Source organism: Apium graveolens, chromosome 2 (genome assembly GCF_009905375.1).
Source record: "Apium graveolens cultivar Ventura chromosome 2, ASM990537v1, whole genome shotgun sequence".
Classification (NCBI taxonomy): domain Eukaryota; kingdom Viridiplantae; phylum Streptophyta; class Magnoliopsida; order Apiales; family Apiaceae; genus Apium; species Apium graveolens.
Window position 1 is genome coordinate 152,797,188 of NC_133648.1, and position 72,089 is coordinate 152,869,276.

The 72,089-nt window shown below is 36.4% G+C and overlaps 2 protein-coding genes across 2 annotated transcripts; one reads left to right on the forward strand and one right to left on the reverse strand.

Annotated features, from left to right (window-relative positions):
• The first annotated feature begins 23,787 nt into the window (after nt 1–23,787).
• LOC141707927 (protein LIGHT-DEPENDENT SHORT HYPOCOTYLS 10-like) lies at nt 23,788–26,223 on the forward strand. Its single transcript, XM_074511375.1, has 2 exons — nt 23,788–24,441; nt 25,819–26,223. The coding sequence occupies exon 1, from the start codon at nt 23,878–23,880 to the stop codon at nt 24,400–24,402; it is 525 nt and encodes a 174-aa protein (XP_074367476.1). The 5' UTR covers nt 23,788–23,877; the 3' UTR covers nt 24,403–24,441; nt 25,819–26,223.
• Nucleotides 26,224–26,944: 721 nt separating this feature from the next.
• LOC141707926 (trihelix transcription factor ENAP1-like) lies at nt 26,945–29,717 on the reverse strand. Its single transcript, XM_074511374.1, has 2 exons — nt 28,702–29,717; nt 26,945–27,264 (listed from the first exon to the last, which is right to left on the reverse strand). Exons 1-2 carry the CDS (start codon nt 29,582–29,584, stop codon nt 27,251–27,253), a joined length of 897 nt encoding a protein of 298 aa, XP_074367475.1. The 5' UTR covers nt 29,585–29,717; the 3' UTR covers nt 26,945–27,250.
• Between the last annotated feature and the right edge of the window lie 42,372 nt (nt 29,718–72,089).

The following is a 72,089-nucleotide window of genomic DNA, read 5'->3' on the forward strand; positions in this document are numbered from 1 at the left end:
TTTCAGAGTCATGGATTTCATCTGAACTAGGAGTTGCGTAAGTGGTCGAGTGGCACCGGCCCAACATTATTATATTGGCCCATAATGGCCTGGAAGTTCCGCTAAGACGGTCCATTCCCTAGGAGTCCAGTGTTCGGTTGACAAGTAAATCCGATAGGTTCTCCTCTACATGTAGAAAATGGTGGGGTTGTACTACTACGACTAATCATCGTAAGTGGTCTTCCTGGCGCGGCAAACTCCCGTAATGAGTTCATCATCCAATTGGATATTTCTGCAACACTACCCAGAGCACTTCGATAGAAAGGCTACGGTTGGGCGATTGTTGAGTGTTGGCAGGGTCAAGTTTTCAAAATGATGTTTGCATCAAATGAAGTATCTTATAACTTCATTTTATTTTGATGATATTTTAAACATTGAATTTATTCAAGTATTATCTTGTAGTCTCATCTATGTGATGAACTTTTGAACTAATTATAACTTGAACGGTGGTAGTTCAAGTAGTATTTGGAAAAAGATATAAGTATATTGGAGTATCTTGTAACTTCATCTTTTAAACTTATATCTAGTAAATGATTATCTTATGCATGTCAAAGATTTTCAGAAAAATGTTGAGACAAGGTTAGATATATGAGATCACCTTGCAACGATAGTTTTATACAGTTATAAACTGGAACTCTGTGTATATTATGCATGGAAGAGGACTTCCAAGATTTTGAAAAGTATATATGTATATATACTGAATATTTTGCGACTTCATCGCATTAAGATATCAAACTTGGTTCATTTCTTTTGACCAAGACTTTCATGAGTACTATGAGAAGGCTCATATATTGTAAATAATTATAAATATTATTTTGGTGGGCTTGTTGCTCACCCTTGCCTTCTTCTTTCATCACACAACAACAGATAGAAAAGATGAACAAGACCAAGCTCCCGATTCGCAAGCGATCAGGAAACGTTCCGCAGTTTCCTATAGGCATTGATGTCGCTGTAGCTGAGGTAGGAACTACCAATAGGCTAGGCTTCAACTTTTGATGTACCAGATTTATGTATATTTATGAATTGTAATAATGGCAAAGAAATGTAAATTTACTCAGAAACCCTTTTAAGGTGTATTGGCATATAATTATGGAATAAAATGACTTGTGATTATTTTTGGATATTCATCTCTGAGACTATAACTTGTGGTGTGTGTGTTTATTGTGGGGTCACAGTACAGAGTAGTTGATTATTTATTAAGCTTGGGTGTTATTAAGGGAAATGGAACTCGTGACAGCCCGGATCCCCGACCCCGGATTTGGGGGTGTTACAGAAGTGGTATCAGAGCTAATCGTTATAAACCTCAGAGATGATGTGACGTTAAGATAATAAGTTCACTAAGATGATAAGAACTCTTGCCAAGTTCATAGTCGGGCTACCTAACGTAGTACTGACAGTTAAAACCCTTATGGGAACCCTTATAAATATTGTGATAGAAGCGTAGTTCGTTATCGTATATGGTAGCGGGACTCCGAACCCTCAGGTTGAGGAGCAACAACGCGATGATGTTTTATTACTTATTGGAGATCAGATTATGGATCTGATAGAGCGTCCTAACGCGGGATCGGATGATGTTCATATTGAGGATATAGCGGTTGAGGATGTTGTCCTAGAAGGGATTGTTGCTAAGAAGGATCCCGTGGGGGATCCTGAAAAGAATGAATAAAGGACCACTGATGAATTAATGACCATGGTTAGATCGACTACCAGAGGTAGGATTGGTCGGTCACTACCGGAGGTTCGTTCAAGTTTGTAAAGATAGTAGCCCCCCTTTAACGCGGCTTACTCGTAAGACTGAGAAGTTCGAATGGACAGAGAAATGTGAGAACAGCTTTCAAGAACTGAAGCAAAGGTTGGTGACGGCACCTATGTTGGCGTTGCCGGATGGAAAAAGGAGATTTTGTGATGTGTAGTGACGCTTCTCATAAGGAATTAGGGTGCTTCTTATACAGCACAACAAGGTAATCATGTACGCGTCAAGACAATTAAGGGAATTTAAAATTCGATATCCCCACCCATGAGCTTGGGCTCATGGCAATAGTTTTGCCCTAAAGATTTGAGGCACTACTTGTATGGAGAGAAGTGCGAGATTCATAAACCATAGGAGCTCTAGTCCATTTTTACGTAGAAAGAGCTCGACATACGCCAGAGGAGGCGGTTAGAGCTAATCAAGAATTATGATTGGGAGATTCTTTATCATTCGGGGAAAGCCAATATGGTGGCTAATGCCCTTAGTAAAAAGGAGAGACTCAAGATGATAATGTCTTTTGGAGAGTTTATAAGAGATTTTGAGAAAATGGAAATAGAAGTGAAGGTAACCGGAGCCGGTATCGAAAAGCTGTTTGAGATTGCAATACAGACCGAATTTTTGGAAAAGAACATATTGTGCCAGAAAAAGTGATGAATGAAGGCAGAGAGTCAATGACTGGAGAAGAGATCCATACCGAGAAAGATGATAAGGGGATAGTGAGGTGTTCCTACAGAAATTGGGTTCCAAAAGTTCAAGAGCTTAAGGATGAGAACTTAGATGAGAGCCATAGTTTGAGGAATAAGATTTAGGGCAAACCCTGAATGTGATAGTCAGGGAGGTTGCCATCAAGAAAGAAAGAACCCATAACATAATAGAGTGGAAAACAAGGTTTTTAATGTATAAGATAACCCCGATTATGGGAGAAGGTTGAAACATTTCATACTAAGGAAACAGAAAGTCGAGTAAGGAAAGGAGACCCGAGACGGTACTCCTATACGGCAATTTATGGACCTGTCTAGACAGAACTTAGACTATTATCCCCAACCACCACCTTGAGGAAACAATGCGGTAGGAAATTCTTTCAGGACCTTTAAGTCTCTAAGCTCTCAGAGTTCCAAGGAACAGGTTGACCTAGTTGAGGCAAGAGCCTGGCTAAAGGAAATAGAGGAATCATTTGAGATTCTGAATGATTGACGAATCACAAAAGACTGTTTTTGTCACTTACCCTCCTAAGAGAGAGACCACCCACTGGTGAAAGGCCAAGGAAGACACAAAGCAAGAGATTATAATAAACTGATTTAAGTTCAGTCAATTGTTTTCGGGAAAGTAATTCCCAAAGATAAGGAGATAGTGTAAAAGCTTTGGAGCTAGAACAAAAGCGGATGAGTATGATGAATTATGAATCTAAGTTGTAAAAGTTGTCAAGATTCGTTCTCAAGACACGAATCCAGATTGACGGGATGTTTGAAATCAATACTTATGTTGTGTTGGTTCATGATATAAGGATAAGAGAAAGGAAAATAAAAAGAAACTGAAGTGGAAAGGAATATAAAGGCAATAGAGTTTGAGGTATGATAAGGGAGTTGGGTATGAGGAAACCCTAAAGACTCGTAGCAATAGAAATAGAAAAGTATGCATTCGTCAGGATGAGGGTGATTCACCATGAGTTAAAATTGATGGTTGAGGGCATAAGAGATATATATATTTTATCCCCTGTAAGTTGGGAGGATTCGAGGAAACCTTGAGATAATTCGAAGGATAAATAATGAGACGCGGATAGACTGAGGAGACAAGAAAGTAAGAAATTAAGAAAATTGGATGAAGGAAGTGACCTTCAAGAAGGTGAAGTGTAAGACCGGTGGCATGATACCCAGAAAGGGAGACGCCAGATATGAAAGATATCCCAACATTGAGGTGACTGTTGAGATAAACAACAAAAGTAAATAAGGAATTATTAAGAAGAGGTTCACGTTGAACACGACCAATATCTTCCAGAACATCCTTGTTATCATTACCAAATTAGGCAAGAAAAGCGGATAACCATTTTTATCTTTTGGAGGCCATGTGGATTGACCTTAACTTGAATAAGGATGCTATTGTGAAATTCGGTATAGACTATCGAGGTGAAAATGATTGAATAAGATACCCTTATCAGGGATATATGACTTGATTTATCCATGGAAGGATGCATGTACCTTTTTAAAGGTGGAATTAAGGATAGAACATCGGTAACTTAAAAACGAATCCTAGGGGAATGCATAAAGGTTGGCATTTCACCCTTAATAGGGACATCATGAGTTTTGACAGTATGAATTGGAAAGGATTATGGTAATAACAACCTTTAAGGATCAGTGGAGAAATTTTTCAGAAGTATGTAGACAATGATTCTGGTATTAATAAATGGTATCTTGATATGCCCTGTATCTAGGGAATTCATGAGGAACAATTCAAGGATAACCTTAGAGGTTTTACAAGGAGAAAGGTAATATTCAAAATTCTCAAGAATAGAAATTATGATAAAGGAAATATGACGTAATTATAATGATGCCAAGTGGGGCACGTGTTAAACCACGAGAAGGTATGGATCGAACCAGTAATGGTCGAAATTGTTCAGGGCAATTAAGACTTAAGATAAAAGATGTTCTAATTATGATTGAGAGTCAGTCATGGCAGTGATTAACCTCTAAAGACTGAGGCAATAACTTATGGAAAAAAGGTGATTTTTTTTTTACTCATCAAATTTTAAGGAAAACATCTTCACATAAGCTGTGATTGAAATAAGGTAGAAAATTTATTTGGAGGTGGTTAAAATGACATTGACTGTAAGGAAATTTTACTATCAGGAAAGGCCAAAGAGGTGGCCGACACTTTAAAGGTAAGAGGATAATTATAGGCGCTTGTGCCAAAGGAATACAGTGATGATGGTTAAAGCTATGCAGATTGTATTATGGTTTGGAAGATTGACATTCCTTCTGATGACTGTGCAATACCCAACCGTAATAGTAGTTGGTAAAGGTTTAATTCGTGTAATCACCATGAACGGGCTATCTATCTCAGAAGATACTATCTTGAGATAAGCCAGGACCATGTTTCAAAAAGGACTAGACGGACCCTTGAGTTAAGTCTTCTATTTAAGGCATACGATTAAGAATGGTATTAACCTGCTATCGTTGCTTTGATTGAAACTCTTCTGCAATTTTATCTGCTTCATGTCATGTATGTATGTCAGGATCAGGAGTGTTCTTCATGAATCATGAAGGGTGATTACGTTACCTCCTTAGAAGGATTTGATACGCCATGTATGGACTCCGTATGGTTAGATATTAAGATTTCATGGAACGTGAATGACGACAGTAGGTCAGTGGTGGACCATAGTAATGCAGCAACGATTCTTTGAATAATGAGCCGATTACAACCGCGAGAGTTGTAGTGTAATGGATGTTGAGATTGGGTACCCCTAATCGGGTTGTGGTGATGTATAAGTTGTCGTTGAATAGACTGGTTAAGTAGATTATCTACCTATTGAATATTTATTCCTTCTTATCAATAGAGAGTCGTATTACTATACGAGGAAGGTTGCGATGCAAGCATAGAATTCTAGTAACGATGATGTCTAGAATGAGATCCCAGATTCGATTTTCAATGTCGAGGGAGTTTCAAAGGTGATTGTGTATAAGCTCGAGGAAGAGCATGGGTCCATAGAATGATGGATGGAATAGAAAAAATATTTAGGCATGTGAAATACGATGCTATAATACTTGATGTTGATATAAATACATATATGTTTTGTTCTCCTATGACAAACCTCTATAGTTCAGAGGTAGATTCCAAGCCAGATATTTTATGGCAATATTTTTTTACATATATACAATTCTCTTCAGTTCGTTCTTTTCTCTTCTTTTCATTTCATGTAAGCTGAGAAGAACAACCCTTCCAGAAGGGGAGGTATTGTCGAATGACTATCTATCTTTGTGATAGAAGCCTAGTAGGATACCATCTATTGTTTAGTTGCTTGTCAAGTACTAAAGGTTGGCCACCTTCTGTACTAACTATGCGATATAACAAGTGTTCATGATCATAGTGATCTCTCAACGAATTCCTTTACTTCTATATGATTGATCAAACTTTGGGAAATAGAAACAGCTGAAAAAGGAGTAATAAAGTTGTGGTGGTATTCGGAATGGAAACACATTCGTGATACTAAGGTTGACGTGGTTATTAAAAGGTTATAGAACGCTAACGAGCAAAAGTATAACCAGTATAATATTAGGAACAGAAGGTAGTAGAGATTACGAACTCAAAAGAATGGGTATTGAGAAGCAAAAGCTCTAATGCTAAAAGCTATAATGAGAGTCTGTGCAATAGACTTGAAAGAAATTGGAATGATCACTTAGCACGGATTGAGTTTTCTTACGACAATAGGTCATATGTCAGTATTGAGGTATCGCCTTATGAGATCCTTGAGGGAAGACAATGTCGATCTCCCTTATGTTAGGATGAAGTTGTAGAGCGCAAGATGCTCGGACCCGCAGTAGTCCAAAGGACCAAGGATATAATAGATCTAATCAGAGGACGGCTGGTAGTAACCCAAGATGGACATAAGAGGTATGCTGATTTGACTCAAAAGGACAAAGAGTATGAAATAGGGGACCTAGTAATGTTATAGGTATCCCTTGGAAAGGATTGATGAGGTTCGAAAAGAAAGGAAAGCTAAGTCTACAATTTGTTGGACCCTTGGATATATTAAGATGTTTTGGAAAGTTAGCATATGAGCTAGCCCTACCCCCGAACATGTAGCAAGTCATAACGTATTCCACGTATCAATGTTAAGGAAGTATAATTCGGATGCCAGATAAATAGGGGCATATGAGCGCATAGACACGCAACCCGACGTAACCTATATGGAGCAACCAGGAAGGGTTATAGAGTAAAAAGGAACAAGTGCTTAGGAGAAGGGTTATCAAACTATTCAGAGTTTGATGTAAGAACCACAATGTGGGAAAATTTACTCGAGAGTTAGAAAGTGCAATGTTAAGAAAGTATCCATATTCATTTTCTATCTGATTCCGGGACGGAATCCTTTTAAGGAGGGGAGACTGTAATAACCCCAATTTTTGGAAATTTTTGAAACCCTTATGAATAGTGATTTTGTAGATTATGCTGAATGAGAAAACTTTTCATGCCACACTATGTAGGGGTTCTGTTATTGATCTTCTGGGATATTATTAGTACTCTATGTGGTATATAAGTGTATGTAAAGATCGTCAGAATCCAATTCCGAACAATTTGATTTTTCCCGGAAATCCACTAGATACGGAAAGAATTGAGTATAAGGTAACAGGATAAAAAGAATTTAAATTAAAGGATTATAAGAGAGGATCATAAAAGGAATATAATGTAGTGAGAAAGGATAAGGAAACCCAAGTAATAAGATCCCGGGTATGATCCCTCAAACGAGAAACGAGAACGAAAGTTAAGTGAACCGTATAACAGATCAGCGGTCATTAGGCAAACAATTAGAAGCTAATCAAAGGGATTAGTGGGGATGATGTCATCAAACCATTAGGAAGAGGACAAAAGAGGGAGGGTGACATCACTTGATGATGTAAGCATGACATGGGGGGGAGGAAGTGTGGTTGAATGATAACCACACAAAATCAAGGTTAATTAGGTAATTAACCTAAAACAAATCAAAATTCAACCAACCAAGCCAAACATTTCATTTTTCACCAAAACAACACAAAACCCTCCATTTATTCAAGGAAGCTCTCGGCTTCTTTTATCAAAAATGAAGATCCAAGCTCCACCACTTACTATTTGGCAAGGTATTTATCTAAGCTTCCCCATGGATAGTTACATACTTCCTATAAGTTTAAGCTTCTAATTCCAAGCCAATCTTTTTTTATAAATCAAGGAAGAAGATGGTGAATAGTACTTTCTTGAAATTAATTTTTGTGTTTGATTTCTTTGAAAGAATAAGCTTGTAGGAGGTTAGATTAAGGCTTCCATGGGCATTCCAAGGATCTTTCATGGATTAAAAGCTTCAAGGAAGGTATAACTCTTCATGATCTTAGTTTTAAGTTTTGTTGTTTAGATGATGGGTTAGTATAATGGGTGTGTAATCATGTTTAAAGCTTGTTATGAGTAGTTTAGTTGGTGAGAGGCATGATTATGGTGTGTTTAGAGATTGGTTGATTTTGTGATATTTTTGGAGTTGGAAATCTTGGTTATTAGTCAATGAACTTAAGTAAACTCTTAGTTCATAATTGAGAAATAAGTATGAATTGGTAATATTGATTTGTTGGGGCTGTTGTAGTATGGTATGGATGGAGTTTTGATTGGGTTGTGAATTGGGATTGATTGGTGGTTGAATTGGAATGGTATAAAATTGGGAAATCGCGTAAACATAGTCGTCGTAATGTCCGATTTACTTTAGACTGCTTTTGTTCATAACATTAGGACCCGAGAACTCCCTGCTAGGTTTTGACCATTGCCATGTTTAGATAGTTCATGTTACGAGCTTCGTTTTGATATGTGGATCGTTTGATTCCGATGTACGGTTTAGGAGAAACGGCCGTTTTAAGTAACGACGTTTCGCGAATGAATCATTACCCCTTGCCTTACTTTGAAACATAGGTTAAAGACGTTAAAGGACTAATTGAAGTATGAAACAATTATGTAAGGTGTAATAGGCAGTTGGTAAGACACTTGCAAAAGAATCGCCTTAAAACTCGTAATGGTTAATTTATTAAAAATGGGGGAGCCGAGGGTACTCGAGCGACTTAAGTAAATCGTTAAGCGCGAAAGCGAACGTTAGGACTCTAAATGGTTAAAGTCTAGTTTCTTAAGCGACCGGGGTTTAATTCCAACTTATGTTGTTGTTCATAGGTTATCGGACCCACTCTAAGCTTAAGCCTATCCGGGAGCACTCAGGCAAGTTTTCTATCCGTTATACTGTTGTTGTGATGTATACACTTGTATATGCATTATCTTATGATAGATGCATGATGGTTAAATTAGCAAATTCTTGCGATATATTGTAGCATGTGATATGGTACATATGCATGCCTGTTTCGTATTCTTGCCATATATATTTGTTGGTTCAGGTGATAATACATATGCTTGAGAATAGCGGTAATTCGCATATACCCTTAGTATAGGGACCCAAACGTGAAAACATTTTCTAAAACCGGGAGTCGAGGATCCCGAGTAGATTTTTTTTATATATATATATATATATATATATATATATATATATGGTTATAGTTTTCAAAACTATTAATCGAATAAGGTTTATTCGATAACTTTATATTATTTAATGAATATAATTTCGAATATTCCTTCGAGGGCTTATGACTCGGCTTATTTAATTTATTGAATATTATTTCGAATATTCATTCGAGGGCTTATGACTCAGCTTATTTTATTTATTGAATATTATTTGAATATTCATTTGAGGATCTATGACTCCGATTATTTGCTGAGATATATTCTTTATTTTATTAAAGAATAAGGTGTCGATAATCAAACTTATCTTTGATGATTCAAATAAAGATAGTACTTTCGTATAAGTATATCTTTGGTTATTTAATACTCATTTCAAGTATAAGTTTTAAAACTTCTACTTCAATTATTTTTATAAAGATTATTCTTTATGGGAATATTATTTAAATAATAATATTCAGATATTTTTTAATATATTGGGACTGATTTATTTTGTTAAATCAGCATCACTCCGAACATTCTTAAAAATGTTTTGCGAGTCTTCAAAATGATTTTTAAAAGTTAGAGCGGATCTCGAAACTCATTTTTATATTTAAGATCCTCCTTTCGAAGGGGATTTAAATACTCGCTCAAAACCTGAGGGATCCGGCTCTGTGGTGTGTTTTATATTCGCAACAAGGTTGCTGTCTTGATAAAAGAATTTTGATTACTTACCCAACACTCGGGAAGTAAAATTCTTGGAACAAGTTAATCCATTAACAGGCATCGCCTGGAAAATATCGGTGAGTTTTCCTTTCCAACTAGATACGACTTCTTGGTGGAGCCGTATCAACAAGTTTCTACTTGGGGAAAGGGGGGACGAGCTTTACATTTCAGAGTCATGGATTTCATCTGAACTAGGAGTGGCGTAAGTGGTCGAGTGGCGCCGGCCCAGCCTTATTATATTGGCCCATAATGGCCTGGAAGTTCCGCTAAGACGGTCCATTTCTTAGGAGTCCAGTGTTCGGTTGACAAGTAAATCTGACAGGTTCTCCTCTACATGTAGAAAATGGTGGGGTTGTACTACTACGAATGATCATCGTAAGTGGTCTTCCTGGCGCGGCAAACTCCCGTAATGAGTTCATCATCCAATTGGATATTTCTGCAACACTACCCAGAGCACTTCGATAGAAAGGCTACGGTTGGGCGATTGTTGAGTGTTGGCAGGGTCAAGTTTTCAAAATGATGTTTGCATCAAATGAAGTATCTTATAACTTCATTTTATTTTGATGATATTTTAAACATTGAATCTATTCAAGTATTATCTTGTAGTCTCATCTATGTGATGAACTTTTGAACTAATTATAACTTGAACGGTGGTAGTTCAAGTAGTATTTGGAAAAAGATATAAGTATATTGGAGTATCTTGTAACTTCATCTTTTAAACTTATATCTAGTAAATGATTATCTTATGCATGTCAAAGATTTTCAGAAAAACGTTGAGACAAGGTTAGATATATGAGATCACCTTGCCACGATAGTTTTATACAGTTATAAACTGGAACTCTGTGTATATTATGCATGGAAGAGGACTTCCAAGATTTTGAAAAGTATATATATATATATACTGAATATTTTGCGACTTCATCGTATTAAGATATCAAACTTGGTTCATTTCTTTTGACCAAGACTTTCATGAGTACTATGAGAAGGCTCATATACTGTAAATCATTATACATATTATTTTGGTGGGCTTGTTGCTCACCCTTGCCTTCTTCTTTCATCACACAACAACAGATAGAAAAGATGAACAGGACCAAGCTCCCGATTCGCAAGCGATCAGGAAACGTTCCGCAGTTTCCTATAGGCATTGATGTCGCTGTAGCTGAGGTAGGAACTACCAAAAGGATAGGCTTCAACTTTTGATGTACCAGATTTATGTATATTTATGAATTGTAATAATGGCAAAGAAATGTAAATTTACTCAGAAACCCTTTTAAGGTGTATTGGCATATAATTGTGGAATAAAATGACTTGTGATTATTTTTGGATATTCATCTCTGAGACTATAACTTGTGGTGTGTGTGTTTATTGTGGGGTCACAGTACAGAGTAGTTGATTATTTATTAAGATTGGGTATTATTAAGGGAAATGGAACTCGTGACAGCCCGGATCCCCGACCCCGGATTTGGGGGTGTTACAATGACCTTGAGACCGTTGCTCTAACGGAAGAATGCAGCGCTATTCTGCAGTAAAAGTTACCTTCAAAGCTTAAAGATCCAGGTAGCTTCACCATTCCTTGCACCATTGGCAAATTATCGTTTGACAAGTGCCTTTGTGATTTGGGAGCAAGCATCAATCTGATGCCGTTGTCGATCTTTAAAAAGTTGGATTTGCCTGATCCAAAACCCACCTACATGTCTCTACAATTGGCTGATCGTTCTATTACTTACCCAAGGGGCATAGTGGAGGATGTGCTAGTCAAGGTGGATAAGCTCTTCTTTCCTGCAGACTTTGTTATTCTGGATTTCGAGGAAGATAAGAAGATTCCCATAATCTTGGGAAGACCTTTCTTGGCTACTGGCCGTACCTTGATAGATGTGCAGAAAGGTGAACTTACTATGCGGGTGCAGGATCATGATTTGACCTTCAATGTATTCAAGGCAATGAAATTCCCTACAGAAGATGAGGAGTGCTTAAAAGTGGATGTGATTGATTCTGCGATTACTTCAGAACTCGATCATATGCTAATGTCTGATGCATTAGAAAAGGCCTTAGTGGGGGATTTTGACAATGATGATGAAATGGCAACGAGCAATTACAATATCTGAATCCTTTTCCCTGGAGTCGAAAGCTGGATATGCCGTTTGAATCTCTTGGTACTTCTGACCTCAAGAATGTTGAAGGAAAGCTCAAACCATCAATTGAGGAAGCACCTACCTTGGAGCTCAAGCCATTACCTGAACACTTGAGGTATGTCTTTTTAGGTGATGCATCTACTTTACCTGTTATTATTGCATCTGACCTTTCAGGTAGTGAGGAAGACAAGCTCTTAAGGATTTTAAGAGAATTCAAATCGGCTATTGGATGGACCATAGCAGACATCAAAGGGATTAGCCCTTCATCTTGTATGCATAAGATTCTGCTAGAGGAGGGTAGTAAGTCAACTGTTGAGCAGCAGCGCAGACTTAATCCTATCATGAAGGAGGTGGTGAAGAAAGAAATTCTGAAATGGCTGGATGCAGGCATCATTTATCCTATTTCTGATAATTCTTGGGTGAGCCCCGTACAATGTGTGCCTAAGAAAGGAGGTATCACTGTGGTAGCAAATGAAAAGAATGAGCTCATCCCCACTCGAACAGTTACAGGATGGAGAGTATGCATGGATTACCGAAAGTTGAACAAAGCCACGAGGAAAGATCACTTCCCTCTTCCATTTATTGATCAGATGCTCGACCGGTTGGCTGGTCATGATTATTATTGTCTTCTGGATGGCTACTCGGGGTATAGTCAGATTTGTATTGCACCAGAGGATCAAGAAAAGACTACCTTCACTTGTCCATTTGGCACGTTTGCTTTTCGCAGAGTTTCATTTGGTTTATGTGGCGCACCGGCCACTTTTCAGAGATGTATGATGGCTATATTCTCTGACATGATTGGAAATAATGTCGAGGTATTCATGGACGACTTCTCCGTCTTTGGACATTCGTATGATGAATGTTTGAATAATCTTCGTGTCGTGCTCAAAAGGTGTGTGGAAACTAATCTGGTGCTCAATTGGGAGAAATGTCATTTTATGGTGCGTGAAGGCATTATTCTTGGGCATAAGGTCTCTAGCAAGGGTCTTGAGGTGGATAAGGCCAAGGTGGGAGTCATTGAAAATCTTCCACCACCTATTTCTGTAAAAGGAATCCGTAGTTTTCTTGGTCATGCGGGTTTTTATCGGCGATTCATCAAGGACTTTTCAAAGATATCTAAGCCGTTGTGCAACTTGCTTGAGAAAGATGTGCCTTTCAAATTTGATGATGAATGTTTGTCGGCATTCGAGACTCTCAAGAAGAGTTTAATCACGGCACCAGTTATTACAGCACCGGATTGGACAGAGCCGTTTGAGATGATGTGTGATGCGAGTGATTATGCGGTAGGTGCAGTTCTTAGGCAGTGCAAGAATAATCTCTTTCATGTGGTCTACTATGCTAGTAAGACCTTAAATGGGGCCCAAATGAACTACACCACTACTGAGAAGGAGCTCTTGGCTATAGTCTTTGGTTTCGAGAAATTTCGATTTTATCTGCTTGGGACAAAAGTGACAGTATTCACTGATCATGCGGCCATTCGCTATTTGGTTTCCAAGAAGGATTCGAAGCCGAGACTCATTCGTTGGGTGCTCTTACTTCAGGAATTTGAGTTAGAGATCAAGGATCGAAAAGGTACTGAGAATCAAGTAGCTGCCCATCTCTCTAGATTGGAGAATCCCGAGTCTACTTCACAGGATAAGACATTGATCGACGAATCATTTCCGGATGAGCAGTTGTTCGCAGTTTAGGAGGAAGAGCCATGGTTTGCAGATATTGTAAACTATCTTGTTAGCAATATAATGCCTCCTAATTTGACCTCAGCTCAAAAGAAGAAGTTCCTGCATGAGGTGAAGTGGTATATGTGGGATGAACCATATTTGTTTAGACAGGGAGCTGACCAGATCATCAGGAGATGTATCCCGTTCTGTGAGGCGGAGGGGATATTACGAGACTGCCACTCCACAGTTTATGGTGGACACTATGGTGGTGAGAACGACAGCTCGTATTCTGCAAGTAGGTTTTTTCTGGCCTACTTTGTTTAAGGATGCGCATCAGTTTGTTTTAAGGTGTGATCGTTGCCAAAGAGTGGGAAATTTGACGAGAAAGGATGAGATGCCGTTAAATGTGATGCTTGAAGTCGAGGTCTTTGATGTTTGGGGAATCGATTTCATGGGGCCTTTTGTCTCGTCCTGCAATAATCAGTACATCTTGTTGGCAGTCGATTATGTCTCAAAATGGGTAGAAGTCAAAGCTTTACCGATAAATGATGCAAAGGAAGTGTTGAATTTTCTTCATAAGCATATTTTTATAAGGTTTGGAATGCCTCGGGTAATCATAAGTGATGAAGGGTCGCATTTCTGCAACCGTAAGTTCATTTCTATGATGCAGCATTATAATGTGAATCATCGAGTTGCTACTTCCTATCATCCGTAAACAAATGGTCAAGCGGAAGTGTCTAACAGAGAGATCAAGCGCATTCTAGAGAAGGTTGTTTGTCCGTCAAGGAAGGATTGGTCTTTAAAGCTCGATGAAGCTGTTTGGGCCTACAGAACAGCATACAAAACTCCACTTGGTATGTCCCCGTTTCAACTGGTGTATGGTAAGGGATATCATTTACCTACGGAGCTTGAGCATAAGGCCTATTGGGCGTTGAAAAAGTTGAACCTGGATTTAGATGTAGCTGGTAAAAAGAGAATGCTTCAGCTTAATAAACTTGATGAATTTCGACTTCAAGCGTACGAGAATAACAAAATGTACAAGGAAAAGGTGAAGAGGTGGCACGATAGGAAGCTACATCCTAAGTTATTCGTGCCGAGGAAACAAGTTCTCTTATTCAACTCTCGTCTCCGACTTTTCCCTGGGAAGTTTAAATCAAGGTGGTCTGGACCTTTTATTGTCAAAACTGTGTTTCCACATGGAGCGGTGGAGATTTTTGAGAATGATCCGGACCAGGCATTCAAGATTAATGGTCAGCGTTTGAAGCACTACTATGGGGACACGGCAACCCGAGAAGTAGTTAGTGCCATTTTATTGTCAACTTAAGGAAGGTACGCAACGTCAAACTAATGACGAAAAAGAAGCGATGCGTGGGAGGCAACCCATGATTTGTTGTTACAAGAACCCTTAGAAGTTAATAACCTATCCAAAACCACAAAAAAAATCAGAAAAGCCGGGCTCGAAAAAAAAATTCCAGAGACTCCCTGAGCGCCCGCGATTTCTTTCCCACGATTACCCACGATTACCCACGATTTCTTTCCCCATTACCCCATGATTTTATCCCTCAAACCCACTCCTAATCTAATTTTAACCTAATCCATACCCTATATATACATACACTTATCCTATACATCTTCCACACATATTCTACACTTAAACTCTCTCCCAAACACAAAAACACTATTCTCAAGCACTTTTATTCAGATTCAATGGCATCCAAGAGAGCAAGGACTATTGATAGCATCGGCACAGTCCCTACTGCTGATTCATCGAGGGGTACTGCTGCGAGGCCTCGGTTGAATGACAGAGCTGCGGAGGAGGAGTACACTAGGCTTTTGGGGAAGCCGATTCTGAAAGAGAGGGGGTTTTTACCATCGGGGAGGGATGGTGAGTTGCTACCTATGATTGCAGAGAAGGGGTGGATAGCTTTCTGTGAGTCACCTGAAGTAGTACCGGTGAGCGTGGTTCGCGAGTTCTATGCGAACGCGAAGACTGAGAAGAATGGGTTTTCTGTGGTCCGAGGGCTGACGGTTGATTATCACCCAGCGGCGATTCGCCGTGTGATTGGGCAACGAGAGAGGAAGCCCGAGGAGGAGAACTGGAATGAGAAGACTGCTGAGGATTTCGACTTGGATTTGATTTGTGCTACTCTCTGTAGGCCGGGCACAGTTTGGACCTTCAAGACAGGAACTAATGAGTATCGTCACTTTCCGGCGATCGCTATGAACAGGTATGCCCGTGCATGGAATGCGTTTATTTATGCTAATATTCTACCTTCTTCGCATGTACATGAGGTCACAGTTGAGAGAGCACAGTTGTTGTGGGGAATTTTGAATGAAGAGTACTATGTGGACCTTGGTGAGTTCATCTACCAAGGAATTCTGAAGTTTTTAAGGGGAGCTAAGCACATGAACGTCCCTTATGCATCCACGGTCACGAAGCTTTTCCGAGCAGTGGGAGTGAACTGGCCGTCTCATGAGCAGTTGCAATTGCCGGCCGCTCCGATTGATTCTGGGACTCTGAATGGGATGCAGGAGTGGACCGGTGGTGAGCCCGAGGAGTATGGGCTGGGTTATCATCTTCCAGGAGGGCGTCCAGCACGAGGTGCTACTATGGCTATGCCTAGGCATGATGAGGCTGGTTCTTCGAGTGCTCAGAAGGGTGCTGGGATGGCTGCTGCCCAGTATAGGAGGCTGTCACGGCGGATGGATGCCATGTACGAGACACAGAGCAGGTTTGCTCAGGAGCTCACCCCTGCGTTAGGGACTGCTTTTCGGGGCCTTGGAGCTGACATTCAGTGGCCAGTTTTTGGTGAGGACTCTGCATACCCGCCGCCTGATACTCCACCCACTGAAGGTGATGATGATGATGACTCCGAGTAGGTATACCCTGTGTTCCTTTCTACTACCTTCACTGGGGACAGTGAAGATTTTAAGTTTGGGGGTGGTAGTTAAGGAATTTTTTGTGTGTGTGTCATATAGCTGCATATTCATGATAGTTTAGTTCATATAGTTGCATAATTTTTGCCATATAGTTTTTTTTATTTATAGCTTTATTTGTTTATCATGTTATGTAGCTCATGCATATGCCATGATCCCTTTTGCGATGATTTGCCAACTGATTTGTGATGTTGATGCGAGTGTAGTGATAACATTAAAGTGATGTTGAGTCATGTAGGTTGATATGCATGCTAGAAACACTTATTTACACTAAGTCTTAGAGAATGCTTAAGGACTAGATTGTTGTTATGATCTGATTGTTTCGAGGTTAATCTATTTATTATGCTTAGAATTTGATAATAGGTTCTTAGTGATAAAGGCATGAAAAAGAAAAAAAATGGAGTAAAAATGGAATTTGTTGCTAGTTGTGGCTAGGCGTCAACTGGCTAGTAGCCGGCTCGCATGTTATGCGAGTAGTCTAGGGTTGAGCAAGATGGAGCGAAACGCATTTGCTCAGAAATTTTGAAAAAAAAAGAGAAAAAATAAATTAGAAAAAAAAAGAAGTATGTGTTTATGCATAATTGATCACGAGTGGGCTCTTTGGTATTCGAGTTATTAAGTTCTTAGGGGACTTTGTTCCTAGTGACCTAAGGCTTTTAGAGTCTGGGATCCACTAACCTAACACTCGCTACATGGATACCATTGTATAAGTCTTTTATGGACCTCACTCATTGCACGGTCAAATAAACATTATTGTTGTGAATAAAAAGCATGATTCCGTAATGAGCTCCATGATTCTTGTAGTGTTATTAGTTACTTTATGCCTAGATTTTTTATTCTTTGTATAATCATGTGATTGCCTTGATGATGGTTGAGTCATAATAATTGGTCTAGTTCCGAAGCATATCTGTTAAGCATCTGCACACACCACGTTTCTGGCTGTATGTTCGTTGGCATGATTTGATTGATCTTTAGTCGCCTAACTGCGTTTGTTGAGATGTTGTAAATTGGTTGGTTTGTTCGTAGTAAGGGGGATCGTTGCATTTCATATAGATTACATTCATGCATGTTTTTATTTGTTTTGAGTCTGTGACGCTTGAGGACAAGCATCGATTTAAGTTTGGGGGTGTGATAAGTGGTATTTTATACCACTTAGAACGTCTTAAAATAGCTTAAATTGGTGTCTTAAAATCAAGTATTTAGTGTATTTGATGCGTTTTTCTAGTGTTTGTGTATTTTAGGGTATTAGTTGCATTTCAGATGAGTAATCATCAAGAATAAGCCTGGGCATGTGTTCAGCATTGCGAGAGGAAAGAAAGGGGCAGATTGCAGCGAAGAAACGGAGCAAACTCAGGAATTTTCCAGTAGGGTCCTGAGCGCCCGCTCAGCTATGCTGAGCGGCCGTGCAGAAAGCTGAGCGCCCGCTCAGCTATGCTGAGCGGCCGCGCAGGGTCGGGAAGTTTGATAAATTATTTTAGACTTCTACTTCTGTTTGGCTTCCAACTTTTATGTAATCTGAGTTTTATGGGACTATTATATAAGTAGATTTAGAGACGTTTTCACAAGGTTGGATCGTTGTATTAAGTAAGGAGCGAAGGAGAAAAGGAAGAAGACCGTTTTAGCACACCGCAACGAAGAGGAAGCATATTTTCTTGTGATTCTTTATTTCGTTGTAACGTGGATGCTAGTTTTCTTTGTTTTGAACCTAATTACTCTTGTGACGTACTCTGGTTTAATATAATTAGTTTAGTTATTATTCTCTTGTGTTTGTTTATCATGTTTTCATATGAACCCATGATGACGATAAGTGCTATCATGGGCTAATCGTGATCATGGGGTCGTAACGGATTTACTATGGAATTCTTTAGTTAATTATTTGATACCTTAGTGTGTGATGATTGTATGATATCTAGTATTGGTTGTGCGTATTCGTCTTATGTGCGTCGCGAACATATAAGATAGGGTGTTAATCTTTTGTGAAGCGACAGTGGATCTCGAGGTTTAGAACTTGCCATGCTAGCATAGGATCATGTATGATGCGCATGATTTGTAGGTAACTCTAACCGTTTTATTCGCCCTGTGTAATCAAAAGGAATAACTTGTGCTTAAATCGTTATGTTGTCAATTTCTATAGACATATAGGGACTCAACATAATTGATGCCTATTCAACTTCTATCTCAATTGTGGATGCTTGGTAGAATGGTATTAGTACAATGAAAATTGGCTTTTATCAGTTTCGTGTTATTCGATTAATATCATCACTGTTGCATGCTAAGGGTAATAACAATAACTATTGAAGGAATTAGTAATGAAGTTGTGATCTCATGAGTGTTTTAATATTGTTAATTCGAAGTGTTAATTAAGTGATTAATTAAGTAGTTAATTGTAGTTAATATTTAGTTAACAATTCTAAGTGTTAGTGTCTTAACATTGAGAAGTAATCATACATTGGTGAGTGAGTTTAATTGAACAATAATTAGTCTGAGTCTCTGTGAGAACGAAGTAGAAAGTATTCTATATTACTTGCGAACGCGTATACTTGCGTGAATATTAGCGCGTGTTTTCGCCCTAACAATAGGTTATTAAGTAGAGTGAGAAACCTATCATAGATGTCGGTGAGACTTTCATCAGACTTCGCCTTAAAATGTTCATATTCTTGAATTAGAACAGCCCTTCAGTTCTTCTTGATGGCCATGGTTCCTTGACATTGAGTCTCAAGGGCATCCCAGATCTCTTTGGCAGTCTTGTAGGCTATAACCCTATTTGACATCACAGAGTCAAGACTGTTATGCAAAATGTTTCTTACCTTTGCATCCTTCAGCACAACAGCTTTCTCTTCCGGTGTCCACTCACTGTTCTCCTTCAACTGATGGTGTTCAACAACAATAGGAGTTGCAGGTACCAATTTTGTTGGCTTGTAAGGTCCATCATTGATTACGTCGAGGTAGTCTGGATATGTAGCTTCCAAGTGAATGAGCATCTTCACCTTCCATGTAGGATATTCAGTCTTTTTCAGAATGGGGATTTTGATACTTTCATACTTTTTCAGAGACATGTTTAGATAGTTTCTGATAGTAAATTATGAGTCCGCTCTGATACCAATTATTGCCCAGTAACACTACAATTGTTTAAGGGGCGTTGGATACAATTGTATAAATATTTCGAACAAGTATAAAAATATAATAGTTTTTTATATTTCTGATAAAAACTGTTACAAACTCTCTCAATAAATACTGATGTTCTTGAGAGCTGCTAGGTCGTACAATACTCGAGTTAATCACTATGTGATGACCTAAATTGTGTTAATATAATACACAGCTGCTACAAATCAATCTAAGATATGCATTATCAATTACTAACTGAAAATGATACATATCATTAACTGAAAACATAAAGTCCTATCACTCGGAACGTAAAAAATATTCATCCCTCAAAATAAGGAACATAATCAATCTTCATAACTGACCGCCTTCAGATGCTGATGACATGCAAATACTGATGATACATCAAATCCTGACGATACACCAAATGCTGATGACATCTAAACGCAGTCATATCCTGAGCTTTTACTGATCATTGAGAATCAGTATGTAAGAGTTCTTGAAGAGATTATTGCCCCACTTATGTTGTGTTCGGTTGCAGTAATATCACTTTCAGGATACAACAGCACAGAGCAATTCATCCACAGATACGTAAAACTCAACAGCAACGTGACCTCAGTTCGCACAGAAAATCTATGATATAATCTATATATTATGGAGGAGAGAAAAATAGAGAGATAGCAACTAGGGTTTCACACTTATATGATTGACGTATTAGTATTTATATTCCAAACATTTTTTTTCATTATATAATACAACACAAAATGTAACTGAATATATGCATTAATTAAAATAAATATTATGACTTAATATGCATTTAATAGAATATTTACAGAATTAGAAACGTAACAGTCATTACCAAGATTTGTCAAATCCTGATACAGCCAGCCCATCAAGATTAACCACAACAAATTCTGATCTAGCATCATCAGGATTTATCAGGTTAAGCAAATCCTGATCCAAGGGTGTCAGGATCAGTCTATTAACGGATAATGCACCGAGTTCATCAACGGATACAAAGTTTTGTTTTGTGCATCAACGGTAACAAACCCTTACTGTTATACAAATTTAATATTCATTATATAACATTATAATAAATTAGTAAATATTTTAATTAAACATTAAGTAAAATTCCTCGCCCGGGTAGCCTCGCGTACGCGAGACGCCGAAACATTCGCCCAAATCACCCTTCGACCCAACCCGAGTCGTGGCGGCGGCGCGCGCGCGAGGCACACCATAACACCACGCACACTCACATGCCTTGGTAGTTGGTGTACTACTCTTGCACATGGTACTATATAAAGCGCTACACCACTCTTTACTTAATCAATGTGAGACAAAACCCACAAACTTATTTCAAACTACTAATTTCACCTCAATTTCTATATGAATTACACTAAAAAAATGACTTAGATCCAAACATGAAAATTTAAGCCCTCATCATTATAAGGAACAACCTACAACAATTAGTTTTAAAAAAATTACATCAAGAACATGTCTAAAACATGCCTCAAACTTTTTATTTTCTAGAAAAATTGTTTTTCAGTTATTTTTTAAAAAAACAATCATGAATCTTAAGTTCACGAAGATATAAAGATGATAGTGAAGCCATTTGGAGTCATAATCCAATAGTGCATAGTGTATTGCGGTGAATAAGCAAGGATGGGGCAATGAATATCTAATGAAACTTATGCAGAAACTTGTGCTTACCTATATTTTTGAGGGACAAAGTTTCCACACTGATTGAGCCTTATTAGTATTCCAAAAAATATCCTTGTTAAGTGGGGATGAACAGAGAATGAAGGGCGATGAATGTCTACCGGATATGGCACAAGTTCAACTTGTGTTTATACCTCAATTGCGGGGTTAGAAGTCCCAGAGTTAGCCAAATGAATAGTTTTAGTAAACATTATGGAGACAAGTATGGTCTTACGAGGGACTTGAAATATTATATATTAACAATTATAAACAAGTTGTCATATTTCTTGAAAGGGTGCAAAATTATAGTATTATATAAATAATGTAAGTTCATTTGATGCTCGAGTATATAGAATAAACAGAGTTACTAATTTTCGTCTCATGTGCAAATCATTTTTGTAATAATCTTTTATTTTTCCTGTTTTTTTATAGATTCCAATAAGCATTTTCAAATTATTTTTTCCCTTGTTTGAGCATGTTACTTTCGTGTTTATTCACTAATATATTCATTTCGTAAAAGGTTAATGTTGTAGCTGGTCTTTATTCCAAACAGGAAATTCCTTTTGTTCATTACTCTAATTGTGCTCAAGAATAGACCTCATCATTCTTACTGGTTTCTTAAACTCTTATAACATGTTTTAGCTGAATGTTGGTTCTTGTGTGTCAATGTGACCTATATTTTATATGTTATAACCATTCCTAAGTTGCTAAATGAAGCGTTCTGCCGTAATATTCAGTTTTTGTGACCTCCCGTTATTACTATTTCTGATTCGTTAAGTACACAGCGACCAAGTTGGACAACCTCGAACGAGGGTGTTTTAGAGTCACCAGATGATGTGGCTATGGTACCACAAGGGAACTTGTGCGGAAAGTTTTTTGCAATATATGATGCATGAGGATCATTGAGCACTAGAGGGCTTATCACCCTTGTGGTGACATAACAAAATATGAGATGGCCGGATCGATTTGATCAGTTGGTATTCAAAATTTGTGTTACATTTCCTTTATCAAACTAATTACTTATATTAAGTTTGAATTAGAATTTTGTTGTGATTTCTTGAGAATAAGTATGTCTATTTTTAATGTTTTACTCGAATTTTCTAACCTGCTGAGCTTTTAGCTCACTGATCAGTTTTTTTTACTTATTTCGAGCTTAAAATGATCACGGTGAGGAATCCAGATATGAAAGTGAAAGGATTTGAAGACCGAGGCCTAGGCTATACCCTGTTATTTCATCTTTTGGTGATTAGTTTATATGAATATAGGTGGATATGTAATCTGAGTACTTAAGTTCGTTTTGTTTTAGCCTATGAAAAATAGAATTAAACTTTATTTAGTGTTGCTCTTGTACCCTGAAAGGCATGTACTGGCTAAATTTCTGAAATAGTTAGATAGCAGAATCACGCGGATCTTTTGGATCATTTTTATCTTAAATTTAAAGTAACGAGATTGTGCATATTTAATCGTAACACTTGGTATATGCAATTTTGGTTAATGAAATTTGGGTGTTACAAAAGAATTATATATAATATTAAAGAAAAATCCGGCATTGTACAAGTTATTAACAAATAAATATATATCAAATATAATGTCTAATAAATTGAAAATAATTAATACATTGGGCTTTTAATGGTATATATAAAATGAGAAACATAGGCTGAGGATAATGTTAGAGAGCTATGCTAAAATCCCCTTACTAAATTATCAAAAAAAACGAGGAAAAATAACCGCAAAATAGGAAGAAACTAGCGACAAAAGATATCCCCAGGACATGTAACATATGTACCCCATTATATTGTTGCAGGTGTATGTTAAATGAATGTGTAATATCTCAATCACAAATCTGAGACTCGAAATTTGGTAGATATGAAAAAGACAAGAGTCAAGAGAGGTCTAGAACATCATGAGCAGCCCCAGCAGGAATTGTCGAGTGCACGCCCTGCACATTCACAGTTAACCCTATTTCATTACTTTCAAATTCATTACTTGAACGAGTTTAGCGAGTTTATTAACATGCGATCACCTTCTAATTAATTGTTTTTTTATTATTATTTTAAATCATATTATATAGAATTTGCTGTTAGGCATGGCGGACGTTTCCGATTTGTTTATTCCATCCAGTACTTGCCAGGATTTACGTACCCAGCAGTATATCTCGCGTTTCCATGACTTGTCATTTTGTGACTAGAATTCGAACTCGGAACCGAGCTGGATGCTGATACAGTTATGAGCGATAATCCACTTTACAGCTATATTGTGAATTTGTATTTTCTTAGATATATTCACTAAGAAGACTGTAACGTATATAAATGTAAAACGATACTAGAATGTGATTGGGTAAACAAACAAAAATCCACCAAGCATTAAAAAATATGGAGAGGGTACATCGGTAACGTAGACTTAATGGCAATGGCACTAATTTAAAAAGAAGAGAAATTAGTGTACGACTGAACAACAATAATAATTTAGAAAAAAAGAAAAAAAAAAAAAAAGGAAAGACAAACTTATTGAATGGCCCATTACATTTCCCCTGATGTGATACACTCATTTCATTTCTTGTTCCTCCATTTCCTCTCTTACTTTTGCCCTACTTATTTAGCAACTTCCCCCACTCTCTATTTCTGCACAAAAGATGTCTAGAGAAAGAGGCAAAGAAGTTGTTGAGGGATCATCAGCAGCAGAAACTCCGAGCCGATACGAATCGCAGAAACGGAGAGACTGGAATACTTTTGGTCAGTACTTGGGTAATCAGAAGCCTCCAGTGTCAATCTCACAGTGCACCAGTAGTCATGTACATGGTTTTCTTGCATATTTGGATCAGTTTGGAAAGACTAAAGTTCATGTCCAAGGCTGCATATTTTACGGAGAGCCTGAGCCTCCTGCTCCTTGTGCCTGTCCACTTAAACAGGCCTGGGGAAGCCTTGATGCTCTTATTGGAAGGCTTCGAGCTGCCTACGAAGAAAATGGCGGATCACCCGAAACTAATCCCTTTGCAAGCGATTCCATTCGCCTGCATCTTCGACAAGTCAAGGAGGTTCAAGCCAAGGCTAGGGGAATACCATACAAGAAGAAAAAGAAGAAGACTAGCACTAGTACTAGTACTACTCCTAGCCAAACCAAGAAAAATCAGGATGACTCCACTTCTGCAGGCATTTAGTATCAATCTCACCACCTTCCTTATGCTTTAAGAAACATGGTAATTAATTTCTTTGCTCAATTTGATTAAATCTGTTAAGAGGTTTTTGTTAAGTTTGTAAACATTGAAATGATGATGGTAGTGATGATGGAGTTAATTACGACTAAAAAGGGCCCATAAAGATTCCTGGAACATCACTAATAATAGACAGTACTAGTAAACAGTGTATATAAAGACACTAGTACTGAAATATTCTCTGAAACTCTTTCAAATTTTCACATTTTCATGTCGGTTTATATGTTACTAAGCTTAGATTCTGCATATTTTCTTGCGCCTCCTCAACTATTTTGCATGGTGGTTTCTACAACACATTCAATTATATACCCACTGCTACTATCCCCCACCCCCACAGGAATATCTAGCCTCGTTTGGTTATGTCACTGTTTATTTAGGATGATATTATAGGGTCCGAAATCGGATGAATTATATGTTTGGAAAATTTATAAATCATTAGAACATCTTTCAGAGATTCTTAGTTCATGTTAATTGTGCTGAGGATGCTGTTGAGAGTATAAAGGTCAGTTTGTTTTAACCCAAATAAATTTAAGACATGGGAGTGAGAAAAGACTTGAGTCTTTTGTTAAGGAGCTTCTTTAGAGAACTATAGTACATTAGCAGTTCTAAAAAAATTGTGAGATAGCAAGAATCATACATCACTTCACTACTCACTAATGCATAGAAATCTATGCAAAAGCAGCTTGTTTAAAGAAAACAATATTGTTTATTTTGCTCTCTGAATACTCTAATGACAGTTTAAATTACTAAAAGAATTTGGATTAAAATTTCATTTAAACGAATAATAAAATATTAATGTCAATACAAGAATTCAAAATGACAACTCAAATCATATTATTTGAAATGAAAAACAATCTAAAAGAAAACCGTCCGTACCTTTTCCGGATCTTTCTCAATGAGCATGTTGATATATATTCTCCTAACAATGCTCAACTATTTTCAGTTTCAAAGAGCTTCTGGAGATTAAATTTTCTGTGGTGTAAGTTGGCACATGGGAAACAAACAAAGTTGAATAATACATAAGATTGAAAACTATTTCAGTTGATCATTTTTTTTCCTTGAACTGGAAGCTAAAATTGTACAAGAGGATGTCTAGTCACTTATTTCCCATTCTATTTCTTTACAGTTTAGTTGCATCATTCATTATCATATACAGTGTCCCTGAAAAGGGTAAGTCTCGGTGGAGACATATTTGGTCTTTTTTGTAATTTCTGTAATCAACCATGACCGAGATAAAATGCATTCATACTGCAGCTAGAAGCTTGTCTTACCATACAAATACACCTTAATGAACCAGTACTCTATTACAAGTAAAAAGCATCATAGCAAATAATGAACCTGTGTTTTCTTTTATGGTTGCAGGGTTACAAGAGAAAAAATGAGAGTTGTTGGCAATGTAGGTCAACTGATATTTTTGAATGCACTTGAAATGGTGGTGGCAAGCTGCACCATTTCAGCAAATGCATTTCCTATCAGTTCCATAATTAATATCAACGGCGACTAAAATAAATCTATCCCGGCCATCCCGCTTAATCATCGGCCAAGGTTTGGTGGCCTTTCTCGGCGGGGCTCTCGCTAGAGACAAAAGAATTCTGTATTGCACCGATTTAATGAAAATGTCTTGAAGCTGTTTTTGAAGTGAATTTGGTATGACATGAACAATATTTCCAATATTGCCTGTTATATATGCATATTTGCTTGTTTCATATACTATCAGTAATATATGTTTGAATTGTGACCATCTACACATTTTGTCCTCTGCATTTGCATTCAAAGCCATAACACAACTTCACATTAGGTTTCTATTCGTCTCTATAGTTGAGGTGAGATATGCTGGTCATGACTCATATATATACAACCTCCGGTATCCCGGCGACTAGTAGCAACGTGGATGATTACTAGGGCAACTTCTTTGAACAGAATCAGATATAGAGATAACACCTTGCTGGTGCCTGTAGGTAATGTATTTATATACAATTACACCCCCTAACCATGCTCAGATCAATGCTCTTGCCAAGCAGATTTCATGAAATGCCTAATACTTTCTTTGGGGGAAGCCACAGAAAAGCAGGAAACTATAATGATCAAAATAGTTATAAACATAACCATTCTACTTTATTCCTACAGTGGTTTACCCCGACTCTTCAGTACTATTATCCACTTCTGACATGCAAAAATTTCTATCACCGCCTTATATTTTTATCTATTCACAAATACATAAATCCAGTGGCACCGGGAGAACTTGCAGCATGAAGTTCATTTCAGGAAAATTGGATAGTCATAACCTGATTGCTTTACTTCCCACTGATGGAAGCGAGGGTTAGGAAAAGAGTATCAAATCAAGTGTCCAAACGGAAAAGTTTACTCCTCCATGATGCTTGCTCAAGTCAAAACAAATTCCCATTGGAGATTAGCAAACTCTAGACTAACATAAAAGCTAGTTATGACTAAATCTAGGCAAGTATGATTAGCTTTATTACATAGATCATTGCCCAAAAACAAAGATGTTCATATATCCATCAGATTCATAGCAGAACAATTAACATTAATAATCTATCTTTCATAAAGTTCAAAAGTATTCTATCCGAAGAGCAACTAGTCATTAGCTATGCTTAACACAAGGGTATACTATCACTAACAAGTTTCACCCACCTGTAAGCAGATTCCTATAGCACTTTCCTTTCCAAACAAACAAAATTGGACCTATATGTATGTGCAGACCAAAGCTGCCATCTAATATATAATCTCTCAACAAGAATTCCCTATGATCTGCCAAGCTCCGCCACCACAGCATCTACAGCTTACTCTCTGTTCCAAATTCAAAAAGAAAAAACATGACTTATTATGCAGTTCTTTGGAAGTACAAGTCAGGACTGAATTTAAGAATGCGAAGTTAATATTTTCTACTACTATCATTCTACATTTGCATGTAGTAAAATTAATATCTAACTTAGCAAATTAGAAAGACAATAGAAATTCAAAGAATATTAAAGATATGCTATAAGTTTGTCATATTACCAGTTGGCCACCAAGCCCATATTAGGAGCAGGATACCTTCATAGTTCCAATAAAGCTTTCTAATCCTTAGTTCATTTTGAATAATAAACTTATTTAAAGGTAGACTTTTGTGACATGCAATTTACATGTACCATACACAATAAACAGATTGATGTTTACCTCTATTTCTAGATCAGAAATAGGCTTTTAGATTAGACATCAAAATGACATAGGCTTTAAAATTTAGACATCAAAGTAGCAGAGCTTATCCTATAGATTGTAATATCCTCATGAGCCTTCAAATTGAACACTAAGATTTATTAAAATGAAATTTTTTTACAGAGAAACCATCATTTTAAATGTACATTTTAATTTTGGATTGCAAGAGCATTGTTCAAGTTCAGTAGAAGAGGCCGAACAAAACATGACAGTTGTAATGCTTTAATGCCTACATCGTAGAGTGATGCACAAGGATGTTGAAATGAACTGTGACAGGATGGATACCTCTCTTGGCAACCTAACAATAATCTAGTTTACAATGCAACTACATCCAACTTCCCTCGAGACACAAGATCAACAACTGCAAGCTACTACAAACACTTTGATGCTCAAGCATTAGGTAAGGGGATTCTTTAAAAGGCGTGAATGCTACCAAAGTTAAATAACGATGCAAGAAGCAGTGACACAGAGGTCATAAGATCAAACCACCTACCTAATAACCCAACCAAGTGACAAGTCCAGTGTAGAGATTTAATTTCTAATGAAGCACCACCAAGATAATATTTGGACTCAAAAAGATTACTACATTAATTTTGTAAAGGAAAACATTTTCACATGAATTGATCACAAAAATAGAAAGATTAGATTAAATAATCCTCAAAATAGATCATCTAACAGAAGCATAATCATCTCGAACCATAGAGCTCATCAAATCACTTCCTTAAATTCTACAAAACTGAGCTCCATTTAAAAGAATATGCATAACTTGTATCATCTTCTCCATTCGAAGGTGAATCAAACCTTGTTATACATTAACAATCAAAATAAACAACTTCAACTTCCTTCATCGTCTTTTTCTTGTCACTAAGACCACAAACAAGCACAACGATAACATCATCAATAAATAACTCAACTCACCAAATGTGGATTCCATATTAGCATAATATACTCAAACAAATACTCAAATAACAAATATACAACAAGATCATAACATTCAATTGCAAACAAAACACAAAAAACAATTCTTACCTCTAGCATCGTCCACTACTCCAGCTTCCTCATTGTTATCAACCTTCATCCTCAATTCCGAAACATAATTCATAATCTGCACATTCAAATCAATCGCTAACTTCATCTTATGCTTCTCCAACTCAATCAAGCGATCCATCTTCTCCCTCTCAATTCTCTCATACCTCTCCCCAAGCTTCTCAATCGCCTGAGCAACCTTCCCAATCTCGCCTTCCTCTTCCCCACCCTCCTCCGCCTCTTCGGCCACTATCTTCGCCGCCACCTCCGCCATTGCCTCAAACTTCCTCCTCCCCACATCCCCATCACCGGAAAAAACCTCCGACACCAGCGCCGGCCGTTTACTCCGGCGACCCACCGGAATTTCAATACCCGCCGGAAAACTCATTTTTCTCCCCCTACGGCAAGTGGGTTTCCCCGTATCCTCCTCCAGCGCCGGACTTCCGATCAAAAAATCAAGAAAGTCGAAAAACGGCCACTTGGACACATATTTTCCGGCGGATTCAACAACCCTGATCTTCTCCTTCTTATACTTCTTCTTAACAGTATCAATTCGATTCTTAACCTGAACGTCCGTACAAAACAACACGCCGGCGTGCCGGATATTGACAACGTCGGTGACTTGTTGCCAGTGCGTTTGCTTCAAACTACCACGATTAAGTTGCTTATACATATCACCCCACGTCTCTATAAGCGTTTTGGTAGCTTCATTGGACCATATAATCTCGCGGGTCGGATCCAATTTGGTCGATGAAGAAATGGGGGGTTTGTTCATGTTGCCGGCGGTGATCGGAAGTGGGGTTTTTCCGGTGAAAGAGCGTCGGGAAGATGAAAGGGCAGCCCATGAAGGAAGAGGACGGTGGAAAGATCGATGAGAAGTAGTCATGTGTGCGTGTATATATGTATGTATATGTGTGTGTTTTTAGTGTGCGTGTTTTTTAGTGTGCGTAGCCGGCGGTGCAGGGAAGGGTGATGATGATATTGATATGGAGGGAGGAGTCGTAGTGCAGGGACATACACAGAGAGTGGTTTTATATTTTTTAATTATTTTTATTGAATATTCATATTACTTAAATTCTCATGTATTTAATTAATTTTCTTTTATTCAATTTCTGGGATTTCTTTTTTTTTTTTTGGCTAACAATATCTCGAACTCAGACCCTCGTTTTACCTGTACTAGCTTAAATCCCGTGCGATGCACGAGTTATCGTTAACATTAAAAAAATTTATTTATTCTGTTATATTATAATTTTAAAATATTTATATAAATATATAATAATAATAATAATAAAAAATTTATAAAAAATTATAGGATAGCATATGATCGTAGTTTAGTAGAATAAGTATATTATATATAGTAGTTTAACAATATCGTAGTTTAACGGATATATAACACTATTTATTTATTTATTTTAATGATAGGATAAGATGTGACTATTGTTTAGTAGGATAAGTAGATTATGTATGTAGTAGTTTAATAATTTAGTACTTTAGCGGATATATAACACTATTTATATATTTTTTTAATAATCAAAATAGGGAATAACGTTGAATCAAATTATACCTCATTCCGGTTATTATAATATAGTATTGATTTTTGCCACATATGTAATTCTAAGAAATCAATCTAAGAAATTAATCAAAATTTAAAGCACTTTAACCAAAAGTCCTTTACTTAAAAAAATTAGGTGAGAGAAACTTCAATCCTATATTAAGTGAACTAGAACTAGAACTAGAACTAAAACTCGAACTCGAGTTCTTAACAAGTCGAACCAGGCCTTTATCGAGTCCAACTCGAGCTTGCTCACGAGGATCTCGTTTCGTTTACAACTCTAACTTTAGAAAAGTACTCCCGAATGATAAAGTCAGTACATTCGATCTCAATAATTTCATTAACACTAATTTTTCATGAACAAGCGGAATTTGCTATATTTGAGATTCTTTATCAGATTCATCTTCATTAACTTGTTCCATGCAATTAAGAGAATTCAATACATCCGCATTTTCCTCGTTTAACAATTTTTTCATATTTTGGTCTTCGATATGCTCGACTTCCATTCCCTCTTTGACCTTTTCTTATTTTCCAGTTGTACAAGATGTTCGATTTGAAATGTGAGAGTAACTAGAGTCCTCTTTACTACCGCTTGTTCTTGTTTTAGTTCCACATGTGTACGTTTGTACCTTTCTTTACTCAACTCAATTTTTTATGTCTTTTGCAACATTTTCAAAGTATTGTTTATCTAAATCATTCGAAGTAAACTCGTAGTCTGAGAACATGTGTTGACGAGAACATACATAAATATGATAGTGCAATTCATTACGTCTATGTTAAAACATAAAGATCATCTTCCATTCTCTCAGTGACACACTTTATGCATTTGGACCTGATTTAAAATATATCAGGGTAAAACTGTCAGTTTACAAAAATTTTAGGGGCTAGATAATGAAAATTCCAAAGTTACGGGTTTAGATGTCATCAAGTTAGTAGTTTAAAATTTTTATAAATTTTAAGGTGCTTAACCGCAATTTCACATATATTTAAAATTTGAGATTATATGTAACGCCCCCAAATCCCGGGTCTGAAATCTGGATCGTCACCCTTCAATCATGTATAACCCGTATCAACTCAATAATCCAATAATTGCATATCACAGGCCCCCAATCTCATACATACACAAAAGTTATAGCCTTAAAAACGATGTACAACAAGTACCATATGTTATTACAACTCAAATGTACTTTACAAGATCTCAAACATCTATTCATAACCTCTACATAAAGTTACAATAATTACTACTAATATCTTATACCTATCTGAATGATATAGCCCACCTTAAATTAAGCTACAAGTAGTTGCGGAAAGTCTTTGCATCTTCCATGCTTCCTCACCAACATACTGGTTATCTGTTGTATTGTGACATTTAACAGAAAGCAAGAGTTAGCAATAACGCTCAACAATGATATAAAACAGCTGAAAATGACTGTTAAAATAATACTCGCATACTTTATCGTATAATAGGAAGATTGAAATCTCGGTGGTATACACATTTTTCTCTTTAAATCAAATCAGATATTTTATATATATCAAAATATCTTGCCAATGCTCTCGATAATATCATATAATCAAGAGAATAGCTTTCTTGGTGATATACACCTTCTTATTTTAATTCATATCGAAATTTATTTATTTCAAAATATCTTATTAATATTCTCCGTAACTAAGCACCTTGGCTTTAGTTACAGTATTGCATAACAATCCCAAAATGGAAGAACGGGACATTCGTTGGAGCCACCGACAACGATGATCAGTCATATATCGAAAAATCTGTAACATTTTCTAATAGTAGAAGGACGACACCTAAATCCCGGTCATCCTAACAAGGTTCTAATTTTGATCATCCAATTTGGTTTGCATGTAGTTCTTTTGTTTGTATGCTTTTGATTGGAAGTTGCATGGCCTTTTATTTATTCACTTACGTAAATACTTAGTCGTTCCCTCGTAATCTTGATAAATCCCCATAAATGGTTCGCGGTGTAAATTCTTTAATCGTAATCCTCATCTTTTCTAATACTTGAACTTAGGTTGGGTTTTATTCGTAGGATTTTAAATCCTTGATCATAGAGAAATTCTCGTATTCCTTGATAGCTCGTAAAATATGGTCATTTTGAAATATTGGTTTTCTTCAAAAATAACGACTTTTACATATACTCATTTGTTACGTATAATCATAATATCAACTCGGAATCTTAAATTAAATATTCGTATATAGTGTGACCGCAAATTTTTTTATTAACCCGCAAGATTATTATTCATTCGATGTTTTACAATGTCTAAAAAATTCGGGTTATTACAGTCTTCCCCCCTCAAAAGGATTCAGTCCTGGAGTCAGTTCAATAAAAGGTGAGGATTCCTTCGTACTCGTTCCTTGCGATCCCTGGTCTTCTACAATCTTATCCACACACGTTGAGTCTTGATGCAATCATATGTCTAGCATCGAATTTCATTTGATCCCTAACATAGACATGTGGTACAAAATACAAACTTGTCGATAATTCGGAGGGGGTGGTGCTAATTCGTAAATCCAACTTCCTTTTTCTTTTTCAAGATCTCAAACGGTCCACTAATCATTGTGCCTAATATTCCTTTCCTTTTAAATCTCATCACTCCCCTTCAGGGAGACAGTTCCAACAATACTAGATTTACTCTTTTATAATTTCCGTCCTTACGAGGTTGGTTCGCATATCTCTTTTGTTTGTGTTAGGTCCAAAAGGTACATACAGAGGGGGGCGAATGTATGTTCTTCATTTTCTAAAATTAATTGCAGCGAAATATCAAAACAAAAATGAAATAAACACACAAAAAGATTATGGGTAAATATTCTTTTTATTCAAAAGTATAAATACCCGGAGGTTTACTTACAACTCCAAATACAAAGATTCGAAGCTACAAATATAAAAAGAACCAAAGCAATAAGCTATAAATCTAGGGTTCTTCTTATCACTCTAAAAATATAAAGCTCTTCAAAGGTATTAAATACAATCAAGAGAGCTTTAAGTAATGAGTGTTACAAGTTTGTAAAGCTTTAAATGGTGCGGAATAAATTGGACTTGACTTCTCCTTGTCAAATCAAGAATTTAAAGAGTGCTGAGATAAAAATTTACGAGCTTCGCACTTTGAAAAAATGGAGAGATGCAACAATTCTCAATCTACATGTAATTGTTATATAGGCTGTTAGGTCACACAACACTGTAGAAGGGGGTTGAATACAGTGTAGAATACAATCAAATCGATTTAAAGCACAAGTAACAGAAAACAAATGTATTCGATATAACAAACTCTGTTATAATGGAATTGTTCTCTCTCAGTGATGAACAAATATCACGAGAGCTGCTAGATTACAATATATGATCTTCTCGATGATCGTAACTCTTATAGAGTAAACCTATGTCTGTGTTTATATAGACACACCGTTACAAGATAACTTCTAGTTGATATGGAATATAATTCTGTCTCCTAAAATATATCAACCAGATATCTTATATAATTCTTCTAGTCCTCAAACTCTTTCCATGCATATCTTATTCCGTATTAGTTTCGATCTTCTTTCCTTTAAATCAGCTTCCTTCCTTAACTGTTAGTCCTCCAGTACTTAAGTTCTGATATCCATCTTCTGATATTATCTTCTGATAATCTAAGTCCTGATATCCTTAAGTCCTGGCTTCTAGTAAGTCCTGATTTCAGTAAGAACTGATATTTCATGTTAGTAAAGATCTGAAAACTAAACATGAAACATATTAGACATGACATCTCAAATATATCCAACAATCTCCCCCAACTTGTAAATTATGCAAGAATATACAAGTTAATAGATTTGATGATGTCAAAAACACTCAAGTTCAAATGCAATAAGAGTTTAATAAGACTATAAATTACAACTTACAAAACATCCAGCTTTACCAACATCACTGAATCAATCTGAATCCATAATTATTCTAAACAAAATCATTTATCAGATTATCTTCAGCTTTCTTCAGAACTTCAGCTAACTGTGCTTTGACCTGCATCAGTTCTTCTTCTTTACTGTCACCGATTTGATAAATGGCTGTTCTGAGAGCTTGAATGGATGTTCTTTCAAGTCCATCACCAAGTCTGATAACCTTAGGATGTAAAGAGTTTTCATTATAACATAAGCATCTTCCTTTCAGAATAACTTCCACCTTAGCAGAATTCTTCAGCATAGGAATTTCTCTTCCGTCACCTTCAGTAATCATTGGACTGTAATGAGAAGTCTTTGTACCAGAGATCCTGAATAGATCTCTTATAGCCTTCAAAATATATTCTGACCATCTTCTTGTAACATCAGATTTTACTTCCAGAAGATAATGAATATGTTGAAGTTCTCTGATAGACTTCTTTAATACATCAGAATCAGCTAATCTATAAGTCCTTCCATCATTGAGAAATAAGATTAATTTCTTTTTCAGATTCTCCTTATCATGAACATCTATCACAACTTGAGCAGACAACACCTTGCCAAGGTGCCTTTGTTTGATTTGTTCATATGGTTTGTCTGTCAATATGAAAGGATCTCCTAGAGTAACCTCTACTCCTGTTTGAATCTTCTCTTCGTCAGAACCTAATCTAACTCTATCTCTAGGTTGATTGGCTTTCAACCAAAATGTAGCAAGTTGATTAATCATGAGATTGGATTTTGGTTCAACTGGAGTAGCTTTCTTCCATAACAGCTTCTTCTTATCAGCAATTGTCAATTTATTCAAATCAACTTGAGCATTGTCAACAGTTGATATCTTGATAGCTTGATCAGAATTTGCTTTTTCTTCTGTACTTTCCTGTCCTTATTCTGAACAATAACTTGAGCAGTGTCAGAGGTTGTTTTAGAATCTTCACTTATCTTTCTTCATTTCATTCCACTTCTTGGTCCACTCAACAGCTCTGTGAGTATCCTCCCAAGGAATAGGTGCTTCCTTTTCAACAAATTTCTTCACCAATTCTTCTTGCCCAGAATAGGTACTGGAGTCTAAGCAGAAACACTGTCATCAGAACTTGAGGAAGACTCATTTTGTTCTGAGAGTTCAACAGTGTGTGAAGCAACTGGGGATTCAGGAATTACATCATCTAAATTCTGATCAGCAGAATTTATCTTCAGAGCTGGTGTCTTTGATGTAGATGGAGCTTCCAGATAAAGAACTTCAGGTATATTCAAATTATGAATATCTATTTTAGAAATATCAGTTTGTTCTTTAGCATCATCTGTAGCTTTAATAGGAGAGGCAGGAGGGGTAAGAATTGTGTCATTAGCAGTGTCTTTGGCTTGAGCTGGAAGGGCTGCAATAATAATTGGTTCTTGTGAGATCAGGGATTCCTGATCCCCTTCCTCAGCTTCTTCAGTATCTTCTGATATAGCCTTAGCCAAATACCTCCTTGCCTTCATTTTCTTCAATCTCCTTGCCAATGAAGGAGTTGCTTCAGTAGCATCAGAATTTACAATTTTCCTTTTTAAAGTATCAGAACTTTGAGCTGCTGTTTCTTTCTGAGAAGTAACATTCTCAGCTTCAACTATCACAGGTTCAGATGCATGAACTCGTGCTTCAAATGTTTCCTCAAATCATCAAAATTTATTATTGACCATTATTAAATCAAAGCATTCATCACAGGATAAAGTTAAAATAGGAGTTAATGGGCACGTAAAATAGGCAATAATTATCGTGCACATGCAGTTTTTCAAAACCAACACGTTAACCACTAACCCATAATGATTATGACTGTTTTTAACTTACCCAAATTTATTCTGATTTAAATATGACTGTTTCAGATTTACCACAAATAAATCAAGTAAAGAAAAATGCCATGTACGCATCAAAAATTCCATCAGGATTTAATATCAGAACTTAACTCATATCAGATTTTAACAGTCATCAGAACATGGCTTCTGTACTCAAATAGTGAATATCTTTTTCTGTGATTCTTCATACAAATACTGACTTGTTTTCTTCAGAGTTTAATCATCAGAACTTCCATCAGAACTTGTCCTCAGAAATTATGCAAATGACACTTAACTTTTTGTCAAAAACAACTTAATCACCACAGTAATTTTTCATCATTCATATGGAGTGAAAGTGTGTGCATTCAGCAAAATATCAGATAAGGATTAAAGTCTGATCAACTTCAGTACATCTTAGAAATAAGGCATAACTAAGAAAAATGCTTAAAATTTGTCAATCGTCATGATTTCTACTATAGAACAAATTTATGCAAGAGTCCACCTCAACTGTTTGTGCTCATTTTATACATCTTTTGAAATTCCTTTTTACAGTGGCTTCTCAGTGTAAGTGAGTCACGACTGCTTATCAGAATTTATGCTGTCATCAGAGTATTTCTCCAGTAATCATAGAGTGTGAAAAGTCACCAAATTTTTTTTTTTTGCTTTTCTAATGCATATTACTTAATACCAGCAATGCACTTGGGTCTGCCCTTCTACATTTTTACTCTAGATCTCAAAGGAGTACCTGACTTTTATTCTTTTCTTTTCTTTTGATAAGTGAGGCTTATCAGCACTTAGTTCATTCTTAAGATTTACTGACATCAGAATTTGACAGATAAGAAACAAGAATCTAGTTTGTGACTTAGTAATAAGATACACAAAGTAAACTTGACTAAGCTCAATATCAGAATCTACTTGTGTTAATGAGTTTCCACATAAATAACTAATTTAAACATGGGATTTCTAGTATGTTAAAGACTACTAGGTCAGCATCTAACACAGTTATCCTCATTGGATTGAATAGTCACAGAACATTTAAAATACTTATCAGAGTATATAAATCCACATCAGATAACAATCAGCATTTAAAGAATTTTCAAATTAAGCACAGATTATATATAGATAATATAGTCTGTAAACACTGATCATAAAGTCTGATGCATGAGAACAAAAACTAAGCAGATTTAGAGAAAGAACCTGAAACCATTCCAAGTTCATTTACCAATCTTATAAAAGTAGCTTTACATAGTGGTTTTGTGAAGATATCTGCTAGCTGTTGATCTGTTGGAACAAAATACAATTCCACTGTACCTTCATCCACATGTTCCCTTATGAAATGGTACCTAATGCTGATGTGCTTTTTCATTGAGTGTTGAACTGGATTACCTGTCATGGCAATAGCACTTTGATTATCACAGTAAATAGAGATTTTAGAAAATTCTAAACCATAATCCAGTAACTGATTCTTCATCCAAAGAATCTGTGTACAACAGCTTCCTGCAGCAATATATTATGCTTCTGAAGTTGATGTGGAAATTGACTTTTGTTTCTTGCTAAACCAAGAAACCAATCTGCCTCCAAGAAATTGGCAGCTTCCACTAGTGCTTTTCCTGTCTATTTTGCATCCTGCAAAATCTGCATCTGAGTAACCAATTAGCTTAAAATCTGATTCCCTAGGATACCACAATCCTAGATCAGCTGTACCCTTAAGGTACTTGAAAATTCTTTTCACAACTAATAAGTGAGGTTCTCTTGGATCAGCCTGAAATATTGCACAAAGCCAGGTAGCATACATGATATCAGGTCTACTTGCAGTTAGATAGAGTAATGAGCCAATCATACCTCTATAGTTAGTAATATCTACTGATTTACCAGTATCCTTATCTAACTTGGTTGCAGTGGCCACGGGAGTGGATGCAGTTGAACAATCTTGCATTCCAAATTTCTTCAGTAAATTTCTGGTATACTTGGATTGACAGATAAAAGTGCCTTCTTCAGTTTGCTTGACTTGAAGGCCCAGAAAATAGCTGAGTTCTCCCATCATACTCATTTGATATCTTGACTGCATTAGTTTTGTAAACTTCTCATACAGTTTGGAATTAGTAGAACCAAATATGATATCATCAACATATATCTGTACCAAAAGTAAGTCCTTTCCATGGTTGAGGTAGAATAAAGTCTTGTCAATTGTGCCTCTGTGAAATCTAGTTTCCAGAAGGAATTGAGTTAAAGTCTCATACCATGCTCTTGGAGCTTGCTTAAGGCCATAAAGTGCTTTATGAAGCCTGTAGACATGATTGGGAAATTTAGGATCTATAAAGCTTGGAGGTTGTTCAACAAATACCTCTTCTTCCAATTCTCCATTGAGAAAAGCACTTTTCACATCCATTTGAAAGACTTTAAACTTCTTGTGAGCAGCATAAGCCAAAAAGATCCTTATGGCTTTTAATCTAGCAACTGGTGCAAATGTTTCATCATAATCAATACCCTCCTGCTGAGAGTAACCTTTAGCAACTAGTCTTGCTTTATTCCTTATAATTATGCCATCACTGTCCGTTTTGTTTCTGAACACCCAATTTTGTACCAATAACTGATTTGTTCTTTGGTCTTGCCACTAGGGTCCAGACTTTATTTCTTTCAAATTCATTTAACTATTCCTGCATTGCTTGTACCCAATCAGCATCTTGAAGAGCTTCTTCCACTTTCTTTGGTTCAGTCTAAGATAGAAAAGAATGATAGAGACATTAATTTGAAGTTGCAGTTCTAGTTCCGACACCTGCTTCAGGATCTCCAATGATTAAATCAGGTGTATATGCTTTAGTCCACTTCCTTGCAGATGGAAGTTGATCTTTATAACTGGATCCTCCCCCATGATCCATGCTGTCTCTATCGGCATTTTCTATTGCTCCCCCTATAGTTATGCTCTCTGAGACTTCAGAATATGAATTTGATTTTTCAGAAGTTGAAGAATCAAAGCTTCCAGAATTATTAGACTTTGGCTCATCAGAACTAGATGAATCAAAACTTGAAGAGCCAGTGACATGTTCTGATGCTTCTCGAGAGTCTTGAGATGTGGTAGGATCTCCAGCTTGCTCCCCCTGGGTAGGTGCATTTTCCTTTGGAGTTGTTACCACATAACTTAATCCATCAGAACTTACAGGATCAGAATTTTCGAAATCAGAATTTAAATCTTCATTCTCAAATCTCGGCTGATCATGATCATCAAAATCTTCAAGTCCAGTAATCTTCTTATCATCAAAAGATACATTGATAGATTCCATGACAACTCTTGTTCTTAAATTGTAGACTCTGAAGGATTTTGTTGAAAGTGGATATCCAACAAAAATTCCTTCATCAGCTTTTAGATCAAATTTTGACAGCTGCTCAGCATGAGTCCTAAGAACAAAACACTTGCAACCAAATACATGAAAGTATTTCAGATTTGGTGTTAGATATATTTGATAATGTCATGGCTAATATGATTTATGTTTAGTTCTCATATCTTACTTAACAGGACAAATCAGTACTTAACTGGGAATCAGTAGTTATACTGGAAGTCAGGACTTAAGGATATCAGTACTTATATTATCAGGAGATAATCATCAGACGTTGGATATCAGAACTTAAGTGCTGAAGGACGATTAGATAAGGAAAGTAGCTGATTAAAGGAAAGAAGATCGAGATAAACATAAGAAGAGATATGCATGAAGAAGGAGCTCCGTGAAGAATGGAATACTTGGAAGAAAAGATATCTGATTGATATATTTTAGGAAGCAGAATTATATTCCATATCAATTAGCGATTATCTTGTAACTGTGTAGTATATAAACACAAACATAGGGTTTACACTATAATTGTTATCATATTCGAGAAGATTATTCATTGTAACCCTAGCAGCTCTCGTGATATTTGTTCATCACTGAGAGGTAACAATTCCATACTGTAACAGAGTTTATTGTTTTAATAAAGTTTGTTTTCTGTTACTTAAGATATTAAAGTTCGATTTGATTGTATTATACACTGTATTCACCCCCTCTACAGTGTGTGTGACCTAACAAGTGGTATCAGAGCCTATCTGTTAACACACATACAATTAAAGATCCAAACACAATCATGTCTGACATAGAAACTCCAACTAAGCCTACCAAAACTGAAGAACCTCCAAAGACACAAATTCAAAGTCGGTATGAAACCATCAGAGTTTCCATACTGAGACCATCTGAATATGCCATATGGAAGGTGAGGATGACCATGTTTCTGGAAGCTACAGATCCAGAATATCTTGATAGAATCAAGGAAGGCCCTCACAAACCAACCAAGCTCGCAGTTGCAGTTGCAGGTGAAGCAGCAAAAACCGTACCAAAGGAAAAGAGTGATTATACTGCTGAAGATATCGCATCAATTGCTAAGGATGCTAAGGTACGACACTTACTGCATAGTGCCACTGATAATGTAATGTCAAACAGGGTAATTAACTACAAGACTGCTAAAGAAATATGGGATGCTCTGGAAACAAGGTGTCAGGGAACTGATACGATTAAAAAGAACAGGAAGACAATACTCACTCAAGAGTATGAACACTTTGATTCAAAGGCTAATGAATCATTGACTGATTTATATGATAGATTTTTCAAATTCTTGAATGATCTGTCACTGGTTAATAAGGAGTATAATCTTGAAGATTCAAACCTTAAATTCCTGTTAGCTCTTCCTGAATGTTGGGATTTGAAGGCAACAACAATAAGAGACAATTACAATCTTGATGAAACAACTCTTGATGAAATTTATGGAATGCTCAAGACTCATGAACTTGAGATGGAACAAAGAAGCAATAGAAAAGGAGGAAAGTTAAGAACAGTTGCTCTTAAGGCTGAAGAAGAATCCCCCAAGGCAGCTACCTCAAGGAAAGACAAGGGTAAAGCTCTTTTCACAAAGTCTGATACTGAGTCATCAAGTTCTGAAAGTGATGATGACTCAGATTCTGAAAGCTTGCCTGAGACTGATGATGATGAGGAGATAATGAAGCTGTGTGCTCTTATGGTGAAAGGGATCACAAAGATTGCATACAGGAAGTTCAGGAAGGGAAAGAAGTTTTCCAGGAAAGGCATAAGTTCTGATAAGAAGAATTTCAGAAGATCTGAAGGCAGAGGAGGAAAGTCTGAAAGAGGAGATTATACCAATGTCAAATGCTATAACTGTGGTGAGAAAGGCCACATATCTCCTGATTGCAAGAAGGTAAAGGGTGATAAAGGCAAGACTCTTGTCACAAAGCAGAAAAGCTGGACAGACACCTCAGACTCTGAAAGTGAGGAGAACTATGCATTGATGGCAAATGCTGATAAAGAAAGTGCTGAGAGCAGTTCTGAAGCTGCTGAAACAAAGGTACCTCAGACTACTTATGCTTTTCATACTGATGATATTAATGAGTTGAGAAGATATCTTAAAACCATGTTTATTAGTTATAGAGATCAAACTTTAACATGTGAAAGATTAACTTCTGAAAATCTTGCTTTTAAGAAAAGAAATGATTTCTTAGAAAAAGAGTTAGTTATGTTCCATCAAACTCAGAAGGATAGAGATGATGCTCTTTATGTTAGGGATGAAGTGCTAAAAATGAATGAATCTCTAAAAACTGAGTTAGGAAAGGAAAGAGAGATAATCAGGACTTGGACTAACTTTGGCAGAACAACTCAAAATTTGCTAAGTAGTGAAAATTGGAAAGAGGGCTTTGGTTATGGAGAGGATAAGAATGTTAAAGGAACTGTAGAAATTAAGCCTGTTGTTAAGCAAAAGCCAAAGTTAAAACCTGTTAAGTTTGTAACTGAAAAGTCTGATAATGATAAATCAGAAGTTAGAGAGGGATTAACTTCTGACAAACTAAAATAGGAAAAGACAGCTGAAGTAAACATAGGCTTAATGACTAAGAAGCAGCTTAAACATAAGCTGAAAGATGTTAAGAATGCAAACAAGGTAAAATCACCTAGGAAAAATAGGAATGGAAAGGAAGGTGTGAATAAAAGCAATGATTATAAACCTGAACCTGATGCTCCTAGGAAAATATGTCATAACTGTGGAAGTTCTAACCATCTGGCTTCTTTTTGCAGGAAGAATAAGAACATTAACTCCTTACCTTCAAAATCAAGAGTTAAGAGTCAGTCTGTTAGATATAAACCACAAAATCCTTATTTTCATTGTGGTAGTTTATGGCATTCCATTTATACTTGTAAGGAATATCATAGTTTGTACTATGATTATTATCAATTAAAACCTTCTTTGAAGAAAGTTTCCATTGTTCCTTCTAGTGTAAATTCTGATTCAAAGTCTGATAGTGTAAGTTCTGATAAGAAAAATGTTAACATAAACTCTGATGCTAAATCCGCTGCAAATGTTAACAAACTTAATAAGGCCAAAGGATCCAAGCAAGTCTGGGTCCTTAAAACTAATAATTAGTGGTCTTTGTGATTGCAGGGCAACAAGAAAAATATTCTAGTTCTGGACAGTGGATGTTCAGGACATATGACTGGAAATAAGGCCCTGCTATCAGACTTTGTGGAGAAAGCTGGCCCAAGTGTTTCTTATGGAAATGGCAACATTGGAAAAACATTGGGATATGGCAATATCAATCTTGGGAATATCATCATTAAAGAAGTAGCTCTGGTCTCAGGACTTAAACACAATCTGCTGAGTATAAGTCAAATCTGTGACAGAGGTTATCATGTTGATTTCTTTGAAGAACACTGTGAAGTTGTGAGTAAATCTAAAGGCAAAGTTGTTCTGAAAGAATACAGGCGTGGTAACATTTATGAAGCTAAGCTTTCAACAAGTACTGATGGTTCTGCAATCTGTCTGATGAGTAGAGCATCAATTGAAGAAAGCTAGAATTGGCACAAGAAACTCTCTCATTTAAATTTCAACAACATAAATGAACTGGTCAAGAAAGATCTTGTGAGAGGACTGCCAAAGTCAGTATTTGCTCCTGATGGCCTTTGTGATTCTTGTCAGAAGGCCAAACAAAGAAAATCTTCATTCAAGAGCAAGACTGAATCATCAATTTTTGAGCCTTATCATCTACTACATGTTGATCTATTTGGTCCAGTAAATGTCATGTCTATTGCAAAGAAGAAATATGTATTGGTCATAGTGGATGAGTTCACTAGATACACATGGGTGTATTTCTTGCACACAAAAAGTGAAACTACATCTATCTTGATTGATCATGTCAAACATCTGGATAAATTGGTCAAAGATTCTGTAAAAACCTTAAGGAGTGATAATGGCACTGAGTTCAAGAATTTGATAATGGAAGAGTTCTGCAAAAACCATGGAATAAAGTAGGAATTTTCTGCTCCTGGAACTCCACAGCAAAATGGAGTTGTTGAAAGGAAGAATAGAACTCTAATTGAAGCTGCACGTACAATGCTTGAAGAAGCAAAGCTTCCAACCTATTTCTGGGCTGAAGCTGTGCAGACTGCTTGTTTTACTCAAAATGCAACACTCATTAACAAGCAAGGAAAAACACCATATGAGATGGTGAAGAAAAAGAAGCCAAATCTGAAGTACTTTCATGTATTTGGATGCAAGTGTTTTGTTCTCAAGACTCATCCTGAACAGCTATCAAAGTTTGATCTAAAAGCTGATGAAGGAATCTTTGTTGGATATTCACTTTCCACAAAAGCCTTCAGAGTCTGTAATTTGAGAACAAAAGTGGTCATGAAATCTATCAATGTCTCCTTTGATGACAAAAAGATTACTGGTCTTGAAGATTTTATTGACCATGATCAGCTGAGATTTGAAAATGAAGACTCAAATTCTGATGCTGAAAATCCTGAAAGTCTAAGTCCTGATACTGTAAATTCTGATGGATTAAACTCTGATGTTATTGAAACTGTGGTGACTACGCCAAAGGAAGATGCACCTGTGCAGGGGGAGCATACTCAAGATCTTACCACATCTCAAGAAACATCAGAACATACATCTGGATCTTCAAGTTCTGATTCGTCAAGTTCTGATAAGCCAAGTTCTAACAGTGCTGAAAATCTAAATTCTGAAGAATCCCACTCAGAGAGCATAGTTTCAGGGGGAGCATCAGAAAATGAAAATGAAGATAGCATGGATCATGGGGGAGCATCCAGTTCTAGAGAAAACCTTCCATCTGCAAGGAAGTGGACAAAATCACATACACTTGATTTGATAATTGGAAATCCTGATGCAGATGTTAGAACTAGAACAGGTACTTCAAATGAATGTCTTTACAATTCTTTTCTCTCTCAGACTGAGCCAAAGAAAGTGGAAGAAGCTCTTTAAGATGCTGATTGGGTGCAAGCAATGCAGGAAGAGTTACATGAATTTGAAAGAAACAAAGTCTGGACCCTAGTGCCAAGACCAAAGAATAGATCTGTTGTTGGTACAAAGTGGGTATTCAGAAACAAAACTGACAGTGATGGCATAATTACAAGGAATAAGGCAAGGCTGGTTGCAAAAGGATATTCTCAACAGGAGGGAATTGATTATGATGAAACATTCGCACCAGTTGCTAGGTTAGAAGCCATAAGGATATTTTTGGCTTATGCTGCTCACAAAAAGTTTACTGTCTTTCAAATGGATGTGAAAAGTGCTTTTCTCAATGGAGAATTAGAGGAGGAAGTATATGTTGAACAACCTTCAGGCTTTGTAGACTCCAGACATCCAGATTATGTCTACAGGCTTGATAAAGCACTTTATGGACTTAAGCAAGCTCCTAGAGCATGGTATGAGACTTTAGCTCAGTTTCTTCTGGAAAGTGGATTCAACAGAGGAACAATAGACAAAACACTGTTCGACCTCAACCATAGAAAGGACTTACTTCTGGTCCAGATTTATGTTGATGATATCATTTTTGGGTCTACAAATGACAGACTTTGCAAGAAGTTTGCCAAACTGATGCAGCCAAGGTATCAGATGAGTATGATGGGGGAACTTAGCTATTTTCTGGGCCTTTAAGTCAAGCGGAATGAAGAAGGCACTTTTATTTGTCAAACTAAGTACACCAGAAACTTGCTGAAGAAATTTGGAATGCAAGATTGTTCAATTGCATCCACTCACATGGCCACTGCAACAAAATTGGATAAGGATACTGGTAAATCAGTAGATATTACTGATTACAGAGGTATGATTGTTTCTCTACTCTATCTAACTGCTAGTAGACCTGATATCATGTATGCTACCTGTTTCTGTGCAAGATTTCAAGCAGATCCAAGAGAACCTCACTTAACAGTTGTGAAAAGAATTTTTAAGTATCTTAAAGGAACAGCTGATCTGGGATTGTGGTATCCTAGAGAATCATATTTTAAACTAATAGGTTACTCAGATGCAGATTTTGCAGGTTGCAAAATTGACAGGAAAATCACAAGTGGAAGCTGCCAATTTCTTGGAGGCAGATTGGTTTCTTGGTTCAGCAAGAAACAAAAGTCAATTTCCACATCAACTACAGAAGCAGAGTATATTGCTGCAGGAAGCTGTTGTGCACAGATTCTTTGGATGAAGAATCAGTTACTGGATTATGGGTTAACATATTTCAAAATCCCTATTTACTGTGATAATCAAAGTGCTATTGCTATGACAGGTAATCCAGTTCAACACTCTATGACAAAACACATCAGCATCAGGTACCACTTCATAAGGGAACATGTGGATGAAGGTACAGTAGTATTGCACTTTGTTCCAACAGATCAACAACTAGCAGATATCTTCACAAAACCATTGTGTGAAGCCACTATTACAAGATTGGTAAATGAACTTGGAATGGTTTCAGATTCTTTCTCTAAATCTGCTTAGTCTTGTTCTGTTATATCAGACTTTATGATCAGTATTTACAGAATTTAATCTCTTTGTATATTCTGTGCTTAATTGACAAATGTGTTTAAGTACTGACTGTTGTCTGATATATGTTTCTAAACTCTGATAAGTGATATGTCTGTTTAAGTAACTATTCAATCCTATGAGGATAACTGTGCTAGATGCTAACCTAGTAGTCTTCAATAAACAAATGATCCCATGTAAGAAGTAATTATTTATGTGGAAATCTATTGACACAAGCAAATTCTGATAATTGAGCTTAGTTGAGTTTACTTTGTTTATCTTATTACTAAGTCAAAAATTAGAATAATGCTACTCATCTGTTAAGTTCTGATACTAGTAAATCTGCTGAATGCACTAAGTGCTGATAAACCTCACTTATCAAAAGAAAAAGCAAAAGGATCAAAGAATAAAATCAGGTAGTCCTTTGAGATCTAGAGTAAAAATGTGGAAGGGACGACCCAAGTGCATTGCTGGTATTAAGTAAATATGCATTAGAAAAGCAAAATATTTTCTTGGTGACTTTTCACACTCTATGATTACTGGAGAAATACTCTGATAATAGCATAAATTCTGATAAGCAGCCGTGACTCACTTACACTGAGAAGCCACTGTGAAATGGAATTTAAAAAGATGCATAAAATTAGCACAAAATAGTTGAGGTGGACTCAAGCATGAACTTATTCAACAGTAGGTTTCAGAATAATGACAGCTCTTTAACAAAGTTTTAGTTATGCCTTATTTCTAAGATGTACTGAAGTGACTTAGACTTTACTCTTTTTCTGACATTTAGCTTAATGCACACACTAATCACTCCATACGAATGATGAAAATTATTGTGGTGGTCTATGTTGTTTTAGATAAACAGTCATTGTGTCACTTTGCATAAATTCTGAGGACAAGTTCTGATTGCATGTTCTGATGATTAAGTTCTGAAGAATATAACTCAGAACTTGTATGAGGACTTACTAAGATAGGCATTCCTTTTTCGAGTTAAGAAATTATGTTCTGATGACTGTTAAGTTCTGATATAAGTCTAAGTTCTGATATTACAGTCTAATTCTTTACATGACTTATCTGTGGATAAAATTTGATAACAGTCTCGGTTCAAACTAGAATATGTTGAAGTGGAAGATTAATAGTCACTATGGATAGGGTTAATGGTATTCGTACTTGAACAGCCAACTTTTATTTGCTTCTTGTGCGCATTAAACCATGTTTTCTCTTTCCAATTAATGTTTTTCTTTTTCCAAGTCTGGGGAGACGAGGTAGAATTAATTCTACCTGTCAGCATTAAATTCCTTTACGTCTCCTGGCATTCTCTTGCCTATATAAGCAACCACTTCACATCAGCCTTCCCATCAAATCTTTTCTCCCAACCTCACCTTACCTTCATACTTTTTTCTTTCAAAAACACCATGGTCAGATACAACATGTTTTTGAACTACGAAACCTTCAATATGGAGCTAAGCTGTGCCGATTGGCAGCAGGAATGGCACGTCACTGCCATTCCTGATGAGATATGGGACTCTGTCCCACAGGAGGTACTCACCCAACTCCTGTTCTTCTATATGGATTACCATCGCCATCTGGAGTGATTGGAGGAGGAAAGGCTGGAAGCTCTCCGCCAGCAAGAGCGAATTATTCGACTCGCCATTCTATTTGTCGAGAGTAGGAAGAAGAAATGATTTATTTTTTTCTTCCTGTTTTTCTTCATCATCAGCCTTGCCCTGCTTCTTGAGCTAGGACTAAGGCTGTTGACGTTAGGTTTAGCAGCTTAGGGAAATCTTGTACTAGTACTGATGTAATTTCAATTTCATGAATGTATTCACTTGATATATTAATGAAATTTGTTTTTGTTTCAAGATTTTGTCTCTAAGTTATTTTGTAATGCATTGATAAATCCTGATAAATATTCATATTCTGATGACCATATAAATTCTGTTTTAATTTAAGTTCTGATTTTACTTTATCAGTACTTACTCATATGATTTATCTTGGTCATTTTCACTTGATTTATTTTCAGAATATTAATGTTGCAGTGAAAAATAGTTAAATAAGTGGGAACAGTTTCAATTTTGAATTAAAACTGTTTCACCTTGATTAATAGAATATCTGGGTAAGTGGAACGGTTTTTCCTTGAAAAGCGGCAAGTGGGTAAGTAATGATTGCTGTTTTCTCGAGCCCAGTAACTATCCGTTATTACTGCATGTCTGACAGGTGTCCAACGGTAACATTTTTTTTCAGAGTATAAGTAAGAAAGAGAGAGGATTTTTTTTTAATCTTTTGTTTCCCTTCATATTTTTTCTCTCTACTTGTTTTTACTCTCCTTCTTCTTCTAACGTTGGTTTTTCATACAGACATTTTATCAAACACCTAACAGGCACTTTTAAATCTAAATTTTTCACATGGCACCTAAGTATTTAATCATTGATGGAGCTAAATTTGTTCCAAACAACTATGCTGTAATTCTTGATCATGCTGAAGCTCCATCTGAATTGCATTTTGTGCAAGATCTTCTTGCACACAATGAGATTGGGTATGCATTGACCCAGCCTTCAGTCTTTTCAAGCCAACAAGTTCTGACGTTTTGGAGGACTGGGCACTTTGATAATGGTGGTACACATGGCACTCCTAGTATTGTTTTTGAAGTGGGTGATTCTTCATATGCAGTTACTCCTGGTACAATACGCAGGGCTCTACATCTCCCAGAAGGATGTACCTTTTCAATTCCAGAGGAATCAGCTCTTCAGGAGTTAATGGCCAATTTGGGGTATGAACAGAGTTTGGCAAAACTTGGGCAGTTGAAACGGGCTCATATCAGAAGAGAATGGAGCTTCTTCTTCAACTGCATCACTCAAGCTTTTGGAAACAAGTGTTCGAATTTTGATGTTATCCCAATTATGAGTCAGCACATTGGGTATGCTGTTATAAACCAAACTCATTTTGATTTTGTGACTGCTATAATTGGTTTTATTGGGGATAGGATGACAGAGGATAGGAATGTTATTTACTTTGATAGATTCTGTCAACTTATATATACTTTTTGTACTGATGAACCTCAATTAGTCAGTTCCTCAACTCCACCTTTTAAGGTTGCAAAACGCTACTTTAATGACCTGATAAATGCTGACACTAAGAAATCAGTGGTTAGACCTTTACAGATTCCTCAGTCTGTAAAACAGATCTTAGTAAATGCTGATCCTGATACTTATAGATCTGTTTATTCTGATGTCCAACCAACAACACACACCCAAACACCACAACAACTATCAGCACCTACCACTCATTCTACTCAACCAACCCTCAGGCAATATATCAAATCCTATCTCTCCACTTCACAGACTGTTCAACCCTCATCCTCAGCACCTACTGTGAAGCCTTCCTCTTCCAAACCTAAGAGGACAAAGACTGTTCCTCAAACACCTCAAAAGAGAAGGAGGATTGCTTTGAGAGATGAATCTGATACTGAGGAACAGGTTCCTTCTTCAGAACCTGTTATTAATAAAGCTGAGAAAGAGACTTCTCAGAAGGATTCTAGAATTGGGGGATCTAGGCTTCTCAGGAGGCTTAGAAGAATGACAGTTCCTGAAATTCCCAAGGAATCCAAATCTACAAAGAGATACAAGAAACAGAGGGCAAATAGGCCAGTTTCAGATGATGAAGAGGAAGCAACTAAGGACGGGGATCAGGAATCTCTGATCTCACAAGAAAAGGAATTTGCTAAAGTTACTTCTTCTTGATCAACTCCATCTAAGGAAGCTGTTTCTGAAAAGGTCAACACACCATCTGTATCTCCTGTTGATCCAGGCACAAGTGCTGATATTGATGTTCAAAACTTGGTTGTGCCTGAAGTAATTCTCTTAGAAGCTCCAACATCAACTAATCCTTCAACAACACCTGTTACTGATGCTGTTCAAACTCCAGAGTTATCTACAACACCTTCTCTGCATCTAGATGCTGATGATCAGACTTTAGGTGAGCATCAGGATATGGTTGTTGATCAGAAATTAGCATCAGATCAGCAATTAGAGGATGCTGAAGCCTCCATTGCTACTCACACTGTTTTTTATCAGAGGATACTGATTCTGTAAGTTCTGATGCTGCAAATGCTGGAGATACTGGTGATGCTGCTCCAACTGTAGATGCTGATGAAGCAGGTCCTTCAGGACATGCTCCTCAACAAACTATTCTTAAGTCTGAACTTGTTAAGAAGTTTGTTACCAGAGAAGCACCAGTGCCTTGAAGTGAAACTCCTGCAGGGCAGGAGTGGACTAAGGAATGGAATTCAGTTTCCTGTGTTCCAACTGAAAAGCATCTTGCTGAGCACTTGACTAAAGCTGATGAAATGTTAAATTATGATGATTTCAAAACCCAGCTTAGAGTCACTGCATTGAGTACTAAACATCTACAAGGTCTTCATTCAACTACTCACGCAGAGGTACACAAGATTCGGGAAGAATTTATCAAACAAGATTAAGTTCACAAGATTGATAAGAAACAATTCTTCAAGCCTACCTTTGACAGGATTGCTTTTATTGAGAAGACTCAAGAGACAACAAACTCAGATTGATGATATTCTGAAAAATCAAGCTTCTCAGCAATCTCAACTTACTGAAATCCAAGCCTCAGTGGAATTGCTTGTCTCTCTTCTACTACCTGCTGATGCCAAAAAGGGGGAGAAAGTAATTAAGTCCAAATGCAAGACTGACAAGACACTGAAAGGTAAGGATGATGAAAAGGATGATCAAGGAAACTCTGGAATGGGTAGAGGTCATAGTCAAGGTAGAGGTTTCACATCAAGAAAAGCTGAAATCACAAGTCACAGGACACGTTCTGATACTGGGAAAAGAATAAGTTCTGCTACTGGTAAAAGGATAAGTTCTGATGAACTTTTAGATCTTGATGAGGAAATGTCAAGACAGTTATTTCTTCAGGAAAATCCAGATATGGACTTGGAGAGTTTAATGGAAGAAGAAGCCAGACTTAAATCAGAGAAAGTCACATCTAAATCTGAAGCTTCTGGTAAAAAGCCACTTCCAAAACTCAAAGGCATTGTGATCAAAGAAAGGACACATACTGAAGCAACATTGGCTAAATCACAACCGCAGATAGATCCAAGATCCAAGGGTAAAGAAAAGGTTGGTGAACCTATCAAGGTTTATGTGCCTCCTGAGAATGAAGAAATTACTGATGAAAAGGATGATCTTGCTCTGACTTCAAGAAAAGTTCTTAAAACAACCTCTGACATGGCTCAAGTTGTTCAGAGTCAAGAAACTGTAAGTTCTGATATTCCGAAGAAGCAAGTAACCTCTGACATAGATCAAGTTAAATTGATATCAGAAGATAGACCAAAGACACTCCTACCAGGATTTACTAAAGCAAAACAGACTCAACCTTTGAAGACTACTACAAGTGGTTTTGAAGCTAGAGTAGTTACTGGAAAGGAAGTAAGAGATAAAACTGGATTGGGAAGTGCTGATGAAAGAAGAATACAGAACACTACCAATGATCCAACTTTCTTGAGTGAACCAGGTATTGGAGCAACTCCTGAGAGATTGAATCAACTGGAATCTATACAAATGGTTTATCATACCTACTTGAAAGAATACATCTTGTTGTATTTCATGACAGATGGTAGGGTTTATCATATAAGGCAAAATGCCATTCCATTGAAGTATTTTGAAGAATTGGAGCATGTACTATTCTTACTTCAAGTGGATGACAGATTGACAGGAACTGCTGCAAACTATTTGAAGAATCAGATTCAGAGACAGAAAAGACTTTATTCTGTTAAGTCTGACAGCACATATGTTCCAAAGTACAGAGATCACAAGGGTGATATAGTTGAAATGAAGCCCAATTCTGCTCAAATTATAACTACCTTTCTAGGGTACAGGGCTGTGGAATTCAATCTTGAGTCTGATAAAGCTTATTTGATCAGACTGGATCAGGATATAAGAAAAGGAAAGATTAATGATCTCAAGGCTGCAATCTTTCAAATCGGTGAAGATACTGCAGAGCTTAAAGATGCCAAAAGGAGAATGATTGATGAACTTAGATATGCTGAGAGATGTTTGTTGAAGAACTATCTCAGAACAACTCCTGACATCAGAGAGATCAGAAGATGAAGCCAAGTCAAAGATCTACAACTGCTTAAATTCTGATATTTGTACAGACTGAAGTTGTTATCAGAAGTTAAATATTGGTAAAGCTTTAAGGACTGTAAGTTGTAGTTATCTAGTCTAATTCTCATGCATTTGTACTTAATGTTTTTGACATCATCAAATATCTGCTAAACTTGTATATTATGCTAATTTACAAGTTGGGGGAGATTGTTAGATATATTTGATAATATCATGGCTAATATGATTTATGTTTAGTTTTCAGATCTTACTTAACAGGACAAATCAGTACTTAACTGGGAATCCGTACTTATACTAGAAGTCAGGACTTAAGGATATCAGTAGTTATATTATCAGGAGATAATCATCAGACGTTGGATATCAAAACTTAAGTGCTGAAGGACGATTAGATAAGGAAAGTAGCTGATTAAAGGAAAGAAGATCGAGATAAACATAAGAAGAGATATGCATGAAGAAGGAGTTCCGTGAAGAATGGAATACTTGGAAGAAAAGATATCTGATTGATTTATTTTAGGAAGCAGAATTATATTCCATATCAATTAGCGATTATCTTGTAACTGTGTAGTATATAAACACAGACATAGGGTTTACACTATAAGTGTTATCATATTCGAGAAGATTATTCATTGTAACCCTAGCAGCTCTCGTGATATTTGTTCATCATTGAGAGGTAACAGTTCCATACTGTAACAGAGTTTATTGTTTTAATAAAGTTTGTTTTCTGTTACTTAAGATATTAAAGTTTGATTTGATTGTATTATACACTGTATTCACCCCCTCTATAGTGTGTGTGACCTAACATTTGGCTTCTTCTTCTTCACCATTTCATATGGTGTTTTTCCATGCTTGTTTATGAGTGTTGCATTTTGGGTAAAACAAGCAGTCTGCACAGCTTCAGCCCAAAAATAGGTTGGTAGCTTTGCTTCATCAAGCGTTGTTCGTGCAGCTTTAATGAGGGTCATGTTCTTTCTTTCTACAACTCCATTTTGCTGTGGAGTTCCAGGTACAGAAAATTCCTGTTTGATTCCATGATCTTTGCAGAACTCTTCCATGATTGAATTCTTGAACTCAGTGCCATTATCACTCCTTATGATTTTAACAGAATCTTTGATCAATTTGTCCAGCTGTCTGACATGATCAGTTAGGGTATATGCAGTTTCAGTCTTTTTGTGCAAGATGTACACCCATGTGTACCTTGTGAACTCATCCACTATAACCATAGCATATTTCTTCTTTGCAATAGATATAACATTGACTTGACCAAATAGATCAACATGCAGTAGGTGATAAGGCTCAAGAATTGATGACTCGATTTTTCTCTTGAAAGAAGATTTTCTTTGTTTTGCCTTCTAACATGAATCACAAAGGCCATCAGGAGCAAATACTGTTTTTGGCAGTCCTCTCACAAGATCTTTCTTTACAAGCTCATTTATATTGTTGAAAATTTAAATAAGAGAGTTTCTTGTGCCAATTCCAGCTTTCTTCAATTGATGCTCTACTCAACAAACAGATTGCAGAACCATCAGTACTTGTTGAAAGTCTGGCTTCATAAATGTTACCATGCCTGTATCCTTTTGAACCACTTTGCCTGTTGAATTACTTATAACTTCACAGTGTTCTTCAAAGAAATCCACATGATAACCTCTGTCACAGATTTGACTTATACTTAACATATTGTGTTTAAGTCCTGAGACTAGAGCTACTGATTCAATGATGACATTCCCAAGATTGATCTTGCTATATCCCAGAGTTTTCCCAATGTTGCCATCTCCATAAGAAACTCCTGAGCCAGCTTTCTCCACAAAGTCTGATAGCAGGACTTTATTTCCAGTCATATGTCCTGAACATCCACTGTCCAGAACTAGGATGTCCTTCCTGTTGCCTTGCAATCACAAAGACCACTAAAGGTTAGTTTTAAGGACCCAGACTTGCTTGGATCCTTTGGCCTTTTTAAGTTTGTTAACATTTGCAGCGGATTTAACATCAGAGTCTATGCTAACAATTTTCTTATCAGTATTAACATTATCAGACTTTGTATCATACTTTACACTAGAAGGAATTAAAGTAACTTTCTTCAAAGAAGGTTTTATTTGATAATAACCATAGTACATACTATGATATTCCTTACAAGTATAAATGGAATGCCACACACTACCACAATGAAAACAAGGATTTTGTGGCTTAAACCTAACAGACTGACTCTTAACTCATGACTTAGAAGGTAAGGAGTTTATATTCTTATTCTTCCTGCAAAAAGAAGCCAGATGGTTAGAATTTCCACAGTTATATCATTTCTTTCTAGGAGAATTAGGACCAGGCATATAATTGTTGCTTTTATTTACACCTTCATTTCCATTCCTATTTTTCCTAGCTTTCTTTACCTTGTTTACACTGGTAATCTCTTTCAGCTTATGTTTAAGCTACTTCTTTGTCATTAAGCCTATGTTAACTTCAGTTGGTTTATCCTGTTCTAATTTGTCAGAAGTTGACTCTACTATCACTTCTGTCTCAACATCTTTCATCTTTTCAGAATCAGACTTTACAGTTTCAGTTACAAATTTAACAGGATTTACCTTTGTCCTAGTAGTCTGTTTAACAATAATTGGCTTAACTTGTTTAGTTCCTTTTTCACTTTTCTCATCTCCATAACCTAAGCCCTCTTTCCAGTTCTCACTACTTAGTATATTCTGAGTTGTTCTGCCAGAGTTAGTCCAAGTACTTATAATCTCTCTCTCCTTTTATAACTCAGTTTTTAGAGATTTATTCATTTTTAGCACTTCATCTCTCACATAGAAAGCATCATCTCTATCCTTCTGAGTTTGATAGAACATAACTAACTCTTTTTCTAAATAATCATTCCTCTTTTTAAAAGCAAGATTTTCAGAAGTTAATCTTTCACATGTTAAAGTTTGATCTCTATAGCTAATAAACATGGTTTTAAGATATAATCTCAACTCAGTAATATCATCAGTATGAAAGGTATAAGTTGTTTGAGGTACCTTTAACTCAGCAGCATCAGAACTGCTATCAGTATTTGCCATCAAGGCATAGTTCTCCTCATCTTCAGAATCTGAGGTGTCTGTCCAGCTTTTCTTCTTTGTGACAAGTGCCTTGTCTTTGTCACTCTTTCCTTTCTTGCAGTCAGGAGATATGTGGCCTTTCTCACCACAGTTGTAGCATTTGACATTTGAGTAATCTCCTCTGTCAGACTTTCCTCCTTTGCCTTCAGATTTTCTGAAATCCTTCCTATTAGAACTTCTTCCTTTCCTGGAAAACTTCTTTCCCCTTCTGAATTTCCTGTAGGCTATCTTTGTGATACCCTTCACCATGAGAGCACACAACTTCTTCATCTCTTCATCAGCATCTACTTCAGGTAGACTTTTAGTTTCTAAATCATCATCATCAGAACTTGATGATTCTAAATCAGACTTTATGATGAGAGCCTTTCCTTTTCCTTTCTTTGAGATAGCCACTTTGGGGGATTCCTCCTCAGCATTAAGAGCAACTGTTCTTGACTTTCTCTCATGTCTCTTGCTTCTTTGATCCATCTCAAGTTCATAAGTCTTGAGCATTCCATAAATTTAATCAAGAGTAGTTTCATCAAGAGCATAGTTATCTCTTATAATAGTAGCTTTCAAATCCCAACTTTCAGGAAGAGCTAAAAGGAATTTTAGAATTGAATCTTCAATGTCATATTCCTTGTCCACCAGTGACAGATCATTCAAGAGTTTGACAAACCTGTCATATAAGTCAGTTAATGACTCATCACTTTTTGAGTCAAAGTGCTCGTACTCTTGAGTGAGTATAGTCCTCCTATTTTTCTTGATTGCATCATTTCCCTGCCACCTTGTCTCCAAAGCATCCCATATCTCCTTTGTAGTCTTGCATTGAATTACCCTATTTGACATGATATTATCAATGGCACTATGCAGCAAATGCCTTACCTTTGCATCCTTGGCAATAGATGAGATATCTTCAGCTGTGTATTCACTTTTCTCCTTTGGTATGGTCTTTGCTGACTGATTTGCAACTACAACAGAAAGATTGGTTGGCTTATGCTGTCCTTCACAAATTCTGTCAAGGTATTCTGGATCTTTAGCTTCCAGAAACATAGCCATCTTTACTTTCCATATGGGATACTCAGACGATCTCAGCATGGGAACCCTGATAGTCTCATATCGACTATGGGTTTGAGTCTTTGGAGTTTCTTCAATTTTAGCGGGCTTGGTTGGATTTTCTGCTTCTTCAGACATGATTGTTTTAGATCTTTACTATATGTGTGTTAACAGATAAGCTCTGATACCACTTGTTAGGTCACACAACACTGTAGAAGGGGGTTGAATACAGTGTAGAATACAATCAAATCGATTTAAAGCACAAGTAACAGAAAACAGATGTATTTGATATAAAAAACTCTGTTATAATGGAACTGTTCTCTCTCAGTGATGAACAAATATCACGAGAGCTGCTAGGTTACAATATATGATCTTCTCGATAATCATAACTCTTATAGAGTAAATCTATGTCTGTGTTTATATAGACACACAATTACAAGATAACTTCTAGTTGATATGGAATATAATTCTATCTCCTAAAATATATCAACCAGATATCTTATATAATTTTTCTAGTCCTCAAACTCTTTCCATGCATATCTTATTCCGTATTAGTTTCGATCTTCTTTCCTGTAAATTAGCTTCCTTCCTTAACTGTTAGTCCTCCAGTACTTAAGTTCTGATATCCATCTTCTGATAATCTAAGTCCTGATATCCTTAAGTCTTGACTTCCAGTAAGTCCTGATTTCAGTAAGAACTGATATTTGCTGTTAGTTAAGATCTGAAAACTATACATGAAACATATTAGACATGACATCTCAAATATATCCAATATAGGCTAATAGGTAGGTGAGAGAAGTAGGGATACGTGACTGATTTATGTCCATGTATTTGAATTACACAGCTTGCAAATTTGCCAATTTGTACTCCCTGGGATTTAACTTGCGACTAGTAGCTTACAAGGGGACTTTGTACTTAGTTAACTTGAGCAATCTCCTAACCTGCGACCAAGATATAGCTAGGGAACATTTTGCCATAGTTTTTATCACAAAATGTGTGATGGCCTCAACCCGGGGTCAGGAGTTGACGTAACGAACAATAACAAAACACAAATGTAATACAACCAACTCATTCTTATTTCAATATAAACACAACCCCTGAACAAGATCTTTGTCAGGTTCAAATATGATTTAGGTTAAACAATTATTACAAACCAACTTATATAAAACGACGTAACACAATTAACATTTTAGAGCAACTCAACAGACCACATCTGGTCTGACACAACTATCTCAGAGGAGCCAGGTACATGAGGAACTGGAATATGGCCCTGCATATGACATGAGGGTCTCCTAGGCATCTGCAATGCATGAATATACAAAATATTTTGCAAGAGCGAGCGATCAATCGCTCAGCAGTACCATTATATAAATAACAAGTAAAATAGTTTATGATAAACAGTTTTAGGAACATAAATCATAACCCCTTTACAAAAACAAGTAAAACATGTATAAACTGGATAACAACTACTAGCATGCTCTTTAAAATAACAACATCAGTCGTGTGCAGTATAAATACTAGATTCAAATTTTAGCATGCTATTTTCATTTCCAAATCCACTGTTCAATCACAGGAACCACAAAACCCACTGTCCCGTTACGGGGATCACAAAACCATTTTTCGTTACTGGAACCACAAAACCACAATCAAATATATATATATATATATTGAATGTTATATATGGACGGCTGATCAGGCCTCCACACAATTTATCCAGGATAGCTGGCCGGGCTATCACACAATTCGTCAAGGAAAGCTTATTGGGCTTTCACACAATTTCTACCAGATCCGCAAAGACTAGCTAGGTCTCTGATAAGTTACGCTAGACTAATCGGTGAAAATAGGGCGCGTAACCGACTTAGCCACTTACAATCGTTATCCAATATCTGATTCATTTTATCTAGTTCTCAATACCACTTTTACCTATCTCTTTTTAAAACAATTATATCAGAGCACACTTTCCAAAACCTTTTCTATACTAATCGCAGTTTAGAGATAGGCATTTTCAGAAGTTACTTTTCCCCAAAATATAATTTTAAACAAACAATTTCAAATACAGGGGATACGTAACTTAAAACGTTTTGTTCCACTACGCAATTTAAATTAACAGTTATTCATATATTACTGAACCGTAAAAGATTTGTCCAGGGGTATTGCCTTAATACGCTTTAACAACTATTACTGGCTGGCTTTGAACCGACTTGGATGCTCGGGCCTTCGATTGGGACTTACAGAATCGAAACATCCTAAATTAGTCAACCGAATATGCTTAACATATCCTTGCTAATATCCTACCCGTACGCTATCAAAACCCGACTCGTTATTATAGGTATTATTGAAATATACGTAACAATCATGGTTCACGTCCTCGAAATTCGGTTCGTATTTACTCCCGGAAAATACATATACCCGTCATTTTTGGAAAATAGGGTTATTGGATATTTTTTTGCAAAATATTTCACCACAACATGCAATCAGATTTCGTATAATATAATTATATATTTTCGATCGACATTTCTGATAATTACGGGATATTTTACCGTAATCCCGAAAATAATTTTTTGGAAATCGAGCAACATCTTCTTTATTTATCGGACTTCCCGTCGAAACATAATCGACACAATCACAATCATTCATAATTCACAGTCCCAATAATCGATACAAACTTTAATTATTATCTTCTTGTTTTATAAATGGTAGGACTCAGATTATATCATCACGGGCCACCGTCGGTTCGCCGAGGCTCATCACAGACGGCGACAAAATTTATTGGTGCCCGATAATATTCGGGTTTCCAAATAAACCTCACCGATTAAATAACTTTTCCCGTACGAAATTTATTTTATTTTTTTCACGAACATTAATCAATTTATTCCCTGCAGAAAATAAAATAAAAATAATAAAAACCTCGAACCAGATAGGCCACATGCGCACACGCGCGCATAACCAGAAAATAGAGCACGGGCAAATAGAGCACCAGCACACGCACCTCACGCGCCATTCACACATCACACACAATTCACAAACACGCATACGACACAGAACGCACAAACCCACTCACTACACACACTGAAACACACACATATATTTATGTATTTATACACATCACAACAGAACTGGACAGAGTAATTCACCGGAAATGGACCGGAAAAAGAACCGAATCGGCTTTAATCGGAGCAACAGGGGACATGGAAAAAAACGAAGACAGAGGAAGGAAGGAGATGGACTCGAACAAAGAGAAGGAGAGATTAAAGAGCGAGAGAGAAATGGAGAGAGAAAAGAGAGAATTGAGAGAGACCGGAGAGGAGAGGTTGAGACGAGAGAGATTGGATGAGAGAGAGGAAGATAAAGATAATTATAATCATCTGCTTATTGCTACAACTGCTACACAAAATCCCCGAGAATTTAATTCTGACCCGCAATTATGCAATAAATGATACGAATGTGCGAGTAAAAATAAGTCAGAGACATTCCAAAATAATTTAAAATTTTCGAAATATCCAAAAGTTAATAAAAGAAAATTTTCATGATTTTTAATACATTTTTGAATCGCACAACATACCCGCATTTTATGATTAAACGAACCAACGTGCGGGTGAATTTAATCCTAAAAATTTCCGAAATAATTTTAAAATCCTTGAAATATTCCAAACTTAATAAAATATGAGTTTCATGATTTTTAGAACATACTGGAATTTAATACTGAATTTACACTAAAATACAATCAGATAATCATTTAGGGATACATAATTGACGAAATATTGTTTCTAAATTTTATAAATCCCCGAAAATAATTAATTAAATTATAAAGCAGTAATTTTTTTTAGCGATAACACCAATATTTTTGAAAATAAATACTCCATAAAAATCACTTTTAAAAGTAAAACAAAACAATACGACTCAACAATTAATCACACAAATAATTCTCGTTTGCCACGGAGCACATACAAATAATATCAAATATAACACCCAACTGACAGAACCACATCATATTTTATTTATTTAAATTTACACTTTAATAGTTACAAATATACGAGTCGTTATAACCTTCCTCCCTTAAAAGATTATGTCCTCAGAATCTCAACTACTTGAACAAGTGAGAATATTTGTCAAGCATATCTGACTCTAACTCCTAAATGGACTCTTCCACTCGAGGATTTCTCTGAAGTACTTTGACTATGGGAATCGACTTATTCCTAAGGACTCGCTCTTTGCAGTCTAGGATCTGGATCGGTCGTTCTATGTAGGATAAATCTGGATGAAGCTCGATTGGCTCATACTCAATGACTTGGTTCGAATCAGGGATACAGCGCTTCAACATAGCTACATTAATCACGTTATGGATATGTTGCAGCTGCGGCGGCAGCGCCAACTCATAGGCAACTTTACCTACCTTCCTCAATACTTCGAACGGTCCGATATACCTAGGACTCAGCTTGCCTTTCTGTCCAAATCTAACCAATCTTTCCAAGTCGAGACTTTCAACAATACCAACAATCCTATTTCTATATCCATGTCCTTTCGATGCAAGTCCGCATTCTTTCTCTGTCTATCCTGAGCTGCTCATAATATTTTCAGAATCAATACGACTGCGTCCTTGGTTTGCTAAACTAACTCGGGACCTAACAATTTCTTTTCTCCCACTGCATCCCAATAAAGCGGGGACCTACATTTACATCCATACAAAGCTTCATATGGTGGCATTCCTATACTGGTATGATAACTGTTATTATAGGAAAACTCAATCAACGGCAGATGATCATCCCAGTTTCCTTTAAAATCTAAAGCACATACCCTCAACATATCTTCTATCATCTGAATCTTCCTCTCACTTTGACCATCTGTCTAGGGATGATAAGCGGTACTCATCTTCAATTTAGTTCCCAAATATTCCTGGAATTTCGTCCAAAACCTCGAGTTAAACCTTGGATCTCGATCATACACAATTGAAACAGGGACTCCATACTTGGTCACACTTTCATCCAAATACATCTTAACTAATTTATCCAAAGAATATCTTTCACTGATTGGATGGAAATGTGCAGACTTAGTCAATCTATCAATAATAACCCAAATAATGTCATGATTCGAGTTCGTCCTTTGTAGTCCTACTATAAATTTGTTGGATATATTTGAGATGTCATGTCTAATATGTTTCATGTTTAGTTTTTAGATCTTAACTAATAGGAAATATCAGTATTTACTGGAATCAGGACTTACTGGAAGTCAGGACTTAAGGATATCAGGACTTAGATTATCAGAAGATAATATTAGAAGATGGATATAAGAACTTAAGTACTGGAGGACTAATAGTTAAGGAAGGAAGCTGATTCACAGGAAAGAAGATCGAGACTAATACAAGAAGAAGATATGCATGGAAAGAGTTAGAGGACTAGAAGAATTATATAACATATCTGGTTGATATGTTTTAGGAGACAGAATTATATCCCATATCAACTAGAAATCATCTTATAACTGTGTGTCTATATAAAGACAGACATAGGTTTACTCTATAAGAGTTCCGATCACCGAGAAGATCATATATTGTAACCTAGCAGCTCTCGTGATATTTGTGCATCATTGAAAGAGAACAGTTCCATTATAACAGAGTTTATTATATCGAATACATCTCTTTTCTGTTAATTGTGCTTTAAATCGATTTGATTGTATTCTACACTGTATTCATCCCCCTTCTACATTGTTGTGTGACCTAACAAGTGGTATCAGAGCCTCTCTGTTAACACACATACATTAAAGATCCAAAATAATTATGTCTGAAGAAGCAGAAAATCCAACCAACCCGCCAAAACTAAAAACTCCAAAGACTCAAACCCATAGTCTATATGAGATTATCAGGGTTCCCATGCTGAGACCTTCTGAGTATACCATATGGAAAATGGAGATGGCTATGTTTCTGGAAACTACAGATCTAGAATACCTTGACAGAATTTATGAAGGACCGCATAAGCCAACCAAGCTCACTGTTGTAGTTGCAGATCAGCCAACAAAGACCATACCAAAGGAGAAAAGTGAATACACAGCTGAAGATATCTCATCTATTGCCAAAGATGCAAAGGTAAGGCATTTGCTGCATAGTTCCATTGATAATATCATGCCAAATAGGGTAATTCAATGCAAGACTGCAAAGGAAATATGGGATGCTTTGGAGACAAGGTGTCAGGGAACTGATGTAATCAAGAAAAACAGGAGGACTATACTCACTCAAGAGTATGAGCACTTTGACTCAAAAAGTGATGAGTTATTAACTGACTTATATGACAAATTTGTCAAACTCTCGAATGACCTGTCACTGGTGGATAAGGAATATGACATTGAAGATTCAAATCTAAAATTCCTTTTAGCTCTTCCTGAAAGTTGGGATTTGAAAGCTACTATTATAAGAGACAACTATGCTCATGATGAAACTACCCTTGATGAAATTTATGGAATGCTCAAGACTTATGAACTTGAGATGGATCAAAAAAGAAAGAGACATGGGAGAAAGTCAAGAACAGTTGCTCTCAATGCTGAGGAGGAATCCCCCAAAGTGATTGTCTCAAAGAAAGGAAAAGGAAAGGCTCTCATCATAAAGTCTGATTCAAAATCATCAAGTTCTGATGATGATGATTCAGAAACTGAAAGTCTACCTGAAGTAGATGGTGATGAAGAGATGATGAAGCTGTGTGCTCTTGTGGTGAAGGGTATCACAAAGATAACCTACAGGAAATTTAGAAGAGGAAAGAAGTTTTCCAGGAAAGGTAGAAGTTCTGATAAGAAGGGCTTCAGAAAATCTGAATGCAAAGGAGGAAAGTTTGACAGAGGAGATTACTCAAATGTCAAATGCTACAACTGTGGTGAGAAAGGCCACATATCTACTGACTACAAGAAAGGAAAGAGTGATAAAGGCAAGGTTCTTGTCAGAAAGAAGAAAAGCTAGACAGACACCTCAGATTCTGAAGATGAGGAGAACTATGCCTTGATGGCAAATCCTGATAGCAGTTCTGATGCTGCTGAGTTAAAGGTACCTCAAACAACTTATGCCTTTCATACTGATGATATTACTGAGTTGAGATTATATCTTAAAACCATGTTTATTAGCTATAGAGATCAAACTTTAACATGTGAAAGATTAACTTCTAAAAATCTTGCTTTTAAAAAGAGGAATGATTATTTAGAAAAAGAGTTAGTTATGTTCCATCAAACTCAGAAGGATAGAGATAATGCTTTCTATGTTAGAGATGAAGTGCTAAAAATGAATAAATCTCTAAAAACTGAGTTAGAAAAGGAGAGAGAGATTATTAGGACTTGGACTAACTCTGGAAGAGCAACTCAAGAATACTAAGTAGTGGAAACTGGAAAGAGGGCTTAGGTTATGGAGATGAGAAAAGTGAAAAAGGAACTGAACAAGTTAAGCCAATTATTGTTAAACAGACTACTAAGCCAAAGGTAAATCCTGTTAAATTTGTAGCTAAAACTGTAAAGTCTGATTCTGAAAAGATGAAAGATATTGAGACAGAAGTGATAGCAGAGTCAACTTCTGACAAATTAATACAGGACAAACCAACTGAAGTTAACATAGGCTTTTTGACAAAGAAGCAGCTTAAACATAAGCTGAAAGAGATTACCAGTGTAAACAAATTAAAGGTAGCTAGGTTCTGAAAGGATACATGCATTGTAACATTTATGAAGCCATACTTTCAACAAGTACTGATGGTTTTGCAATCTGTCGGTTGAGTAGAGCATCAATTGAAGAAAGCTGGAATTGGCACAAGAAACTCTCTCATTTAAATTTCAACAATATAAATGAGCTTATAAAGAAAGATCTTGTGAGAGGACTGCTAAAAATAGTATTTGCTCCTGATGGCCTTTGTGATTCATGTCAGAAGGCAAAATAAAGAAAATCTTCTTTCAAGAGCAAAACTAAGTCATCAATTCTTAAGCCTTATCACCTACTACATGTTGATCTATTTGGTCCAGTCAATGTCATGTCTATTGCAAAGAAGAAATATATTATGGTTATAGTGGATGAGTTCACAAGGTACACTTGGGTGTACTTCTTGTTACGACCGACATTTTGTGTAATATTATTTGTGGACTTGGTATAATATTAGAGCCGAATGTAAATATACTCAATGGTTGTACGTTTGTGTGAATGAAAATTTCTGCATTATAAATTTTCTTTATATAGTATATGATTTTTCAAAGCAAAAGTTTATTTATTTCCTTTATTTTTGATTTATAAGGAATATTCTAAACCTTGGAGAAATTTTCTTTTAAAAGTTATTTGTTCACAAATTTCGAAAGTGATTTTATAAAATTTCTGAAAATCCAAGTTATTTTATGGTATAAATTTTATAACTTTTGAACTTGTATTTTATTTTATAAAAATAAATCTTTACAAATTTTAGTTGTAATAATTAGCAAATTACAAGGAAGCCCTTGCATGCAAACCACCTTTCTATACTCTTCAAGGACAAAGAAGACATTTCTAAACCCACTAACTCATGATTTATTAGCTAAATTACCTCCTTGACCTTGCATGCAAGATAGCCTAACTCTAGCTAGAAGGTTACTCTTGTCATTACCCAAACCCACTCACATTATAGTCAAATCAAGACATAAAAACAAATCAAGGAAGTGATCACCACTCCACTTTCACTCCACCACTTCCCTCTCCTCTTCTTCTCATCCTCCCTCTCGGCTTTCTCCCCTCCCTCTCGGCAATCTCCAAAACCGAAGCCCCCATCCCCTTCTTTCTTCATTTCTTCACTCAAATAATCATCCTATAATCAAGTAATCTTACTCCCTACATGTTGTTCATGTGTATCTCAAGAGTTTAGAGTAAAAAACTTATGTGTTGACTTTGCATGGTGATGTTTTTTGTTAAACTCAAAGTGAATATCCTTGATTCTTGTGAATTCAAGGCTTTCACCATGAGTTATAGTATCATAGGGCTGAGAATGGCTAAACATGAGTGTGTTGCACTTATGAAAATGTTGTTTTCACCCTAATCCATTCGGCCATGACTTGATAGGAGCCGAATGGATGGTGCTTTGGTTGCTTTGTTTCATTTTGTGTGTTTTTGTGATAATAACATGAAAATCTTAGTAAAATCTTGGTAAAAACCTTTGCATGCTAGGTGGTCATTTAGATATAATCCATAATAGGCTTGCATGTTGATTTATAATTAAAATTTATTTAGAAATCATGTTGTTTTGGTTTGAAAGACTCGAAGTCATGCATGCATGTAGATTTCTCTTGAATTTTGGAAGTCATTGATTATTCGAAGTGATATTTTGCTAGTAAATCTTAATTTTAGTTAGGTTAAGATATTAATTAAGAATTGTGCTCCTTAATATGTGATGTTATCTCATTTATATTTATCAAAAGGGTTAAAGTTGTTGTCCTTGAAAACTTGATGACTTGTAATTTGTGTAATGTGATTTCCTTTGTTTTGCTATGTTGCACCCTAGGTAAGGATGATCTCCACTAAGCCTATTTTGAGTGTAAGGAAGTTATTTCAGTAGATCACCATAGTTAAGTTATGGTATGGGTATTTTGGTTGTTGGTGGTTGGGTTTGTTAAGTGAGAACCTTGGAGAAAGGACAGTCTTAGTTTCTGCAGAAAATCAGTTTGGTACCCTGAGGTTTAGAGTGAGTTTTGACCATGTCATTGTTGTGAACTTTGAGTCCCAAGCCACCAGAAGCTAGCATTAGGAGTATATAAAAGGTTTTAGGTGTTTGTTGGAGATTTACAAGTCGTTTGGTTAGGTGCACGAGTGGAATCACAAAATCTGTCCAGCAGGGGACAGTTTTGTTTCAACATAGAAATAGGAAGTTTTGACCATGTCATGGGTAGGCCCTCATTAGGCCCTGTTGGGCCTTAGTTAGAGGGAGTGTCAGAGGAGTTTTTCCAACCATAGTTCATAGGATTTGAATTAGAACCATGTATCACAAGTTAGTTCAATTCAGGGCGTTTTCTGCCCAGAAAAACAGGGGAACCATGGACTTTGAGCTTAGGCCCAAGGAGGCCCAAGCTAGACCCTTGAGCCACATCAAGTTTGGGAGATGCCTTATGGTCAGAAGAGTCTAGTGTAGAAGTTTTGGAGGTAAACTTGTAGTTTAAGAGTGTCTAATGCACTGAAGAAACCATGGATGTCATTCTGAAATTTACTCCAGTGAGCACTTTCACTTACCACAGTTTTAGAGCACCTATGAGTGAGACCTGGGTTGACCACTATGGTTGCAAGATAGTATGAATCCATTAGAGTTAAAGACCCAAGTGAGGGTCAATAGGTTTTGGATAGTTAAGTAAAGGCACATCGAGTTAGAAGGCCCAATTTGGAGACTTTGTCTAGTTTAGCGATCAACTGACTTAGTTGGGGATCGAGATCATCCAATCCTAGTGTTGCATTATGATGTGTGTGATATTATTTGGTATTAAAATATGGTATGTGAGTATATGTGGCTATGTGTACTATTATATTTATGAGGTGATTATAAATGTCGTGCATATAGGCCTAAGTGCCATTTGTGTTTAATTTCGGGTTGCAAATAGGTTGAGTTGGTGAGAGTATATTATAATGAGGTTATTATTAATTGTGTAGGATCTCGAGACGAGGGTAAACTTGCCATAAAGGTCGAGTAAAGCTTCCAGTTGCTCCTACCAGCCAGACCAGACCAGCCTTTTTCAAGGCAAGTGATTCAACCTATTTTTCATTTACACTGCAAATGTGTGATAATTAGTTCATATATATTGATGCGATTATCCTGAGTTATCTTGATATACTTGAACCAAACGATTCTTAAATCTATCTTTATATTATATAGAAATGCCATGAACCCTCAAGTACATATTGCTAGTAGATCAAAGGTCGTATCACGCTAGTATATCAAAGTAATTGGAATGCCATGATAAAATAGAGATTTGATATAATACTTGATTGATCCTCTTGATTAACAGGCTATTGATTCCTAAAATATTGACATCTCACCCTGATGCTTGAACCCCAACAGAAACTGTACCTTGATACCTAAAAGCCAGATATTCTTTAAAGTTGTTCTTAATTGATTGATAACCCTTTTTCTTGCCCTAAAGTTCGACAATCCTGATATACCTTGAGCTAAAGATCATTTCTTCATACCTTAACACCCCAAGTATTCATGAAGCTTATCTTCTTGATGTTCTAGTACTTGTACCTTGTCGAAAACCATTGCTTTAAGCCTAGTTTGGCATTACTCTTTCATAATATCCAATAGCCTTGCTAAATTTCCTTGTCAAAGTTCTTGTATATGGAAACCTTTCAATTACCCTAATATAGTAAAGTCTAGTGGATCATGACCCTGATATTTGGTGACATATTTCCAGTGTTTCAAGTTGATCTATAATCCCTTGATAAAAATGTTTACTACTTAAGAGATTTTATCATAAATCGGCATCAATTTTTGAAATAATTAAAATATGGATTTTCAGTCCCAAAGGGGGATAAATGTTTTCTTTGAATAGTGGATCTGGACTGAGACGCGAGTCCTTTCCACACTTATATTGTAGGATTAAAAGTTGCCTAGGGATCCCATTAATGTTTTAGAACCCAGCGAGGTTCAGGATCACTTCACGGCTGATCACCGGCAGCGTCATAAAATGATTTTGTTTAAGTTATGATTTTGAAAATGTTTTGATTCAAGCAAATGATGCCATCACTCAAAGTTTTATCTCTTGTTAATATTGGTTACGTCTTCGCATTGTCATTCTTTTATATATATCTCGATTTATGCTTTGTACTGTATTATTTAGCACTTGTTGAGCATTTGGCTCACTCCTTGCTTTACCCTGATATTACAGCTAGCAGCTATGGTTAGATTCAAGCAGACAGCACGTAAGACCTGTAACGCCGATGCGTATGTCCGAGCTCAGGTAGAATAAGAGATAGTTTTGTGTGAGGACTCGATAAAAAAATTAGTTGTAATAGATGGTAGTGTTGGGCTGTTCCAAACCCTAAACTGTAAGATCTTGGATTCGGTCAAGTTTACTTTCTTTTAAATATTGTAAAAGTTATTTATTTTGTATGTTAAGTTGGGGGTGTGACACTTCTTGCACAAGAAGACTGAAACTGCATCTACCTTAACTGATCATGTCAGACGGCTGGATAAATTGATCAAAGATTCTGTTAAAATCATAAGGAGTGATAATGGCACTGAGTTCAAGAATTCAATCATGGAAGAGTTCTGCAAAGATCATGAAATCAAACAGGAATTTTCTGCACCTGGAACTTCACAGCAAAATGGAGTTGTAGAAAGAAAGAACATGACTCTCATTGAAGCTGCATGAACAATGCTTAATGAAGCAAAGTTACCAACCTATTTTGGGCTGAAGCTGTGCAAACTGCTTGTTTTACACAAAATGCTACACTTATAAACAAGCATGGAAAAACACCATATGAGATGGTGAAGAAGAAGAAGCCAAATCTGAAATACTTTTATGTATTTGGTTGCATGTATTTTGTTCTTAAGACTCATCCTGAACAGCTGTCAAAATTTGATCTAAAAGCTGATGAAGGAATTTTTGTTGGATATCCACTTTCTACAAAAGCCTTCAGAGTCTACAATTTGAGAACAAGAGTTGTCATGCAATCTATCAATGTCTCTTTTGATGATAAGAAGATTACTGGACATGAAGATTTGAGAATAAAGATTTAAATTCTGATTCTGGAAATTTCGATGACTTAAATCCTGATCCTGTAAGTTCTGATGGATTAAGTTCTGATGTCGTTGAAACTGTGGTAATAACTCCAAAGGAAAATGCACCTGTCCAGGGGGAGCAAGCTGAAGAACCTACCATATCTCAAGACTCTCGAGAAGCATCAGAACCGGTCACTAGCTCTTTAAAATCTGATGAGCCAAATTTTGATAATTCTGGAAGCTCTGATTCTTCAACTCCTGAAAAATCAAATTCAATGTCTGAAGTCTCAGAGAGCATAACTACAGGGGGAGCATCAAAAAATGCTGATGGAGGCAACATGGATCATGGGGGAGGATCCAGTTCTAGAGATCAACTTCCATCTGCAAGGAAGTGGACTAAAGCACATACACCTGATTTAATCATTGGAGATCCTGAATCCGGTGACAGAATTAGAACTGCAACTTCAAATGAATGTCTCTATCATTATTTTCTATCTCATTCTGAACCAAAGAAAGTGAAAGAAGCTCTTCATGATGCTGATTGGGTGCAAGCAATGCAGGAAGAGTTAAACGAATTTGAAAGAAATAAAGTCTGGACCCTAGTACTAAAACCAAATAACAGATCAGTTGTTGGTACAAAATGGGTGTTCAGAAACAAAACTGACAGTGATGGCATAATTATAAGGAATAAAGCAAGACTAGTTGTTAAAGGCTACTCTCAACATGAGGGTATTGATTATGATGAAACATTTGCATCAGTTGATAGATTAGAAGTCATAAGGATCTTTTTGGCCTATACTGCTCACAAGAAGTTTAAAGTCTTTCAAATGGATGTAAAAAGTGCTTTTCTCAATGGAGAATTGGATGAAGAGGTATATGTAGAATAACCTCCAGGCTTTGTAGATCCTAAATTTCCCAATCATGTCTACAGGCTTGACAAAGCACTTTATGGCCTTAAGCAAGCTCCAAGAGCATGGTATGAGACTTTAGCTCAATTTCTTCTGGAAAGTGGATTTCACAGAGGCACAATTGACAAGACTTTATTCTACCTCAACCATTGAAATGACTTACTTTTGGTACAGATATATGTTGATGATATCATATTTGGTTCTACTAACTCCAAACTGTGTGAGAAGTTTGCAAAGCTAATGCAGTCAATATATTAAATGAGTATGATGGGAGAACTCAGCTATTTTATGGGCCTTCAAGTCAAGCAAACTGGAGAAGGCGCTTTTATCTGTCAATCCAAGTATACCAGAAATTTACTGAAGAAATTTGGAATGCAAGATTTTTCAACTGCATCCACTCCCATGGCCACTACAACCAAGTTAGATAAGGATACTGGTAAATCAGTAGATATTACTAACTACAGAGGAATGATTGGCTCATTACTCTATCTAACTGCAAGTAGACCTGATATCATATATGCTACTTGTCTTTGTGCAAGATTTCAGGCTGAACCAAGAGAACCTCACTTATTAGTTGTGAAAAGAATTTTCAAGTACCTTAAGGGTACAGCTGATCTAGGATTATGGTATCCTAGGGAATCAGATTTTAAGCTAATTGGTTACTCAGATGTAGATTTTACAGGATACAAAATAGACAGGAAAAGCACTAGTGGAAGCTGCCAATTTCTTGGAGGCAGATTGGTTTCTTGGTTTAGCAAGAAACAAAAGTCAATTTCCACATCAACTGCAGAAGAAGAATATATTATTGCAGGAAGCTGTTGTGTACAGATTCTTTGGATGAAGAATCAGTTACTGGATTATGGGTTAGAATTTTCTAAAATCCCTATTTATAGTGATAATCAAAGTGTTATTGCTATGACAGGTAATCCAGTTCAACACTCCATGACAAAGCACATCAGCATTATGTACCATTTCATAAGGGAACATGTGGATGAATGTATAGTGGAATTGTATTTTGTTCCAACAGATCAACAACTAGCAGATATCTTCACAAAACCACTATGTGAAGCTACTTTTATAAGATTGGTAAATGAACTTGGAATGGTTTCAGGTTCTTTCTCTAAATCTGCTTAGTTTTTGTTCTCATGCATCAGACTTTATGATCAGTGTTTACAGATTATATTATTTATATGTAATCTGTGCTTAATTTGAAAATTCATTAAATGCTGATTGTTATTTGATGTGGATTTATATACTCTGATAAGTGTTTTGAATGTTCTGTAGCTATTCAATCTAATGAGGATAAATGTGCTAGATGCTGACCTAGTAGTCTTTAACATACTACAAATCCCATGTTTGAATTAGTTGTTTATGTGGAAACTCATTAACACAAGCAGATTCTGATATTGAGCTTAGTCAAGTTTACTTTGTGTATCTTATTACTAAGTCACAAACTAGATTCTTGTTTCTTATCTGTCAAATTCTGTTGTCAGTAAATCTTAAGAATGAACTAAGTGCTGATAAGCCTCACTTATCAAAAGAAAAGAAAAGAAAAGAAAAGAATAAAAGTCAGGTACTCCTTTGAGATCTAGAGTAAAAATATGGAAGGGAAGACCCAGGTGCATTACTGGTATTAGGTAATATGCATTAGAAAAGCAAAAGTTTTCTTGGTGACTTTTCACACTCTATGATTACTGGAGAAATACTATGATAACATCATAAATTCTGATAAGCGGTCGTGACTCACTTACACTGAGAAGCCACTGTAAAAAGGAATTTCAAAAGATGCATAAAATGAACATAAACAGTTGAGGTGGACTCATGCATAAATTTGTTCTATAGTAGACATCATAATTGATGACATATTTTAAGCATTTTTCTTAGTTATGCCTTATTTCTAAGATGTACTAAAGTTGATCAGACTTTAATAATTATCTGATGAAAATTACTGTGGTGATTAAGTTGTTTTTGACAAATAGTTAAGTGTCATTTGCATAAATTCTGTGGACAAGTTCTGATGGAAGTTTTGATGATTAAATTCTGAAAAAAACAAGTCAGTATTTTTATGAAGAATCACATAAAAAGATATTCACTTTTTGAGTACAGAAGCCATGTTCTGATGACTGTTAAAATCTGATATAAGTTAAATTCTGATATTAAATCCTGATGGAATCTTTGATGCTTACGTGACATTTTTCTTTACTTGACTTATTTGTGGTAAAATCTGAAACAGTCATATTTAAATCAGAATAAATTTGGGTGAGATAAAAACAGTCATAATCATTATGGGTTAGTGGTTAACTTGTATGTCCTGAAAAACTGCATGTGCACGATAATTATTGCTTATTTTACGTATCCATTAATTCCTCTCTAGCCGTTTATTGACTGTTCACATAGTGCCAGGTGTAAAGTGTATATTATGCTTCAA

Coding starts and splice junctions, on each gene's coding strand:
- LOC141707927 (XM_074511375.1), top strand. CDS start 23,878: ATGTCTAGAGAAAGAGGCAAAGAAGTTGTTGAGGGATCATCAGCAGCA.
- LOC141707926 (XM_074511374.1), bottom strand. CDS start 29,584: ATGACTACTTCTCATCGATCTTTCCACCGTCCTCTTCCTTCATGGGCT.